The sequence below is a fragment of the Nycticebus coucang genome, chromosome 1 (genome assembly GCF_027406575.1).
Source record: "Nycticebus coucang isolate mNycCou1 chromosome 1, mNycCou1.pri, whole genome shotgun sequence".
NCBI classification, from domain to species: Eukaryota; Metazoa; Chordata; class Mammalia; order Primates; family Lorisidae; genus Nycticebus; species Nycticebus coucang.
This window is the reverse complement of record NC_069780.1, coordinates 98420485-98491739: the sequence shown is the minus strand read 5'-3', so window position 1 is coordinate 98491739 and position 71255 is coordinate 98420485. Positions and strand designations below refer to the sequence as shown.

The 71255-nt window shown below is 45.4% G+C and overlaps 1 protein-coding gene and 1 pseudogene across 3 annotated transcripts; both read left to right on the top strand.

Moving 5' to 3' along the window:
• Positions 1-45156: 45156 nt before the first annotated feature.
• LOC128590813 (protein phosphatase 1 regulatory subunit 26-like) lies at positions 45157-49018 on the top strand (annotated as a pseudogene).
• A 3396-nt stretch (positions 49019-52414) lies between these two features.
• Positions 52415-56005, top strand: CDKN2AIP (CDKN2A interacting protein). Of its 3 annotated transcripts, none has more exons than XM_053584915.1 (3): positions 52415-52899; positions 53356-53486; positions 53885-56005. In XM_053584915.1, exons 1-3 carry the CDS (start codon positions 52628-52630, stop codon positions 55231-55233), a joined length of 1752 nt encoding a protein of 583 aa, XP_053440890.1. In that variant the 5' UTR covers positions 52415-52627; the 3' UTR covers positions 55234-56005. The 3 variants fall into 3 exon arrangements, with proteins under 3 accessions (XP_053440890.1, XP_053440907.1, XP_053440897.1); XM_053584932.1 differs by having other exon boundaries at positions 52430-52899; positions 53356-53455; positions 53885-54614; XM_053584922.1 differs by lacking the exon at positions 52415-52899 and having other exon boundaries at positions 53405-53455.
• Positions 56006-71255: the final 15250 nt, after the last annotated feature.

The window sequence follows — 71255 nt, the reverse complement described above, 5'->3', positions numbered from 1 at the left end:
AAGAAAACACACATGAGGAGGAACCAACAGAAAAATCAGGGCAATATGAAAAACCAAAACAGAACAACTCTCCCAGGGGATCATGAGACAGCTACTGCATAGGACTCCACCTATAAATAATCAATGGAATTGACAGAAAGGGAATTTAAGATGTGGATAATAAAGGCAATAAAGGAAATTGATGAGAAAGTGGAAAAACAGAACCAATAAATGGATGAAAGATATGAAGAATATGGAAAGGCTATGGTGGGGCTTAAGGAAATTAAGGAGTCAATGAGGGAATGTAAATAATAACAGATTAGACCATGGAGAAGAAAGAACCTCAGAGCTAGAGAATAAAATTCTTGAGCTAACCCAGGTGGTTAAAGAGGCAGAAAAGAAGAGAGAGAAAGCAGAACAATTGCTCAGAGAATTACAGGACTTCATAAAGCATTCAGACATACAACTCATAGGAATCCCTGAAGGGAAAGAAGATTGTCCTAAAGGAATGGAAGCCCTACTGGAGGATATCATAAATGAAAACTTCCAAAGTTTCACTAAAGGTTCTGCCACACTACTTTTAGAGAGAAATTGAACCCTGGTCACCTCAAATAGAGCTTCTCCAAGACACATTGTAATGAGACAGTCCAAAGTCAAGACAAAACAGAAAATTCTACAAGCAACCAGGAGTAAGTGCCAACTGATCTATAGGTGCAGATCTATTAGGGTGACAGCAGACTTTTAAGCTAAAACTTTCCAAGCCAGATGAGAGTGGTCATCTACCTTTAACATTCTTAAACAAAACAATTTTCAGCCCAGAATTCTATATCTTGCTAAACTAAGTTTCAAAATTGATGGAGAAATCAATTTTTTTTGCTGATATGCAAACACACACTGAGCTATAGGTGCTGCCCAAATTCAAATATTTTCACCTAGTTCTTTGCACCCTCACATTAACCCAAAATTAAAATATATATATATATATGCTCAGTGCCTGTAGTTCAGCGGCTAGGGCACCAGCCAGATATACCAGAGCTGGCAGGTTTGAACCCAGCCCAGGCCTGCCAAACAACAGTGACAACTACAACCAAAAAATAGTCAGGCATTGTGGCAGGCACCTGTAGTCCCAGCTACTTGGGAGGCTGAGGCAAGAGAATCACTTAAGCCCAAGAGTTTGAGGTTACTGTGAGCTGTGATGCCACAGCACTCTACCAGGGTGACATAGTGAGACTCTGTCTCAAAAAAAAAAAAAAACCCACTATATATATATATATATACACACACACACACACACACACACACACACACACACACATATTCATTTAAAAAATAAAGGGAAGGTGCCTTGCCTGTGCCACCAGGCATGTCTTGCTTATCTCTAGGACACAATTGTTCCCCACAAGAGATGTCACTGACACTCCAAATGCTCAAGGATTCAAACCTGTGGGGTCAAGAACTATGCCAAAGGTTGGGGGGTGACCTGTCCCACTATCACACCCCCATATTTTATAGCAGCACTTTTTGGTTTTCACACACCAGCCTCACCCCCTCTAGACGTGGATGTGAGTGGAGGACACAGGTGGAACAGATAGAGCATGGCTGAACCCTTTTTAATTTTGAGGGAATTCAATAAGGTCCCAGATTGTCTCTGAGGACAACAGGCTCTGGGCATGCAAGGCCTTTCTCAGAGGCTACAAAGTGTGAATCTGGGTCCTCAGAAGGCCAGGAGCTGCCTTCCTCCAGTCAGTCAGTCAGTCAGAAAATTATTCAGTCAGTTGGTCAATTAGTCAGTCAGTTAGTCAGTCAATTAGTCAGCCAGCCAGTCAGTAAGTGGATTAGTCAGTCAGTTGGTCAGCCAGTTAGTGAGTCAGCTAGTCAGCTAGTCAGTAAGTCAGTTAGTCAGTCAGTCAGTAAGTTGATTAGTCGGTCAGCCAATTGGTGAGCTAGTAAGTCAGTCAGTTGGTCAGTTAGTTGGTGATCAACCATCATGAGGATGCCATGAGGTACCCTCACACAAGGGCTATTGGAGCATACTTCCCTCACATCCCCCTCATTTGCTCTGTGACATGGTTCCCACAGATGGTTACTCAGGGGCTTGTCACGCCCTGCTCTGCTCCCCTACCAAGGGCACGTGGGGACCCCAGTGGTCTGTGAGGCCACAGAGGCCTTGCTGCATCCTGAGCATCCCTACCACACTGCAGCTACTGGCTGTAAGCTTGCCGTCTCTCCATCCTACGTGTCCCTGTCTTGTCTCTGCGACAGTGACTGATGCCCCCTCTGTGACAAGTTGTGGCTTAGGGAGAAGGAATAATCCCTGCTCACAATGTCAAGCCCTTACTGTGTGCCAAGCCCCTCTGCCAGGGACTTTGTGCACAGTGTCCTTTAGGCTCACCCCACAGCCTGAGCTAGATGCGGACGCCCACAGTTAAAAATGAGAAACAGGGTGGTGCTTGTAGCTCAAGCAGCTAAGGTGTTAGCCACATACACCAGAGCTGGCAGGTTCAAATCCAGCCTTGGCCTGCTGAACAACAATGACAACTACAACCAAAAAATTGCCAGGCGTTGTGGCGGGCACCTGTAGTCCCAGCTATTTGGGAGGCTGAAGTAAGAGAATTGCTTAAGCACAGGAGTTTGAGGCTGTGAGCTGTGATGCCACGGCACTTTACCCAGGATGATAGGTTGAGGCTCTGTCTCAAAAAAATAAAAAAGAGAAATAGGAATTTGAGGGCCTGTAACTCAGCGTAACTAGTAAAGTGCAAGATAAGATGAAAAATACTGTTTGTGGCTCGGTGCCTGTGGTTCAAGCAGCTAAGGTGCCAGCCACATCCATACACCTGAGCTGGCGGGTTCAAATCCAGCCTGGGCCTGCCTAACAACAATGACGGCTGAAACAAAAAATAGCCAGGTGTTGTGGCAGGTGCCTATAGTTCCAGCTACTTGGGATGCGGAGGCATGAGAGTCACTTGAGCCCAAGAGTTGGAGGTTGCTATGAGCTGTGCTGCCACGCACTCTACCCAGGGCGACAGCTTAAGGCTCTGGCTCAAAAAAAGAAAAAAAAATACTGTTTGCTCAGCTCAAAGGAAATAACTAGAAAAATCTTAAGTCTTGGCCAGGCGTGGTGGCTTACACCTATAATCCTGGCATTCTGGGAGGCCGAAGCAGGATGATCTTTTGAGCTCAGGAGTTTGAGGTTGCTGTGATCTATGATGCCACAGGACTCTAGACTGGGCTACAGGGTAAGATTCTGTCTCCAAAAAAGAAAAAAAGTAAATAAAAACCTTAGTCTAGAATAGCCTTTGAGTAATACCTGTGATCCAGGTAGAAATACAAATGCAATTAAAGACAAGACGCATTTTCCTTTTTCTACAAATACGTGATTATACACACATACACACACACACACACTCCGGGATGACACTCCACTAACTTATGGGGAGATAGAAAAAGGACAGTCCCTTGGGGTAGGTACCCCCATTCCACTCTTTGTAGTGACAATCTCCCAGTGACATGTCATCTTTCAAGAATTCCCACGTTACAACATTAGCATATTAATGTGGCTAGGATATCAGGCAGAAGACCACTGTCACCTCTCTCTGCTGTGAGGGTTGGCTTTGAAATGCTTCCCCCAAAGTGACCTCTAGCAAGTCATTAGAATCAATGTTGATGTCCTTCCTGTTTTGGAGTCCTGTCACTCGGCTCCAGGAAAGAGGAACAGCCAAAATTTATGATCCGAATCCCAGGTACTGGAAGGCACAAGAAGAAAATACAGTTTTCTTTTGTTATTTACAGTTTTTTCTTTTTTTTTTTATTTTTTTGGCCAGGGCTGGGTTTGAACCTGCCACCTCCAGCATATGGGGCTGGGGCCCCACTCCTTTGAGCCACTGGCTCTGCCCTTCTTTTGTTATTTAACATACCTGGTTAATAAAAAAGGAATTGCCATTCAGACTTGGGAAAATAAGTGGAAAGAGAAGAGATTGTTTTTTAGGTAAACTCTGTCCTAAAAACAGAATCCCGCATTCCCTCTCCTTTTTTTCTTTAAAATAAACCAGGGGATACTTGACAACGTCAGATCAGCTAAGTTGAAGCCACTTGCAAATGTTGCCTCATGTACAGAAGCAGAAAAAAATGAGAGTATAATTTGCAAATCTGCAGGAAGACCAGGGTGCTCAGATAGTCAGCAGAAATGAACTTAGCCCAGATAGTCAGCAGAAATGAACTTAGCCCAGATAGTCAGCAGAAGTGAACTTAGCCCAGATAGTCAGCAGAAATGAATGTGGGTAGGGGAACTCATGCCTGTTCCTGGGGTCAGAGTTAAGTTTTTGTTTTAAAATTGGCAGTGTGGGTAGAGGGAGGGGAATCGGTGGGATCACACCTGTGGTGCATATTACAGGGGTATTTGCGAAACTTGGTAAATGTAGAATGTAAATGTTTTGGCACAGTAACTGAGATAACACCGGAAAGGATATGTTAACCACTGTGATAAAAATGTGTCAAATGGTTTATGAAGTAAGTGTATGATGCCCCATAATCATATCATTGTATACAGTTATGATTTAATAAAAAAATTAAAAAAAAAAAAATAAAAATAAAAATAAAAAAATAAAATTGGCAGTGGCCAGGCCAGACACGGTGGCTCCTGGGAGGCCAAGGTAGGAGGACTGCTTGAACCTAGGAGTCGAGACCAGCTTAAGCAAGAGCCAGACCCCGTCTCTACCAAAAATAGGAAAACTAGCTAGGTGTGGTGGTGGGTGCCTGTAGTCCCAGCTACTTGGGAGGCTGAGGTAAGAGGATGGCTTAAGCTCAGGAGTTTGAGGTTGCTACGAGCTACGACGCCACAACACTCTACCCAGGGTGACAGAATGAGACTCTGTGTCAAAAAAAATAATAGGGCCATGCCTGTGGCTCAGTGAGTAGGGCACTGGCCCTATATACTGGAGGTGGCAGGTTCAAACCCAGTCCCAGCCAAAAACTGCAAATAATAATAATAATACCAATAATAACTGGCAGTGGCTTCCCTTTTCCAGAAAGCTTTAGTGCTGCCTTGGACTACTTTTCTTTTTTTTCCCATACTCCAGTGATTATCCTGGGAGATAAAATTATTATGCCTTACCCATGGGCAAGGAGTCAGAACCCTTGATTCTGATTTACTAAGAATGATAGAAATTTGGATCCTTGCTGCCCCTCATGATCTTATCTTGCCTGCACTCAGCAAGATAATGATCCCATTTGTGGGTGAAACCAGCGGCTCCAGGAAGTGAGAGGCTTGGAAGGGACACATGGCACTGGCCCCATCCCTCCCCCAGCCCGGCTGCTGCACATACCTTGCCTGTGGCCTCCCAGCTTCCTTGGATGCCCCTGTTCTTTGGTCTGGCCTGACCTGGCCTCCCTCCTATCTCCCACTCTGGCATATTTACCAAGTTTTCCATTCCTTAAACATCTAGCTCTGCCGCAAATAGCCTGGCTCTCTGGGTGCAGCCCAAGAAAGTCTTTCACCCACCCACACAACTGCTTGCTGACCTGAATTCACCCAGGCATGGTGGTGTGTGCCTACAGACCCAGCTACTTGCAGGAGGATGCTTGAGCCAGGAGTTTGAGACAGCCTGGGCAGCATAGCAAGGCCTTTCTCCAACAAAGAAAGGAAGAAAAGAGAGGAACAGGGGAGGAAAAAAGGAAATGAGGAAAGAAGAAAGGAAGGATAAAGGAAAAGAAAGAATGCTTAGTTTTGGAAGAAGAAAAGGAAGGAAGAGGAAGGGAGGGGAAAAAAGAAAAGGAAAGATAGTTTAATTGCTGAGAAGGAAAGAGGGAGGGAGGGAATAAAAGGGGGGGAAAAGAAATAATATTTAGTTCCTGAAAAAGAAAGAAGGGAGGGAGGAAGGGAGAAGGGAGAGAAAAAATGTTTAGTTCCTGAAAAGGAAAGAAAGGAGGAAGGTAGAGAGGAAGGAGAAAAAAGAAAGAAAGTTTAGTTTCTGAATTCCCGAAACAGGGTCTTAAAGAAAGAGTAGGCGGGGACAACACCGTGGGGCAGAAGGACACGCCACGAGAAACAAACGCAGACGATGCAGACCCTCCCCGACCCACGGGGGCTGTCCCCAGCCTGGCTTCCCCCACCCACCCCCAAAGGCGGGAATCTCTACCCCTGATTCTCCAGCTATTCTTGATTTAAACATTCGTGCGCGCGCCTATGTGTCCAATTCCTTTATTTTATTTTTATTTATTTTTTTTATTTTTTTTATTAAATCATAGCTGTGTACATCAATATGATCATGGGGCACCATACACTTGTTTCATAGAATATTTGACACATTTTCATCTCATTAGTTGACATAGTCCTCTGAGTCTGCAGGGACAGGGATGCTGGGAGAGGGTGGTAGGCCCCACAAGGTTCCTGCGACAATGGGGACGCTCAGCGCTGTCCAGGAGCCCGGGCCTCCGACCCCCGTCCAGGGCCCCGCGGGGCTCCATCCAGACCGTTCACCGCTCACCTCATCCACTCCGGGGACACGGAAGCCCCAGTTCCCGCGTGGCATCCTGGGGACGCTCACAGAGGCAGGTGCACGGTGGCCAGGAAGACAATATTGAAGTTCTAGGCTCGGTGATTTCTTACCTCCCCTCCTGAGCTGGGTCTTCCTGGCAGTCCCACTTTACAGATGAGGACAGGGGTCCTCAAACTTTTTAAACAGGGGGCCAGTTCACTGTCCCTCAGACGGTTGGAGGGCCAGACTATAGTTTAAAAAAAAAAAACCATGAACAAATTCCTATGCACACTGCACATATCTTATTTTGAAGTAAAAAAACAAAACGGGAACAAATACAGTATTTAAAATGAAGAACAAGTAAAGTTAAATCAACAAACTTACCAGTATTTCAATGGGAACTATGGGCCTGCTTTTGGCTAATGAGATGGTCAATGTCCGGTTCCATATTTGTCACTGCTAGTCGTAACAAGTGATGCAAGTGGTCATCAGTTAGTCTAGATCTGGTTGGAGATTTCAGATGTTTCATTCAGGAAAAAGTCTGTTCACAGACATAAGTGCTACCAAAGATGGTTGCCATTTTGAGTGCATGATTCCTGAGATTAGGATTTGTCTCAGAGGGGAGAGACACGTAGAAATTAGGAAGGCTGCTTGACTTGAATGCGTCTTTCAGAGAGTCACAATTCTGCAGTTCAGCCAGTTCCATTTGGTAAATCGTATCCACATGTTCAATGTCAATAGAAAATGGGTTACAGAAAAGCTGTATGTTCTGTTCATGGAGATGAAGCTCTTTAAATCTAAATTGGAAATCCTTTTGCAACTTTTCCAGTTGCACACATGTTTTATTTGGGAATGCAACCAATGGATTTTCCGCTAACAGATTTTGAATTGTGGGGAGATGGCAGAAATTTCCCTCCTTCACTCGTTTGATGAGGAGGCCTAATTTTACTTCAAATGCTTTCACATGTGATTGCATATCACAGATGAGCTTCCCCTTTCCTTGAAGTTGCACATTGAAACTGTTGAGTAACTCTGTTACATCTGTCAGAAAGGCAAGGTGCCATTTCCATTCTGCATCATTGAACTCTGGTACTTGTTTTTTGAAAGCAGAAAAGCTGTAATCTGTGAAAGTAGGTCATAGAAATGTTTCAAAATTCTCCCTCAACTCAGCCAATGGAATTCTGTGTGGTACAGAACATCTTCACGGGTAACATTTAGCAGACAGAAATTCCTGAAATTGTCTGTGGTTTAGTGCATTACCTCTACTGAAGTTAACACAGGATACCACAGTTTCCATAATAGAGTCCCACTTCAGTGATTTACTACACAGCACTTGTTGGTGGATGAGGCGGTGTATGGCTATTGGATGAGAATGGTTATGTTTGTCCATCTCTTGGTTAATGCGAGCAATTACTCCTTCTTAGACCCCACCATGCTAAGAGCACCATCAGTTGTCACACTGGCTAGTTTTGCCCAGTCCAGCTCCAAACTATTCATGGTTTGGCAAAACTTTTCATAAATATCCTCTTCTCTAGTTGTTCCTTTGATGCTTTGCAGTGCAGCAAGCTCTTTTGTGACTTCGAAATAGTCATTCATACCACAAATAAAAAAATTAGAAGTTGTGCAGAATCACGAACATCATTACTTTCGTCAAGTGCCAAGGAAAAAAAGGAAAGGTTTTTTGCGGAGTTTTGCAAATGCTGATGCAAATTATCTCCCATTTCTTCAATCCTTTGTGTAACTGAGGGTCCTGAAAGACTCACTATACTAAATAAATCGGCCTTCTCTGGACACATCTCTTTGGCAACAGAAAGAAGGCATTTTTTAACAAATTCTCCCTCCACGAATGGTCTGCCAGTGCACCCTATTAGCTTGGCAACTTGAAAACTTGCTCACAGTGATGAAGTATTTAGCTGTTTCTGCTTCACAAAAGTATTTTGCTGAGTTGTCAATGTATATTTCAGTTTTAATATTTTATCTTTTCTCACTTCTCCGACCAAACTATCATATTTATGTTGAGTTTGATAATGTCAATGCAAATTGTATTCTTTGAACACAGATGCTATATTCTGGCATATCAAATACACAGCTCTTTCCTTGTACTGCATGAAAAGTAATCATAAGTCCACTGTTCTTTGAATATCCTGCACTCTGAGTCAATTTTTCTCTTTCTTGATATCATTGTTTCCTAGGGATTCCAAATTGCTATTAGTAAAATACCAATATATATATACAGCACTCCAAAAACTATATACCAGCAATAACTTTGCCCACACAGAGATATATAGACTGCACTGCCCATCAATGCAGTCTGATCAGTGTCCATCAATGCAGCCTTGCCAGTCCACATCATTTCAGCCTCGCCAGTGCCCATATGGTGGAACTCCGCTTTTACCTCACGCTCACACTGGTGTGGTACAGGAACAGGCACGATTACAGAGCTGGTTCCTCCACCACCTTTCCAGTTCACACTACCCTGTGCGAACTGCACTGCAATCTGTGAGCTCGCACAGGAATCTGATCGCATGAGTGAGAAGACCCATGTGATCAGATTCCACTACAGGAAAAAAGAAGGCATATATGCCTTTTTTCTTCCGAATCTAATGCTCTGAGATTGCAACAGTGTGAACCGGGGTTTACACAGCACACAACATACAACATCATACACAACTGAATAGCAATCAGAATATAAATGCACTTACTGGCAATTAAATTGGATTTTCTACTCCTTGGCTGTCTGCAGAGCTGGATTAAGTTCCCATGGGGCCCTAGGCAGATTATCAGTTTGGGGCCCTGCAATAACACTGAACACTGACCATTTGCATTAACGCTGACCACTGACCATTTGCAATAACACTGACTGCTGACAATTTGCATTAACACTGAGCACTTACAATTATCATAATCACTGAGCACTGACTATTTGCTTTACTTCTGAGCTCTGACCATTTGCATTACCTCTGAGCACTAACCATTTGCATTAGCACTGAGTGCTGACTATTTGCATTATCACTGTGATGCAATCCCCCTAAAAACCACCCCCAACCAACTAACCAACTTAAAAAAAAAGGCTTTCCTAACTTCAAAAAAAAGGCTCTTCTAACTTCAAAAAAAAAGGCACCCTCTATCTGCAAAAAAAAAAAAAGACCTCCTAACTTCAGAAAAAAAAATCCTAACTTGTTCTTAACTTGTTCTTACCTTGGTCCTTAGGCAGCAGCAGGCTCTCCACAGGCAACCTGGTGACTCCTCCGATTATACCAGAGACTGAGATGAGGAGTCGAGAGACAAAGAGAAGGAGCGGAGTCGGAAAGTAGGAGGGGAATTGGAGAGTGTGGGGCACATTCCACACATGTGCACTGCGGCCTGGGACAAATTGGCTACTAAGCAGGACAGGCAGCTGTGGCAAAAACACCCGGCCAGATAAATGTCCTTAGCAGGCCGCATGTGGCCTGCGGGCCGTAGTTTGACGACCCCTGGATGAGGAGATGGAGACGCAGAGAATTGGGTAGAGAAATAGCCCAAGCCCACTGGGTAACCAGGTCTGGCATCCGCAGTGGGGCCCTGTGGGAAAAGTCTCATTATCCCTGCCTTTGGAAGCACACAACCATGGGTGCCTTGTTGTAGAGCAACGTAGAACAGACCACTGTTTCTAAGCATGCCTCAAAACCCGGAAAACGTCAAGGAAGGTATGGATAGAGTGGAACCAGTTTAAAAAAAAAAAGAAAGAAAATTGAATCTGGGGCGGTGCCTGTGGCTCAGTGGGTAGGGTGCCAGACCCATATACCGAGGGTGGCGGGTTCAAAACCAGCCCTGGCCAAACTGCAACAACAACAACACAACAACAAAAAATAGCCAGGCGTTGTGGCAGACGCCTGTAGTCCCAGCTACTGGGAAGGCTGTGGCAAGAGAATTGCCTAAACCCAAGAGGGAGGTCGCTGTGAGCTGTGATGCCACAGCACTCTACTGAGGGGGATAAAGTGAGACTCTGTCTCTATTAAAAAAAAAAAAAGAAAGAAAGAAAGAAAATTGAATCTGTTTGGCTATTCAATAACATAAAACGGAAGAAATGGAAGACATCTTTGCAAGATTTCTTAGGAATGAACAGCTAAGTTTACTAATACTCCAAAAGCTCTTAATGGTTCTGAGGGAGAAGGAAGTAAAACTGGAACGTAAGCAAATGAAAAAGATGCTCATTTATCTTTTCTAAGATGTAAATTAAGACAACAGGCATTATTAGCTGGTAAAGTTTGCCACCCTGAGTTCATAAGAATAACTCCAATCATTGCCCCAGACTTCAATCTGGTTTTCTCTCTTAACTGTCCTGTCCAAGGGTAAGAACCTGGCTCTCATCACCCTCGATGATATTTACCTGTTGGATCAGTGACCCTAACTGAGCCCCCTTCGCCCCACCTGGGCTTTGCCTGTCCTGCTCAAACTCCTGAGCTCAAGGGATCCTCCTGCTTCAGCCTTCCAGAGTGCTGGGATTATAAGCATGAGCCACCGCTGTTGGCCTTAATCCTTACTTTTTTTTTTTTTTTTTTAAGGGAAGTTACAAACTGCTTTTACTAGGTAGCTATTTTCAATATTATCTGCTCTCTTTAACAAGAAGGAAGACACATATAGCTCACCTAAAGAAAATATCAGATTGCTAAGAAACTATGGAGATGCAATGAAACCCAGTTCTACTTACGCTGATGAGCAACTGGAGATGAATTAGACTGACCTTTGAATTTAACCCAAGGCACAGTTTTCCTTAGCTAGTTTTTGCTTATGAGTAGAGGAGAGCCACAACTCCCAAATCAGTAAGGGAGACTGAGAAAACATTACTAGGCCTGACTATACATATTTACTCTTGGTTGTGTCACTCCTCCAACATAACCAAGATATCTCTGTGCCTCAAAAAACAATTAGGGTTGCCTGGAAAGTGTAAAGACCCGCCCTCATTGGTAATAGGCCTTTCCTGATTCTTTTTTTTTTTTTATTGTTGGGGATTCATTGAGGGTACAATAGACCAGGTTGCACTGATTGCATTTGTTAGGTAAAGTCCCTCTTGCAATAGTGTCTTGCCCCCAAAATGTGTGGCACACACCAAGGCCCCACCCCCCTCCCTCCTTCCCTCTCTCTGCTTTTCCTTTCTTCACCCCTCCCTCCTTCTTTCTCTCTTGCTCTGCCCTTCCTCCACCCCCTCCGTGACCTTAATTGTCATTAATTGTCCTCAGATCAAAATTGAGTACATAGGATTCTTGCTTCTCCATTCTTGTGATGCTTTACTAAGAATAATGTCTTCCATCCAGGTTAATATGAAGGATGTAAAATCTCCATTTTTTTTTTATATAAAAGGATTTATTTTTTTATATACAAAAGGATTTATTTTTTTTTATACAAAAGGATTCGTTTTTTAAGTCTCCATTTTTTTAATGGCTGAATGGTATTCCATGCTGTACATGTATCACAGCTTGTTAATCCACTCCTGAGTTGGTGGGCATTTAAGCTGTTTCCATATTTTGGCAATTGTAAATTGAGCTGCAATAAACGGTCTAGTACAAGTGTCCTTATGATAAAAGGATTTCTTTCCTTCTGGGTAGATGCCCAGTAATGGGATTGCAGGATCAATTGGAAGGTCTAGCTTGAGTGCTTTGAGATTTCTCCATACTTCCTTCCAGAAAGGTTGAACTAGTTTGCAGTCCCACCAGCAGTGTAAAAGTGTTCCCTTCTCTCCACATCCACGCCAGCATCTGCACTTTTGAGATTTTGTGATGTGGGCCATTCTCACTGGGGTTAGATGGTATCTCAGGGTGGTTTTGATTTGCATTTCTCTAATAGATAGAGATGATGAACATTTTTTCATGTGTTTGTTAGCCATTCGTCTGTCATCTTTAGAGAAGGTTCTTTTCATGTCTCTTGCCCATTGATACATGAAATTGTTGGCTTTTTTCATGTGGATTAATTTGAGTTCTCTATAGATCCTAGTTATCAAGCTTTTGTCTGATTTAAAATATGCAAATATCCTTTCCCATTGTGTAGGTTGTCTCTTTGCTTTGGTTGTTGTCTCCTTAGCTGTACAGAAGCTTTTCAGTTTAATGAAGTCCCATTTATTTATTTTTGTTGTTGTTGCAGTTGCCATGGCAGTCTTCTTCATGAAGTCTTTCCCCAGGCCAATATCTTCCAGTGTTTTTCCTATGCTTTCTTGGAGGATTTTTACTGTTTCATGCCTTAATTTTAAGTCCTTTATCCATCTTGAATCAATTTTTGTGAGTGGGGAAAGGTGTGGGTCCAATTTCAGTCTTTTACATGTAGACATCCAGTTCTCCCAACACCATTTATTAAATAGGGAGTCTTTCCCCTAAGGTATATTCTTGTTTGGTTTATCGAAGATTAGGTAGTTGTAAGATGTTAGTTTCATTTCCTGGTTTTCTACTCAATTCCAAGTGTCTATGTCTCTATTTTTGTGCCAGTACTATAATGTCTTGACCACTATGGCTTTGTAGTACAGACTAAAATCTAGTATGGTGATGCCCCCAGCTTTATTTTTATTACTAAGAACTGCCTTAGCTATGCAGAGTTTTTTCTGGTTCCATACAAAACGCAGAATCGTTTTTTCCAAATATTGAAAGTACAATGTTGTTATTTTAATAGGAATGGCATTGAATAGGTAAATTGCTTTGGGAAGTATAGATATTTTAACAATGTTGATTCTTCCCAGCCATGAGCATGGTATGTTCCTCCATTTGTTAATATCCTCTGCTATTTCCTTTCTGAGGATTTCATAATTTTCTTTATAGAGGTCCTTTACCTCTTTTGTTAGGTATATTCCGAGCTATTTCATTTTCTTTGAAACTATGGTGAAGGAAGTTGTGTCCTTAATTAGCTTCTCATCTTGACTGTTATTGGTGTATACAAAGGCTACTGACTTGAGGATGTTGATTTTATATCCTGAAACATTACTGTATTTTTTGATGACTTCTAGGAGTCTTGTGGTTGAGTCTTTGGGGTTCTCTAAGTATAAGATCATGTCATCAGCAAAGAGGGAGAGTTTGACCTCCTCTGCTACCATTTGGATTCCCTTTATTTCCTTGTCTTGCCTAATTGTATTGGCTAGAACTTCCAGCACTATGTTGAATAGTAAAGGTAACAGAGGACAGCCATGTCTGGTTCCAGTTCTAAGAGGAAAAGCTTTCAGTTTTACTCCATTCAGTAAAATATTAGCTGTGGGTTTGTCGTAGATAGCTTCAATCAGTTTTAGAAATGTGCCACCTATGCACATAGAATACTCTTCGGTATTCTAATTAGAAAAGGATGCTGGGGGCGGTGCCTGTGGCTCAGTCAGTAAGGTGCCGGCCCCATATACTGAGGGTGGTGGGTTCAAACCCGGCCCTGGCCAAACTGCAACCAAAAAAATAGCCGGGCATTGTGGCAGGCACCTGTAGTCCCAGCTACTCGGGAGGCTGAGGCAAGAGAATTGCTTAAGCCCAGGAGTTAGAGGTTGCTGTGAGCTGTGTGAGGCCACGGCACTCTACCCAGGGCCATAAAGTGGGACTCTGTCTCTACAAAAAAAATTTTAAAAAAAGGATGCTGGATTTTATCGAATGCTTTTTCTTCGTCTATTGAGAGGATCATATGATCTTTATTTTTGCCTCTGTTTAATATGGTGGATAACGTTTATGGACTTGCGTATGTTAAACCAGCCTTGCATCCCTGGGATGAAGCCTACTTGATCATGATGAATGGCTTTTTTGATGATAAGCTGTAATCTATTGGCTAGGATTTTGTTGACAATTTTTGCGTCTATATTCATGAGTGAGATTGGTCTGAAATTCTCCTTTTTGTTTGGGTCTTTTCCTGGTTTTGGTATCAGGGTGATGTTCGCTTCATAAGATTCCTTCCTCCTCAATTTTTTGGAATAATTTATGCAGAACAGGAATAAGTTCTTCTTTGAAGGTTTGATAGAATTCTGGTGTGAAGCCATCTGGACCAGGACATTTTTTGGTTGGAAGCTTTTTTATTGTTTCTTTAATCTCGGTGCTTGAAATTGGTCTGTTCAGAAGCTCTATGTCTTCCTGGCTAAGTCTAGGGAGAGGGTGTGATTCCAAATATTGATCCATTTCTTTCACATTGTCAAATTTCCGGGCATAGAGTTTCTGGTAGTATTCAGAGATGATCTCTTGTATCACTGTGGGATCAGTTGTTATTTCCCCTTTATCATTTCTGATTGAGGTTACTAGAGATTTTATTTCTATTACTCATTAGTCTGAACAATGGTTTATTTATTTTATTTATTTTTTCAAAAAACCAACTCCTTGTTTCATTAATTTTCTGAATGATTCTTTTGTTTTCAATTTCATTGATCTCTGATTTGATTTTGAATATTTCTTTTCTTCTACTGGGTTTAGGCTTAGATTGCTCTTCTTTTTCCAATTCCATAAGGTGGCTTGTGAGTTTGTTGATGCGCTCTCTTTCTGCTTTTCAAATGTAGGCATCTAAAGCAATAAATTTTCCTCTCAAAACTGCTTTTGCAGTATCCCACAGGTTTTGGTAGCTTGTATCTTCATTGTTGTTATGCTCAAGGAAGTTAATGATTTCCTGTTTTATTTCTTCCTGCACCCATCTGTCATTCAACCAAAGGTTGTTTAATTTCCATGCCTTTGTGTGGGGTCAAACATTTTTGTTAGAGTTGAGTTCCACCTTTAGTGCCTTGTGGTCTGAGAAGATACAAGGTAAAATTTCAAATCTTTCTATTCTGTTGATATTTGTTTTGTGTCCCAGGATATGATCAATTTTAGAGACTGTTCCATGGGGTGCTGAGAAGAATGTATATTCTTTATCTTTGGGATGATGTGTTCTACATGTGTCTATCAAGAACAGTTGTTCTAGGGTCTCATTTAAATCTCTTATATCCTTGTTTAATTTCTGTTTAGAGGATCTGTCCAGCTCTGTAAGAGGAGTGTTAAAGTCCCCTGTTATTGGGGCGGCACCTGTGGCTCAAAGGAGTAGGGTGCCAGCCCCATATGCTGGAGGTGGTGGGTTCAAACCCAACCCTGGCCAAAAAAAAAAAAAAAAAGTCCCCTATTATTATGGTATTATTGGGTATCATATTGCTCAGACTGAGTAAGGTCTGTTTCAAGAATCTGGGGGCATTTAAATTGGGTGCATAAATATTTAGAATCGAAACATCTTCTTGTTATATTTTTCCCTTGACCAATATAAAGTGACCATCTTTGTCTTTTTTGACTTTAGTTGCTTTAAATCCACATGTATCTGAAAATAAGATCGCAACTTCTCTTTTCTTCTGAATTCCATTTGCCTGAAAAATTGTCTTCCAACCCTTAACTCAGAGTTTTAATTTGTCCTTTGAAGCCAGGTGTGTTTCTTGCAGACAGCAAATGGATGGCTTGTGTTTTTTAATCCAGTCAGCCAATCTATGTCTCTTCAGTGGGGAATTGAAGCCATTAACATTTATTGAGATAATTGATAAGTGTTGTAGTGTTCTATTCATCTTATTTTGTGAGAATCCATTGCTTAGTTTTATCTTTTGCATCAGTGTGGAAGTTAGGTTCTGTCCTTTAATTTCTGAGTTCTTACTTTGCTGCTCATCTATTGTGATGGTCAGTGTGTAGAACAGGTTGAAGTATTTCCTGTACAGCTGGTCTTGTTGTGGCAAATTTCCTCAATGTTTGTATATCCGTAAATGATATGATTTCTGTTGATTTTAAAGCTTAGCTTAGCAGGGTATAGAATTCTGGGATGCAGATTTTTCTGTTTAAGTAGATTAAAGGTAGGTGACCATTGTCTTCTTGCTTGGAAAGTTTCATTAGAGAAGTCTGTGGTCACTCTGATGGATTTGCCCCTGTAGGTCAACTGGCACTTACTCTTGGCAGCTTGCAGAATCTTTTCTTTTGTCTTGACTTTGGACAGCTTCATCACAATGTGTCTTGGAGAAGCTCAGTTAGAGTTGAGGTGACCTGGGGTCTGATATCCCTCTGAAAGCAGTGTGTCAGAATCTTTGATGAGATTTGGGAAATTTTCATTTATAATATTCTCTAGTATGGCTTCCTCTGGGGCATTCTTCTTCCCCTTCTGGGATTCCTATAACTCGTATGTTGGAACGCTTCATAAAGTCCCATAATTCTGACAGTGAATGTTCTGATTTCTCTCTCTTCATTTATGCCTCTTTAACTATCTGAGTTATCTCAAGAACTTTGTCCTCTACCTCTGAAATTCTTTCTTCTGCATGGTCTAACCTGCTGCTGATACTTTCCATTGCATCTTTAAGTTCCCTAATTGACTGCTTCAGTTCCTTCAGCTCCGCTATATCCTCTCTATATTCTTCATATCGTTCATCTCTTATTTGATTCTGTTTTTGGATTTCCTTTTGGTTATTTTCCACTTTATTAGCAGTTTCCTTCATTGTTTCCATTATTTCCTTCATTGTTTTCATCATGTGTATTCCAAATTCCCTTTCTGTCATTCCTAACATTTCTTTATAGGTGGAATCCTCTGCAGTAGCTACCTTGTGGTCCCTTGGAGGGGTTGCTCTGGACTGGTTCTTCATGTTGCCAGGAGTTTTCTGCTGATTGTTCCTCATGAGTGATTTCTTTTATCTGTTTCCTTGCCCTAATTTTCCTTTCACTTCCTCTTGCTCTTTAAGTTCTCATGCCTGTGGACTAAGGTTTCGATGAGTCCTTTTCGTACAGGACCAGAAGCATGAGAAGGTTGAAGAGCGAAAAGGGATGAAAGAAAGAAAGAAAGAAAGAAAGAAAGAAAGAAAGAAAGAAAGAAAGAAAGAAGAAAGGAAGGAAGGAAGGAAGAAAAGAAAATAGAGAAAGGAGAGGGGGTGGGTAAAAGGAAATAATGACAAAAGAAGAGAGGCACAGAAAGAGGGAGACAGAGCAATATAGGTGTACAGTAGGGCACTTTGACACAACCTTAAAAAAACCCCAACCTCTGGGGGTGCCCGGTTGGGTGGTTCCCTTGAGGTCAGCAGCTCTTTGCTAACCTGATTGGACTCATTACCCCCCCTCCACCAAGTAGAGAAGAAAGACAAAAATGCTATAAATCAAACCAAAACAAGCAAACAGAAAACTTTACTGGATAAAATTGGGTGAAAAACCAAATAATAGGGGTAGGGGTAGAAACACTAGCAAAAATGAAGTTCTAATTATTGAAAAAGGCAACAATGGGAAATTGTACTTAAACTAGAAAAATGGAGAAAGAAAAGAAAGAAAAAAAGAAAAGAAAAAATCTGCAAGGAAAAGGTTGAAATTAAAAAACAAAACAACAACAACAAATAAACAAAAAACAACCAAAAACAAAGCAGTATATATATTTTGTTAAATATTGTCTAGGAAACAGGTGGTCTTCTGGGGTATGAGATGTTAATCACAATGCTGATACAACTGGCGGCCTCCACTGATTTCTCAAACCCCGCAGGGTGGAGACCCTGAATCTCTCTTCAGCCATCTTAAAAGGCACTTTAAACTTCTAAACTTGGCTAAGCAGAAGCTTTCCCAGGAAAGTGCTTGTCACTGGTATCAGTGCTAAAGTGGCTATCCACTTGCCCAGTGTCCCAAAACCAGTCTCCCTCTGCCCCTGAAGGTTAAGGCTGTAAGGCAGCTCAGTCCCCACCTTTAGGCTGCTCAGTCACTAAGTTACTAGCTCCTGCCCCATCCTTGCTCTGCGACCTTGAGAGTGGAGCTTGCCGGAACAGTTCTCTCACAATGGCTCCCTGCGGCCCAGAGCCAAACACTATTAGCTTTGTCCAGCTCAGCGGCTCAGTCTGGGGCCCTAGACAATGCTCAAAGTTCTCTGCACTCCTACTCAAGCTCTCCCCAAGGCAGTTCAACTGAATGCCAAGTCCAAAAACACCAAAACAGTTCACAGGTAAGGCCTTTCCTGTCGGCAGTCTCACTGCTGCTGTACTTACAGCTGCCGGCGGGATTAGACCAATCGAATACACGCAACCACTTGCCAGTTTTCCACTGTTTTTGTCCTCCTCTTGGGGTCCAGAAGTCTCTTGCTGACTCCCTGTATCCTCAAAGGGATGATCATAGGCAGATTCCACCAGCCAGAGATGCCTGGAGTCTTATCTCCCCAGACTCACAGTGCCCAGTTTCAGGGAAGCTGTTACTCGGCCACCATCTTGCTCCAACTCCTCAATCCTCACTTTTAAATACTGATGCTGAGAATTTAAAGTCAGTCTCACCAAAGGTCCTAAAAACAGAGCCGAAAGCTGAACACAAGGGAGTCAGACCCAAAGTTTGAGCTCCTGCCATGGTGTCCTCCTCCATCTCCTAGAAGTCTTTGCATGGGGACACCCCCACCCTTGCCCCTTCTTGGTTTATCTAAATCTTATCTACCCATCAAGGCTGAAAATCCAACAAAATTCCCCACGTACTCCCAGCTGAGCTCTTTCCCAGGAAGCTGGATCCCAGCCCCTGGTGGACTTTTGTTGTTGTTGTTGTTGTTGTTGTTGAACAGGCCAGGGCCAGGTTCAAAGGCCAGGTTCAAACCTGCCATGCCTGGTACATAGTGCTGGCACTCTAACCACTGAGCACCCTCTGGTAGGCTTTTTACAAGATCGTGTGACCAGCTTTTTGCAGAAATAGCCAGGGTCCCCCAAGGAATAATTCTGGGACCTCAAGCTGACTACTAGTGACATCCTGGACTCTGCTGTCCCTGTGGGTGGAAACTGTTTTAAAACAAAGGTTCCCTTGATTCACTAGACTTTATAAATCCTTCCAGTGTGGAAGCTATGCTGAGTCCCTGATCCAATGAAGATGGGGAAAGGAGGTGTGTACAGGAAATTAATTAGATGCTTGTAAAAGGAAGAAGATTTGATCAGGAAAATGTGCCTAATTGTTGTAAAAAAAAAAAAAAAAAAGGCCACCATGGTTGTTGGCACCGAGCCACCTTCACCCTGCTGGCCTTGGTACTTAGTATATTTATGTCTTTTGTCACCTTCCTAATTGGGAGACGTCACTCCACTGACTTTGCCATCTTTCTCCCTTTATAGCAAAGCACTGGGAGGTACAGTGTCACTGAAGTTCATGGCTCAGAATTGGTCTGGGTCTGCCGTGAGACAGAGTCATTACCTCCGACAGTTACTTGGCAGTGTTTGGAAGCTAAATTAGTAGCTTCAGTTGAAGCCCTGCCACAAAGATGTCCACCTTAGTTGGCACAATGTCTCACTTCCTTGTCACCACCTCACAAGGGATTGCCTGCACTGCATGGGCCTCACAACCATGAATTCCCTTTTTTTTGAGATAGAGTCTCACTATGTCACCCTGTGCCGTGGCATCACAGCTCACAGCAACCTCAAACTCTTGGGCTCAAGTAATTCTCTTGCCTCAGCCTCCCAAGTGCCTAGGACTACAGGCGCCCACCACAGCACCCAGCTATTTTTTTGTTGTAGTTGTCATTGTTGTCTGGCAGGCCAGGGCTGGGTTCGAACCTGCCAGCTCTGGTGTATGTGGCTGGCGCCCTAGACACTGAGCTACAGATGCCCAGCCTAATTTCTATTACTTTAAAAACATAATGGGGTGGCACCTGTGGCTCAAAGGGGTAGGGCGCTGACCCCATATGCTGGAGGTGGTGGGTTCAAACCCAGCCCCAGCCAAAAAAATAAAAATAAATAAAAATAAAATAAAAATAAAAATAAATAAATAAAAATAAAAATAAATAAAATAAAAATTAAAAAAACTAAAACATAATGAAACAAGTATAAAAAGAAGCTGAAAATCCTTCTGGTGCTAGTAACACACCCATAAAGACAAGCAGAGTTGGCTTGGTGAGTAGGGTGCCAGCCACATACACCGGGGCTGGCAGGTTCGAGCCCGACCCAGGCCTGCTAAACAATAATAACTACAACCAAAAAATAGCCAGGCGTTGTGGTGGGCGCCTGTAGTCCCAGCTACTTGAGAGGCTGAGGCAAGAGAATCACTTAAGCCCAAGAGTTTGAGGTAGCTGTGAGCTGTGATGTCACAGCACTCTATCAAGGGTGACATAGTGAGACTCTGTCTCAAAGAAAAGACAAGCAGGGTAGGGGGAACTCTGCCCTGTGCCTTCGAAGCAGCCCTGTGTGCCCAGAGCGGCCTGGGTGATGATGGCTCAGCTCTGCCTGTTCACAGCACTGCCCTCCATGCTGGTGACTCTCTTGCCCCCACATTCAAGTGTCTCATCACTGGAGACTCCGTGAAACTCTTGACACTTAGCCTTTCTACCTTCCTGTCTGCCTTCCTGGAGGGGGCAGTGACTCAAATTCCTGACAGTCTTTCTTTCCTCTGCCAGCTTGGCCATGTCAGAAAGGAAGTTGTCCTCAAGCAATAGTGAAGACACCCTTGGGAGCCGGGCGTGGTGGCTCACACCTGCAATCCCAGCACTTTGGGAGACTGAGGTGGGAGGATCTCTTGACCTCAGGACTTTGAGATCAGCCTGAGCAAGAGTAAGTAAGACTCTGTCTCTACTAAAAATAGAAAGTAGTCAGGTGTGGTGTTGAGCACCTGTAGTCCCAGCTTGAGCCCTGGAGTCTGAGGTTCCTGTGAGCTCTGATGATGGCTCAGCACTCTACCCAGGGCAACAGAGTGAGACTATTTTTATCTTTTCTTTTGGCCAGGGTTGGGTTTGAACCTGCCATCTTCAGCATATGGGGCCAGCGCCCTACTCCTTTGAGCCACAGGCACCACCCAGTGAGACTATTTTTAAAAAAGAAGAAGCAGCCCTAGAGGACAGGGACCAAGGTCCCTGGCCCTTTACCCCAGCTTGAGTTCCTAGACAACTGCCAGCCCCGATTTTCCAACCATGTAACTATCCGTCTTGCACAGGGATTCTCCAGCCCCCAGGGAGGCATCACATGGCCCCAGCTGATGCCGTGGGGAGCCCGATGCCTTGGGGAGCAGTGTGAAGATATGAGGCTCTCCTACTGATGTTAAGCTCAGAGATGGTTTGCTTTGTGGCACTAGATACTGGGCACCAGGGTTCCAGCATCCCCTAGGGGAGCCCATGGAGGAACATTGCCCACTTTTAGCCCTACCTGAGGACCGGCCACTGGTCAGCCCTGCACACTCATGATGATGTGGAATCTGTGAGATGGGGTCCAAAGAGCTTGGCCGGCACCAAACACCATTCACACGCTCTCTCCAACCTCCCTCTAGCTGCCCCCATGTGTATCCTCCGACCTTGGAAATCCAGTCAGTACTCAGGATACTTGGCCAAGGTTGCTCTAAGTTAGTGAATATTAAAGGGGATCAAGAACTCAGTCCCCTTGATTGTGACTGAGGCTCAGTGACTCACGTGGAATCCTAGCACTCTGGGAGGCCATGGCAGGTAGATTGCTTGAGCTCAGTTCGAGGCCAGCCTGAGCAAGAGTGAGACCCCATCATTAAAATGATGAAGAATTAGCTGTCGTAGTCGTGGGCGCAGGAGGATCACTTGAATCCTGGAGTTTGAAGTTGCTGTGAACTAGGCTGAGGCCACAGCACTCTAGTCTGGGGAACAGAGTGAGACTGTTTCACAAAAAAAAAAAAGAGAGAGAAAGAGAAAGAGAACTCCAGCCCCTTTCAATCCCAGGCCCAAACCCTTCCCACTGCTGCTCAGGGCTTTGTACTTCTGTGGGGCTCCCCTCTGCACCTCTTCCACACCAGCACAGGGCTTGCTGGAAAGCAGATTCCAGGATGGACCAAGGAGGGGCTGGGGCCTACCAGGAGACCCAAGGGGTGTGACTGTCCCAGGAGCCCAGGGAGGAAGGGGTTCAAGAAGATCAGTGGTGTCACATAAAACAGTGAGAAAAAGAGGCAAGCATTTTCTGGAGTGGGGAGTTGGGGCCTGAGCTGCCATGGAGCTGGAGGGATAAAAACGAAACTGGGGCAGATTAGTGTGAACAGAAGGGAGGACATAGAGCTCACAGACAAGCCTATGCCCAAGTTTGTCGGGAAGGGAAGGGAAAGGCCAGATAGAATGTAGCTCGAGGGGGAAGTGGAGGGCCAGGTGAAGGATTCTGGTTTGTAAAATAATCTGGGTTTTGTTTTTTGTTGTTTGTGTTTTGTTTTGAGACAGAGTGTCACTATGTCGCCCTTGGTAGAATGGCAGGGCATCACAGCTCACAGCAACTTCACACTCTTGGGCTTAAGCAATTCTCTTGCCTCAGCCTCCTAAATAGCTGAGACTACAGATGCCCACCACAACACCCAGCTATTTTTGTTGTTGTTGTTGTTGTAATTGCCATTGTTGTTTGGCAGGCCTGGGCTGGGTTTGAACCCGCCAGCTCCGGTGTATGTGGCTGGCTCCCTAGCCGCTGAGCTACAGGCACAGAGCCAGATAGTTTGTTTTTTTTTTTGTAGAGACAGAGTCTCACTTTATCGTAGAGTGCCATGGCGTCACAGCTCACAGCAACCTCCACTCCTGGGCTTAGGCGATTCTCTTGCCTCAGCCTCCGGATAGTTTGGTTTTGAAGATAGAGGTTGTTGACTGAGGGTATACAGGAGAGATGACATGGGGTGGGGTCACCACCAAGCCTGGCCCCTGAAGAGGCAGTTGGGGCTGGGGGCAGAAGAAGTAGGCAGGGTCACAGACAATCAAGAGAGGAAAGAATAAGCCACTCTATTAGCTTCTTCTACACAGGAGGGGCCACAGGCAGCCAGGTGCCCTGCCATTTGTGAAGCTATCTTTGGTCACCACTGCACTTACATACTGTTAGCTCAGATGGTCTCTGCATACCCCTAAAAATACTGTTTTCCAAATACAGTTTGATTATCTGTTATCTGAAATGCTTGGGATCAAAAGTGTTTTGGATTCCAGATTTCACATTCTTGTATCTGCATACACAGGACAGGAGGAAGGACCCACATGTAAATATGAAATTTATTTATGTTTTATTTATATCTTATACACATATAGCCTGAAGGTAATTTCATGCAATTTTTTCTTTTTTTTTAGACAGAGCCTGAAGCTGTATCCCTGGGTAGAGTGCCATGGCATCACAGCTCACAGCAACCTCCAAGTCCTGGGCTTAAGCAATTCTCTTGCCTCTCTTGCCAAGTAGCCAGGCGCCACCACAATGCCCAGCTATTTTTTGGTTATAGTTGTCATCGCTGTTTGTCAGGCCCAGGCTGGATTTGAACCGGCCAGGTCTGGTGTATGTGGCTGGGGCCTTAGCCGCTTGAGCTACAGGCACCAAACTAATTTTTTTTTTTTTGAGACAGAGTCTCATTATGTTGCCCCCAGTAGAGTGCCAAGAGCATCACAGCTCACAGCAACCTCAAACTCTTGGGCTTAAGCAATTCTCCTGCCTCAGCCTCCCAAGTAGCTGGGACTACAGGCACCCACCACCATGCCTGGCTATTTTTTGGTTGCAGTTGTCATTGTTATGTAGCAGACCTGGGCTGAGCTCGAACGGGCCAGCCTTGGTGTATGTGGCCAGCGCCCTGCCCACTGAACTACGGGCACCGAGCCTTCATGCAATATTTTGTTTAATTGTGTGTATGTGTGCACAATGCGAGGGTGTTCAGCATGTCCCCTGGGGGAAGGACTCAACTGCAACTTGAACTTTACCTTAGAAATGAAAACAATGTAACCTAAACATTTGTACCCTCCTATTAATCTGAAATTTTTTTTTTTTTTTTTTTTTTTTTGTAGAGACAGAGTCTCACTTTATCGCCCTGGTAGAGTGCTGTGGCGTCTCAGCTCACAGCAACCTTCAACTCCTGGGCTCAGGCGATTCTCCTGCCTCAGCCTCCAGAGTAGCTGGGGCTACAGGCACCTGCCACAACGCCCGGCTATTTCTTTGTTGCGGTTTGGCCTGGGCCGGGTTTGAACCCTCCACCCTTGGTACATGGGGCCGGCGCCCCACCTGCTGAGCCACAGGCGCTGCCTATAAGTAATCTGAAAATTTTAAAAAATGTGTGTATGAAACAAAGTTGTGATAAGTACTCATGTGTAGAAATTTTCCACTCGTGGATCATGTGGGCTTATACAAACTGTTGGATTCGGGAGCATTTCCGATTTGGAATTTTCGGATTAAGGATGCTCCACTTGTAAATCACCCGCAGTCTCGGCTCCTCGGGCGCCACCCAGTGGCCGCGCGGCGGAACAGCACGCGGGTGCGCGGGGCCCTGGCGAGCGCGGCAGGCTCTTGCAAAAAACAGCCCTTTGTCTGTCCAAGGTGCGTCCCATGCCAAGGCAAACCGCCATTCGTTGCAACTGCTGGAAGGGCCATCCGAGGGAACAAAGCCCTGATTTTTTTAGAGCACCGTGGAAACTAGACCCCACTTCCTTCCTCCAGGATTAGGGCTTTATTGATGCTGGTGGAGTAGGTCATCTTGTTTCAGGGTTGACCTGCCCTGAGTGAGAGAGGAGAAATATTTAAGCTCTCCCGGTGAGTTTATCAAAGGTTTTTCTGTTCGGTTACCAAACTGTTACAAAGGACTCTCTTATGGGTGTTTCTTTATTTTTTTCTACTTTTTTTGGTAAGGTTTTTAATAACACAGTCTGAATTTCCCTTCCCTGCTTGGCTAAGAACAAAGGGCAGCATGGGGCATGTAATGAGCCTCCCCTTACATGTCCCTCTGTGCCTTTCTGCAGGGAGACCCCAGGCCCAGGTGAGAAAGAGCCTGGTCAGCCGTGGGCCTTGCACTCCTAGAGAGAGTTGCGTCATCCAGGTGCTGGGAGCAGATGGGTGAAAGCGTTCTACCATGAATTCAACTTCTCAGAGGAGTTCAAGAGAAACCAAAATAAAGGTGTGGGCAAATTCATGAATGGAAACTCCATAAGCAATTATTATGCGAAGAAGGATCTTGGGGGCAAGTGACCCTTCCAAGCAGGGGCTGGATTTAAAGTTCTGCACTGCTACTGATTTAATAGCTGTGAGTGATCAAGTGATTTTACCCTTTAAGGCTCAATGGTCTCTGTGAAATGGAGATGATGATAATATCCTCTTTACAGGACAATTATGAGTTTTTAATGATGTGGTACGTGTATATACGTGTGTGTGTATATTTAATGCTGATGAATTTTACTCTAAGACATGGAATATAAAAACTGCCACATTCAAAACTTTTGTAAATCATACTAAATGAACTTGCCTGTATGATGAGAAATTCAATCTCAGTAATGTTTGGGATCTCCTCTTTGTCTCTGGGATCACACGTGAGTCACCAATATACCTGTGGTGTCCAGAAAGCCAGTGTTAGGCCTTCATCTTAGTCCATTAGGTTGACATCAACACCCATATGGTTCCCCAGACACCCAGGTTCCTAAAGTGTACAGTCCTGAGTGTACAGAGGCACGCCTGCCCCCCAGGAGGCTCGGTGTGGGCAGATGGGGCAATATTTGTCCTTGCTACTTGCAGAGTCTACCCACACGTCCCCAAATCTCTGTCACTGTGCACCTACCTCCTCTTCCCTCCAAAGGCCTTCTCCTGCCCCGGAAGAAAGATCTCTGCCATGATCCTCAACCTGACGCAGGAGAACCCAAAAGGTGGGATGGCAAAGGAGAAAAAAAGACCGGGAAGCTGCCAGTGATCATGCCTATAATCCCAGCACTCTGGGAAGCCAAAGGGGTGGATCCCTCGAGCTCAGGAGTTTGAGACCAGCCTGAGCCAGATCTACCAAAAATGCAAAAACTAGCCAGGTATGGCATGATAAGCACCTGTAGTCCCAGCTACTCTAGAGGCTGAGGCAGGAGGATCACTTGAGCCCAGGAGTTTGACACCATGGCACTCTAGCCTAGATGACAGAGTGAGACTCTGTCTCAAAACAAAAGACAAACAGACAAACAAACAGAAAGAGCAACAACATGGAAAACACAAATTAATTTCTCAGTAAGTCACGCTGTAAAACTGTAGCTCATGTACATAGTAAACCCTCCAGGGGTGGTAATTGTATTGTCATCAATGCCAGAGGCTACCTTTCGGGCACACAAACTACTGTCCATAGCACTGCATTATTGCTTTGACTGTGACTTATTAACACAGTCCCTTTTGTTTTATGCATCTACTGGCCTGTTGTTGGCCTGCTAGTCTGGAAGTGGTCTGGGCAGCAGAGAGCAGCTAGCTCAGAGCTCATTCAGGTGTCCCTCCCCTGCCCTTGTTGTGTGAGCATCTGGGTTTTCTTTTTCTTTTTCTTTCTTTCTTTTTATTTTTTTAGTACCTACAGAGATAAATCAATTCAAACAGACTGTGCCGTTGAAGTGACCAGCTCTTCATGAGCCCTCACTGCACAGGTGATCTTTCAACCACAAGAGAGAGAAGTCTGCTCCTGTGGGGAGAAGGTGTCGGGTTCAGAGAGCTGGGCTGTCCCTCTCAGCTGTGGTTCTGTCTCTTTCTGCACCAGGATATTTAGGTGTCTCACTTGTCGTAGGTCGGGGGAGCAGGGATTCCTACCTTCCCTACCTACTTTTCTGGGATCAAAAGAGGTCACAGTAGATATTCAGTGGACATACTCTCTTTTTTTACTTGTTAGACAGAGTCTCATTCTGTCACCCATGTAGAGTGCTGTAGTATCCTAGCTCACTCCAAACTCCTGGGCTCGAGCCATCTTCCTGCCTCAGCCTCCCAAGCAGCTGGGACTACAGGTGCCCACCACAACACCTAGCTAAGTAGACATACTCTTAAAAAAACTCTTTGAAGAGGTCATTCTGCTTCAGGGAATACCTTAAACAGGGAGATGCTAATTCCCTAAATTGCCTGCCCAAAATAGCTTTGTGTCTGCCTGGTGCACAGGCACAGTAGAAACTCAGAGTTGGTTCAGCTTTCTGCCCTGGAACATGCATTCTGCCATGGCATGACCCATCTAACTTTGTCTTGCCCACTCCCAGATTCCTTCCACCCTTGGGGCCGTGGGATCACCTTCGGACCTCTTAGCCTGTCCATTTCCCCAGCTTCCAGGCCTTCCACCTGCAGCAACCCCATCTCTTCCCACAGACCCCGTTGCAGGGGAGTACAGAGGGGTGAGCCTAGCATTAGGGTTTCATTAGGCCATTTCATTTTTACAGATGATGAAACAGGCCGGTGACGTGTTGAGCTTTATGCCCAAATTCACACAGCTAAGAAGACACAGAAGCAAACCCTGCTCCTTGGCCACCCAAGCCTGGCCCCTGAGTGGCTTAGAAGGCCAGATGGTCCCCACAGCATCGCTGCCTTTCCTAAGGGACTGAATTGCTTCACAGCCTGGCATCAGGGTGTGGGCAGGACAAAGCTGGTCCTGCCCAATCACTTCTGAAGGAAGCCTCAGTAGGAAAACACTTCAGTAAGGAAACCAGTCATCTGCAGAGGCTCTGAGGACATAGTGGCCCCAGGAAGCATTCCCTTTGGGTCTATAAGAAAAGGAACATATTATTATTTTTATTTGAGACAGAATCTCACTCTGTCACCCTGGGTAGAATGCTGTTGCTTCATAATAGCTAAAAGCGACCTCAAACTCCCGGGCTCAAGTGATCCACCTGCCTCCGCCTCTCAGAGTGCCAGGATTACAGGCGGGAGCCACCACACCCAGCCTTTGGAACATACAATTTTTGGTCACTACCAAAATGACAACAAATTTAAAGGTTTCACAATTCCAGAATCAGGCATCCAAAATAGGTTCCAAGAAGTCTGGCCCCAACATGGGCAGACAGTACTTATGGATAGAAAATGAAGTGCAGGCTGGTTGTGGTGACTCATGCCTGTAATCCTAGCACTCTGGGAGGCTGAGGCAGGTGGATTGCTTGAGCTCAATGGTTCAAGACTAGCCTGAGCCAGGGCGAGACCTTGTCTCTAAAAAAAGCTGGGTGTTGTGGCAGGCACCTGTAGTCCCAGCTACTTGGGAGGCTGAGGCAAGAGAATTGCTTGAGCCCAAGAGTTTGAGGTTGCTGTGAGGTATGATGCCATGGTACTCTACCAAGGGTGACAAAGTGAGACTCTGTCTCCAAAAAAAAGAAAGAGAAGCCACCTGCCACAGATCAAAGCTGGGCTGCTGCAGTCAGTAGACGCAGCTGTTTGTTACAAAAGTCTACTCCTCAGTTAGTTTCCTTACTCAGCCAGGCCGCAGTTCATTCTGAAAGGACTCAAGTGTGGAGGCATCCTCAGGCCAAAGTTAGGTTAACTTAACACTACCAAAACTGCAAGACGCGGAGGAAAGAAATCTAGCGTTGTCAAGGCACATCTAGAAATTTCACAATGCTTCTAGGCCTCCACAACTCATGTAAATATTAATTTAACCTACTGGGTAAATTGATCATAAAATTCTCTTTGTATTCAGGAAGTGGTAAAAGTTAATAGGCTGGAAGCCGGAATAATTGTGTGGTGGTTTCACTGCAGAGCGTGCTAGCACCTCTAATTGTACATCAAAGGGCTGAGTTACTGTGCCACATCTTGTGACTGGAATAACATTTTTATTTTGAGACAGTCATCCTGGGTAGCTGTTCACAGGCCAAAGGTTTCATCTTCACAGCAACCTCAAACTCTTGGGCTCAAGCGATCCTCCTGCCTCAGCCTCCCGAGTACCAGAGAGTACAGGCATCTGCCACCACACCTAGCTAGTTTTCTATTTTTAGTAGAGATGGCGTCTCACTCTTGCTCAGGCTGAGCTCAAGGGATCCACCTGCCTCGGCCTCCCAGAGTGCTAGGATTACAGGCGTGATCCACTGTGCACAGCTGAGAAGGGGACATTTGAATAAAGACCTGAAGGAGATGGTGGAGGCAGCCATTTGTATGTCTCTCAGGGACAAACACCACCAAGGTCAGGGTGTGTTTGGGGTGTTGGAGGAAGTAAGGCAAGAGGACAGAGTCAGGACAGTGGATATCAGCCTGTGAGTCCTGCATGGCCTCCAAGGTTTGATTTCAGTGAGAGAGGAAGCTTAGAGCCGAGGATGACATGATCTGATTACATGTGAACCAATTCACTTGGACTGCTGGGTTGAGATGAGACTGCAGCAGGGAAAGGTGGAAGTCAGAGCCCAAAGAGGAGGCAGCTGTAACAACAGGGCGCAAGAGGGGCCTGAATTAAAGCAAAGAACATAAAGCAGGGAAGGGCACACAGAGGAGGGAGCAGGGAGGAATATTCGTGGAGTGAAAACAGAACACAGACTCCCCAGCTGCAAAGTTTTCACTGACTTCTTCCTTCCCTGGCTTCACCAATCATGCCATGAACATGTGGGGACAAGAGGAAGGCCAGCTGTTCACAGGCCAAAGGTTTCATCCTTATCCTGTGCAGTTTAGGTAATAGGCATTTATTAAAGGCATCCCAACATCACTAAACTTTTGACCGAGATTGTTACTTTCATGAAAATCAGTGGTAAAGGCTTGGTGCCCGTAACACAGTGGTTATGGTGCCAGCCACATACACTGAGGCTGGCGGGTTCAAACCCGGCCCGGGCCTGCTAAAACAACAATGACAACTGCAACAAAAAGTAGCCGGGTGTTGTGGCAAGTGCCTGTAGTCTCAGCTACTTGGGAGGCTGAGGCAAGAGAATCACTTGAGCCCAAGAGTTTGGGGTGGCTGTGAGCTGTGATGTCACAACACTCTACCAAAGGCAACATAGTGAGACTCTGTCTCAAAAAAAATAAATAAAATAAGAATAAATAAATAAATCAGGGTTTTTTTTCACAAATAGTATATAAAACTCAGAATTTGTTATAGTTCTGAGTACTGGGGGCCCACGATCAGTAGAATTACCCAAGGAAAGCCAGGAGCAGTGGCTCTCACCTATAATCCCAGCATTCTGGGAGACCGAAGTGGGAGGATCCCTTGAGCTCAGGAATTTGAGACGAGACTAAGCAAGAGCCAGACCCCGTCTCTATTAAAAATAGAAAAACTTGGCTCAGCGCCTGTGGCTCAAGTGGCTAAGGCACCAGCCACATACACCTGAGCTAGCGGGTTCGAATTCAGCCAAACAACAATGATGGCTGCAACCAAAAAAAAAAAAGCAGGGCGTTGTGGCGGGTGCCTGTAGTCCCAGCTACTTGGGAGGCAGAGGCAGAAGAATCGCTTGAGCCCAGGAGTTGGAGGTTGCTGTGAGCTGTGATGCAACAGCACTCTACCGAGGGCGACAGCTTGAGGCTCTGTCTCAAAAAAAAAAAATAATAGAAAAACTTGGATGGTGCCTGTGGCTCAAAGGAGTAGGGTGCCAGCCCCATATGCTGGCATTGGTGGGTTCAAACTCAGCCCAGCCAAAAACTGCAAAAAAAAAAAAAAAAAGAAAAAGAAAAAGTAGCTGGACCTGGTGGCAGGCATCTGTAGTTCCAGCTACTTGGGAGGCTGAGGCAAGAGGAAAACTTGAGCCCAAGAGTTTGAGGTTGCTGTGAACTATGACACTCTATCCAGAGTGACAGAATGAGACTTTGCCTCAAAAAAAAAAACAAGTCTCCTCCTGAGGCCTTTCTGAACACCCTATCTAAAATCGCCACCCACACCCCTCCTGTTCTGTCTCTGTCCCCTCCTTTACTTCCTTCCTGAGCACAGACCACTAATACCCTGTGCGGCTCACCCATTTACTATCTGTGTCCCCACAAGAGCAAGCACTTTTTTTTTTTTTTGTAGAGACAGAGTCTCACTGTACCGCCCTTGGTAGAGTGCCGTTTCGTCACACGGCTCACAGCAACCTCTAACTCTTGGGCTTACGCGATTCTCTTGCCTCAGCCTCCCGAGCAGCTGGGACTACAGGCGCCCGCCACAACGCCCGGCTATTTTTTTGTTGTTGTTGCAGTTTAGCCGGGGCTGGATTTGAACCCGCCACCCTCTGCATATGGGGCCGGCGCCCTACTCACTGAGCCACAGGTGCTGCCCCAGCACTTTTTTTTTTTTAAACAGAGTCTCACTGTGTTGTCCTGGTAGAATGCTGAAGCATCATAGCTCACTGCAACCTCAAACTCTTGGGCTGAAGCAATCCTCTTGCCTCAGCCTCCCAAGTATCTGGGACTACAGGCACCTGCAACAATGCCCAGCTATTTTTTAAAGACAGGGTCTCGATTTTGCTCAGACTGGTCTTGAACTCCTGAGCTCAGCTGATCAACCCTCTTCAGCCTCCCAAAGTGCTAGGAGTACAGGCGTGAGTCATATCCTGGCCAGAGCAAGCACTTGTGTCTGATTTGTCCTCTGCTGTATCCTCAGACAGCACCTGGCAGGCAGTAGTTTTCCATGACTATTTCTCGAATTCTCAAATCCACGTAATCTATCACTGCCTCCAAACACAGTCTTCCTTAGGCTTTGTGGGCCAGTTGCCACACATGTGTGCACATGTTGTGGCCATGTGCTCTCGATCCTTTAACCAAAATGTAACCTTTCCAGGAACCTATTTGCCTGGCAAATGCTCTGCTCACTTACATGTTGTAAACAGATCTACTGAGGGAGGAATTTTTTTTTTTGTTTTGTTTTGGGACAGAGCTTCAAACTGTTGCCCTGGGTAGAGTGCCACGGCATCACAGCCCACAGCAACCTCCAACTCCTGGGCTTAAGTGATTCTCTGGCCTCAGCCTCCCAAGTAGCTGGGACTACAGGTGCCCACCACAACACCTAGCTATTTTTTGGTTGTAGTTGTCATTGCTGTTTGGCAGGCCTGGGCTGGATTTGAACCCCCTAGCTCTGGTGTATGTGGCTGGCGCCTTAGCGGCTTGAGCTACAGGCACTGAGCCAAGGGAATTGTTTTTTTTTTTTTAATTCACAAAGCTTTGTGACTCTATGTCTTCATCTGTAAGGTATGAAAAAGTTAAGAACATTCACTAAGGCTGGGCACAGTGGCTCACCTCTGTAATCCCAGCACTCTGGGAGGCTGAGGTAGGTGGATTTCCTGAGCTTAGGAGTTCAAGACCAGCCTGAGCAAGAGCAAGACCCTGTCTCTACTAAAAATAGAAAAACTAAGTGAGCATGTTGGTGGCTGCCAGTAGTCCCAGCTACTCCAAAGGCTGAGGTAGGAGGATCACTTGAGCCCAGGAGTTTGAGGTTGCTGTGAGCTAAGATGACTCCACGGCACTCTACCCAGGTTGAAAGAGTGAGTGTCTCAAAAAATAAAAAAAAAATAAAAAGGATGCTGAGAAGTCCCATGGCACACCATCAGCAAGCTGGTGTGAACACACCCAAGGCTGAAAGCATGACAGCCTCAGTCTCTGACCATGGATGCTCCGAGGCCAGAAGACAGAGGGAACTCAACCTTCCTCTGCCTTTTTTTTTGAGACAGAGTCTCACTATGTTGCCCTCAGTAGAGTGCCGTGGTGTCACAACTCACAGCAACCTCTAACTCTTGGGCTTGAGCGATTCTCTTGCCTCAGCCTCCAAGTAGCTGGGACTACAGGCACCCACCACAATGCCTGTCTATTTTTTGTTGCAGTTGTCATTGTTGTTTAGCTGGCCCGGGCCGGGTTCGGACCCGCCAGCCTCAGTTTATGCAGCTAGTACAGTAACCACTGTGCTACGGGTGCTGAGCCTTCCTCTGCCTTTTTTTTCTATCAGCGCCCTCAACAAACCGGACGATGCCCACGCACCTTGGTGAAGGCAGACCTTCTTTACTCAGTCTACTGATTCAAAGGTTAATGCCTTCTGGAAACATCCTCACAGACACACCCAGAAATTGTTTTTTTTACAGCTATGTGGGCGTCCCTTATTCTAGCTATGTTGACAAATACAGTTAAACTGTTAACCATCCCCAGCTGGGCATGGTGGCGCATGCCTACAATCTTAGCACTCTGGGAGGCTGAGGTGGGTGGATTCCTTGAACTCAGGAGTTCTAGACCAGCCTGAGCAAGAGTGAGATCTCGTCTCTAATAAAAATAGCAAAACTAGCCGGGCACCTATAGTCCCAGCTACTTGGGAGGCTGAGGCAGGAAGATGGCTTGAGCCCAAGAGTTTGAGGTTGCTGTGAGCTATGATGCCATGGCACTCTACCCAGGACAACAGAGTGAGACTCTGTCTCAAAAAAAAAAAAAGAACGTTCACCTCACCTTGTAGTCTTGCTTGTACATAAAGATGTCTTTATGCTAAATGGATGCTACAAAGTTGGAAAAGCCACCCAAGGGTCTTTATTGGTGGCCCTTGGTTATTCACTGTCAGAATCACTAAGCTTGGAGAAGCCAGTTGTTCTCCACGGAGATCCAGGGAAGGTGTCTATAGAGGATTTGCTGACATTGAATTTGTAGGTTCAATCATGAAACTCTAGGACTACCTATCAAGAAGCAATTATTTCTATGTCAGTATAATTCCAGCCACATTATAACCTGATGATAAATCTTTATCTAGTCGTTTAAAACCATGTCAGGATGCATTTAATTCAAAAACCCTGAGGTGAAATTTAGGAGGAAAACACTCCATGTAATTTAGTTAAAATGTCCATATATTAAAATGAACAGTGTTTATTAAATAAAATGACACTTCCTCTCTCCTTTTCTTATACACATTTTTCATATTACATGTTATATTGTGAATACACATATTGCTGAGCTCTTGCTGAAAAGAGAGTGGCTGTAAAGTCATTTGGGGTTTCCATTCCTCCCTGCACCGACTTTCATCACCCGCAGCTTCTGTTCTCTGGGCCATAAAATAGGAAGAGGTTTTTACGACTTTCCAGTCCATTCTAAATGGAGCTAGTGACGAAGGTTGCCTGCTGGTGATAAAACCTTTCAAATGAAACCTTCTCTTCTGCAAAGATAAAGAAAACTAGATTCAAAGTCTAATCTTGCCTTTTATAACCTTCTTCTGCTTTATTTTTTTTAGAAGATTGGCCTCACGTGAACATTATTTTCTAAGCCAACAATGAAGCTCTGCACTTCCATGATGTAATGTGGCTCTCCCTACACGCAGCTGCTGCTGCTGCTGCTGCTGCTGCTGTGTCAAGGCCTAACTCATGCCCCTTACTCTCAGCAGATGAAGCAATTCAAGGGAATAGGATTGAGTCCTGGCCCCCTTTGCACCTGCATTTTCCTCCTCCATCCATGGTGTATGGCTGAAGGAGACAGTAGGGGCACAGACTGAAGGATTCTGCATTTCTGACAAGCAAACTGTGAGGTCAGTGGAGTTCACCTTCCAAGCCAGCTGGAAAGGAAGACACACAATCTGTTTCACTCAGCAAACATCTGGAAACAAAATGGTCCATCTGCCAGTCCAAAAGACCACCACTAGGCAGTATTTTTAATTGCTCCTTCCATTGGCTATTTTTGCACAAACTCACCAAGGCCAGCTCAAGTGGTTATTACTGATGGTCATGCTTCGTGACTGCTCCAGCACACAGGAAAAGAAGGCAAGCTTCCCAGGGTGTCTCTCTACATCAGTACAAGCCCTGTACCAGCATCAAGCAAATGTCTTCCTGCATGCACACCTACCAAGGCCAGCATCTCAGGGCATGGGGTAGTGGGGGTGGGCGCAAGGTAGCCCATGCCTGTAATCCTAACACTCTGGGAGGCCAAGGCAGGTGGATTGCTTGAGTTCAAGAGTTCAAGACCAGCCTGAGTAAGAGCAAGACCCTGTATCTAAAAATAGCCAGGCGCTGTGGTGGGCACCTATAGTCCCAGCTACTCAGGAGGCTAAGGCAAGAGGATCACTTGAGCCCCAGAGTTTGAGGTTGCTGTGAGCTATGACGCCATAGCACTCTACTAAGGGCGACATAGTGAGACTATGTGACAGAAAAAAAAGAAAAAAGAGGGCTCGGTGCCCGTAGCACAGTGGTTACAGTGGGTTCAAACCCAGCCCAGGCCAGCTAACCAACAATGACAAATACAACAACAACAAAAAAAATAACCGGGCATTGTGGCAGGCACCTGTAGTCCCAGCACTTGGGAGGCTGAGGCAAGAGTTTGAGGTTGCTATGAGCTGTGACACCACGGTACTCTACCGAGGGTGACATAGTGAGACTCTGTCTCAAAAAAAAGAGACCTGGGGCAGCTCCTGTGGCTCAAAGGGGTAGGGCACCGACCCCATATGCCAGAGGTGGTGGGTTCAAACCCAGCCTCAGCCAAAAACTGCAAAAAAAAAATAATAATAATAATAATAAAAAGTATCTCTTATGATAGATACACAAATTCTAAATAAAATACTAGCAATGGTATATTGAATAACAGTGACAAATAGACCAGACGTGGGTCTTGTCTTCATCTGTTCCTGCTGCTATAACAAAATAGTCTGAGCTGGGTAATTTATAAGCAACAGAAATTTATTTTTCTGGACACTGGGAAGCCCAAGATTAAGGCATCAGCACTTTTGGTATTTGGAGGGCCAGTTCCTCATAAACATCACCTTCTCATGGAGCCCTCCTGTGGTGGAAGGGACAAAAGGAACAGGAGGAGTAAACCCACCCTCTCAAGCCCTTTTATGAGGCCTGAATCCCATCCATGAAGACTTGAAACATGGGTGGTATTTCTCTCCATTTCTTTCACCGATAGACTAAAGGCCCTACTTTTTTTTTTTTTTTATTGGAGACAAAGTCTTACTCTGTCACCCTGGATTGAGCTCTGTGGCGTCTAGTTCACAGCGACCTCAAACTCCTGGGCTCAAGTGACCCTCTTTCCTCAGCTTCCCAAGTTGCTGGACTACAGGCTCCTGCCACAATGCCTGGCTAATTTTTTCTATTTTTAGTAGAGACAGGGTCTCACTCTTTCTCAGGCTGCTGTTGAACTATTGAGCTCCAGAGATCATCCCACCTCAGCCTCCCAGAGTGCTAGGATTACAGGAATGAGCCACCGTGCCCAGCCTAAAGGCCCTACTTCTTGAAACTGTCACATTGAAAATTTAGTTTCGGGCGATGCCTGTGGCTCAGTGAGTAGGGCGGGGACCCCATATACTGAGGGTGGCGGGTTCAAACATGACCCTGGCCAAACTGCAACAAAAAATAGCCAGGCGTTGTGGGGGCGCCTATAGTCCCAGCTACTCGGAGGCTGAGGTAAGAAAATTGCTTAAGCCCAAGAGTTGGAGGTTGCTGTGAGCTGTGATGCCACAGCACTCTACTGAGGTCGGCAAAGTGAGACTACATCTCTAAAAAAAAAAAAAAAATGAAAAGAGAAAGAAAATTAAGTTTCACATGCATTTGGGAGGGGGTGCAAATGTTAAGGTGACAAGTGGCAAGTGGCATTGCTGTCATTGGCCACCAGACTGTTGAATCCTGTCTGTGCAGGACCCTGCCTGCTGGTCCATCCAGGTCATCTTGGGAGGAGCACGGGCCTGCTCTGCCTTGCCGGGGAGGCTGAGGGAAGGTGCTCAGTAAGCATTAGGTGGATGTGGTGTGCCCCTTCCTACAAGTGGCTACCTGCCCCTGAACTTCAACAGACATCTTTCACAGGGCTGCCTGAGCCCCACTGTTCTGCCCCCCAATGCAGTGGGACACTGTACTGTTACATGGAAAGGGGTTCCTCTGGGCATGCAGGTCTTTCTGCAAGGGCAGGGCAAGGCTGGCCTGGGTGTGCAAGGACGGGGAAAAGGGACTTTGCTCCTAAGACTTAGGGCTCTGAATGGTCTGCACTTGGATGGGCACCTTTCTCAGCCCCCAACAGCAGATATGAGCTGGACTGATCCCTCAGGGGCCTGGTCAGCAGATCTGAGTACAACCTGCTAGGAAGAGCTAGTTTCCCACTGCCTGTTCTCCTCCCACATGAATCCAGAACTGTGAGAAAGACCAGGAGAGAGGGAGTGGCCCCCAAACCTGAACTTCGGAGGGGGTTCCAGTGGACATGACCCCCTTTGCCTCCTGCCTGTGGATTGCACTGTTTGGGCCCTTGAGCTTTCTGCCAGGAGGGACTTCTGGAGCTTTCTAAAGAGGCACACCAGCAGAGTGTTAAACAGATTGAATGAGCACTAATAAAGGACTAAAGCCTGGAGCAAACACGACTTCCCTGTGATTCCTGGGAGTTGTGACAGCACAAAGAAGAAATGAAAGTCTCTTGCTAACCCAGGGGGAAAGTAAAACCTCCAGGAGAAGATTCTATAGACAGTAATGTGACAGTTCACAGAAAAGTTATGTTAACATTTGAAGTTATTGAAGCTCATTCTCCAAATTGGGAGAGAGAGAACTATCCCCAAAGGAAAATGGCCTAATATGATAAGCTATGTAATATCATACATATTATTCTGGATCAAGGTAAATAGAATAATATACTTTATATTTCTAGAATGCTTTTATTTTTTAGGGTTTTCAATGCAGGAGCACTTGGCCAACATGATCTCATTGTTTTATCACATTTCCTTTCTAAAAATTTCCTTTATTTAAAACTTGCTTTCTGGCTCCATGCCCACAGCACAGTGGTTAGCATGCCAGCCACATACACCAAGGCCTGTGGGTTCGAACCCAGCCAGGGCCAGCTAAGCAACAATGACAACTGCAACAGAAAAATAGCCGGGCATTGTGGTAGGCGCGTATAGTCCCAGCTACTTGGGAGGCTGAGGCAAAAGAATTGCTTAAGCCCAAGAGTTTGAGGTTGCTGTGAGCTGTGCCACCACAGCACTCTACTGAGGACAGTGAGACTCTCTCTCTCTCAAAATAAATAAATAAATAAGTAAATAAATAAAACCCTGCTTCTAAGGCTGGGCACAGTGGCTCATGCCTGTAATCCCAGCACTCTAGGAGACCAAAGCAGGTGGATAGTTTGAACTCAGGAGTTCAAGACCAGCCTGAGCAAGAGTGAGACCCCATCGTTACTAAAAATAGAAAAAAAAAAAAAAAAACAGCCAGGCGTTGTGGAGGGCACCTGTAGTCTCAGCTACTTGGGAGGCTGATGCAGGAGGATCAGTTAAGCCCAGGAATTTGAGGTTGCTGTGAGCTATGATGCCATGGCACTCTACCCAGGATGTCAGAGACTCTGTCTCAAAATAAATAAATTAATTAAACATCTGATTATGCTCACTTGCTTTCTAAAAAGTGCCATCAGATATTTTCCCCACATTAATGAGTAAATTCACAGTCACAGAGGTGACATAACTACTGTGTTCTTTCTCCTTCCTATTGACTAGTTCTAGCTTTATTTGGCAGTGATGACAAGGAATATTCTCATCCTCTAAAGCTCTAGATAGGAAAAAATAAACAAATGTGAAGAGAAATCCCCTATTCTCTTCATTCAGTATCAAAGACCCTGTGGAATCAATTTCACCACACCAATACCGGATAAAATCAGTGGAGGAAACTTCCAGGGGACTTGGCAGTGTAAAAATAATTGGATTGCATTCTATTCTAACCTCCTTTAGGAAAGGGAGAAAATGTGCCTTTGCTGCTTGGTGACAGTGAAAACTTGTCTAAGTGCTGGTAGATTTCACCCTGTGTTTTCCATATTGTCTTGTCAGGAGGAGCAATTATCAGGTCCCAAATGAGCCTGGCAGTGATACCCTCAATGAGGTGTTTCAAACTGCCTTCCCTAGTGAGAATGAAAACACTTCTTTTGTTCCCATCTTTAAAATTAACTGCACAGTATTACCACCCTCAATGAGGTGTTTAACTTCAACATTGCCTTCCCTGCTGAGAAGAAAAACACTTACTTTGTTTCCTTCATTAAAATTAATTGGGGTTTTTCAAAACTCATCCTTATTCAACCAATAGTCACCTAGAAGAGAAAAAGAGATGAAGATGGGATTTTTTTTTTTTTTTAATGGCACCTTCTTGCTGTTTCCATCACTTGCTGGACACTTTTCTGCCCCTTACTTTGTTTTCCCCAATTAGGCTGAGGTAGGTGGATTGCTTGCTCTCAGGAGTTTGAGACCAGTCTGAGGAAGAGCAGGACCCCACCTCTACTAAAACCAGAAAAACTAGCCAGACATTGTGGCAGGTGCCTATAGTCCCAGCTACTCGGGAGGCTGACGCAAGAAGATCACTTGAGCCCAAGAGTTTGAGGTTGCTGTGAGTTATGATGATGCCACAGCACTCTACCCAGGGCACAGAGGGAGACTCCTTCTCAAAAAAAGAAAGGAAGGATGGCACCTGTGGCTCAGTGGGTAGGGCACCGGCCCCATATACCTAGGGTGGCAGGTTTGAACCTGGCCCCGGCCAAACTGCAACAACAACAACAACAAAAAATAGCAGGGCATGTTGAGGGCGCCTGTAGTCCCAGCTACTCAGGAGGCTGAGACAAGAGACTCACCTAAGCCCAGGTGTTGGAAGTTGCCATGAGCTGTGACGCCACGCACTCTACCAAGGGTGATAAAGTGACGCTCTGTCTCTAAAAAAAAAAAAAAAGAAAGAAAGAAAGAAAGAAAGAAAAGAAAAATTCTCCAGAGGAAAGGAAAGGAAAATCTGAAGGGTAAGGGAGGGAACCTTGAATACTAGCTTCCTGAGGAGAGCTCCATGTGCTGAATTACAATGGGTGAGAGGAAGAAAGGGAGAGAAGGATGAGGAAGAATGATGAAAACCTGAGACAGTTTTGGGGATTTATGAGCAAGATGGCCCTCATCCCATTCCAGTAGAACCTGAGAAAGCCTCAAGATAACTAGAGCAGCGGTCCTCAACCTTTTTGGCACCAGAGACCAGTTTCATAGAAGACAGTTTTTCCAGGGATGGGGAGCCAGGTAGGAGGAGCTCAAGAGATACAAACAAGGGGAGTGGCTGTAAATATAGATGAAGCTGCTTCCCTGGACCAGTGCCCACTGACCTGCTGTGCAGCCCAGTTCCTAAGTTTCATGGAAGATACTTTTTGCACATTCCCAGGAGTGGGGGATAACAGGGGGTGGCGGATCTCTGCAGCCCACCCCCTGACAGAGGTTGGGGACCACAGACCTAGATCATTCATACTTCTTAGCACAGCAGGAGGAGCAGAGGAGAAGAAACACCAGGACAGACCTGACATAGCCTCACAGAGGACGTGGGTTCTCCCAGCAGAGCACAGCGGGCATGGAACCCCTGCATGTGTCAGAGAGAGGCAGGAGCCTCAAGGAGAGTTCCCTGACCCAAAGCCCTGCCCAGGCCTACTTGGACCAAAACCTGATGGGATCAATGGGCATTTCAGAGCAGGCCTAGGAACTGCTCACCTTGGTCCCACCCTGGGCCACTGGGCTTCAACACTGTGCCAGCCGCCTAGAATGGGTACAGGAATTCATGGAAGAGGATGCAAAATCTAGAGCAGACTATAATTAAGTGTCTACCACTTGGTGGAATGGGACCTTAAAAATAGAAAACAAATTCAATCATACCCTAATTACATTTCTTTGCACTATTTGTATCTTCAAAATGTTCTTCACATAAACCCAAACCATAATTATTAAACTGTATAACATTACCAAATAACATTTACAAATAAAACCTAGAACATGTTTCTAAAGTTCATTCATTGAATGTAAACTATGTACCTTTATATCCATGGTCTCATTTGTTTTCTATAATTCATAGGTGCTGGTAGCCCCCATTTGACCTGTTAGAAAAGTGAAATAGGTGGGGCGTGGGGGCTCACACTTGTAATCCCAGCATTCTGGAAGACCAAGGTGGGAGGATTTTTGTAGAGAATTTTTTTTAAGCTCAGGAGTTCAAGACCAGCCTGAGCAAGAGTGAGACTCCATCTCTACAAAAATAGAAAAATTTGAGCCCAGGAGTTTGAGGTTGTTGTGAGCTATGATGATGCCACAGCACTCTAGTCTGGGCCACAGAGTAGACCCTGTCAAAAAGAAAAGTAAAGAAAAGAAAAGAGAAAAGAAAAATGCCCAAGTCCACAGTGGTGGTGAATGATGGAACCAGAATTTAAATTCAGGAAATGGGTGGCACCGGTAGCTCAGTGGGTAGGGCACCGGCCACATACACCGAGAGGAGTTTGAATCCAGCCCAGGCCAGCTAAAATAACAATGACAATTGCAATAACAACAACAACAAATAGCCGGGCATTGTGGACAACTGCAACAAAATGGAATACACATAGAATGTGTACCTATTTCTTGTCACTATGGGAAAAGGTTCAAACAAAAATATAGTAGGTGTGCTCTATGTAATGTAGAGATTTGACTGTAAGTATTTGCACTGTATTATATTGATTTAAAAATCTGTTTCTAAGTCTCTAAATATCAACACCAAGCATGGACTCATGAGCCAAAAAAAAAAAAAAAAAAACAACTTTTAAAATACATGTGGGGGCCAGGCACAGTGGCTGACACCTGTAATCCCAGCACTCTGGAAGGCGGAGGAGGAAGAATCCCTTGAGCTCAAGAGTTTCAGACCAGCCTGAGCAAGAGGGAGACTCTGTCTCTACTAACAATAGAAAAATGAGCTGGCAGGCAGCTCCTGTGGCTCAAAGGAGTAGGGCACTGGCCCCATATACCAGAGGTGGCCAGTTCAAACCCCAGCCCCGGCCAAAAACTGCAAAAAAAAAAATGAGCTGACCATCATGGTGAAATGAGGCCACTGTACCAGCAGGTTATTGTACTACAGGTGGTGGGCACCTGTAGTCCCAGCTAGTCTGAAGGCTGAGAGGGGAGGACCACTTGAACCCAGAAGTTTGAAGTTGCTGTGAGCTAGGCAGAGGCCACAGCACTTTAGCCTGGGGAACAAAGTGAGACTCTGTCTCAAACAAAACAAAACAAACAAAAAATATGGGAAACTAAGAATTCAAGATAGAGCCTTCATCGCCTTCACAGCTTCCACCGCCTAATCCAGCACCATCCGCCATGGCCGCCGCACCTTCCCAGCTGCGTCAGAACTACCACACCGACTGCGAAGCCGGCATCGACCGCCAGATCAACCCGGAGCTGTACACCTCCTACGTTTACATCTTGATGGCTGCCTATTTCCACCGGGACAACGTGGCCCTGAAGCACTTTGCCGGCTACTTCCCACACCAGTCTGGCGAGCATAAAGAGCATGCTGAGGCGCTGATGGAGCTGCATAACGAGCATGGAGGCCGCATCCGCCTTCATGACATCTTGAAGCCTGACATCGAGGACTGGGAGAATGGCCTGCAGGCTATGGAGTGCGCCCTCCACCTCCAGAAAAACATCAACCAAAGCCTCCGGGACCTGCACCAGCTGGCCAGCTACAAGGGCGACCCTAAGCTCTGCAGCTTCCTGGAGACCAACTACCCTGACAGTGTCTTATTTTAAGGTGTGTTCCCAAAGATGCGCTAGGTCTTATTTTCAGGGGATGTCTTATCTTTCCCGTAAGTAGGTCTTATTTTCGGAGGATGTCTTATTTTCGGGGAAACAAGGTATCTGCATGATCAGGTCAAGATCCTGAAGGAGCTGGGTGGCTACCTCACCAGCCTGCGCAAGCTGGGGGCTCCAGAAGCCAGCCTGGCCAAGTACATCTTTGACAAGCTCACCCCAGGTGGCAACAACGAGAACTGAACTGGGACTGTCCCCACAGCCACGGGTCTTTCCCTGGGGCCCTTTCAGAGCATTCATTTAAGTTTTTCCTTTCTGTTTTACCATTGTTTCTTTCTTTTTTTTTTTTTTTTTTGTAGAGACGGAGTCTCACTGTACCGCCCTCTGGTAGAGTACCATGGCGTCACACAGCTCACAGCAACCTCTAATTCTTGGGCTCATGCGATTCTCTTGCCTCAGCCTCCCAACTAGCTGGGACTACAGGCGCCCGCCACAACGCCCGGCTATGTTTTACCATTGTTTCAAATAAAGTTATCTGGTTCTTAAAGCAAAAGAATAAAAAATAAATTAATTAAAAAAAAGAATTCAAGATAGCATTAAAGTAATATAATGTTATACTATTTACTCAAAAAAATTACTCTAAAAATGCATTTGCAGGTGGCACCTGTGGCTCAAGGAGAGGGGCGCCAGCCCCATATACTGGTGGTGGAGGGTTCAAGCCCGGCCCCCATCAAAACTGCAAAAAAAAAAAAAGATGCATTTGCTAGGGATTTAGTGAAGCATGGAGATTCAGGTACAGCTAAATGAGATATTCTTATTTGATTTTTTTGAGACAGAGTCTCACTTGGTAGAATGCCATAGCATCACAGCTCATAGCAACTTCAAACTCTTGGGTGTAAGTGATTCTCTTGCCTCAGCCTCCCAAGTAGCTGGGACTACAGGCGCCTGCCACAATGGCTCAGCTATTTTTTTGTTGCAGTTGTCATCATTGTTTTAGCTGGCCCAGGCTGTGTTCAACCCGCCAGCCTCAGTGTATGTGGTGAGTGCCCTATCCTCTGAGCTACAGGCATCACCTTCTTTTCCATTCTTGAGATACTTCACTTAGGAGAATGTTCTCCAAATCCATGAAGGTAAATACAAAAGATGCAAAGTCTCCATATTTTTTATGTCTGAATAGTATTCTATACTTATGTGTACATATATACCAGTTCATTAATCCACTCGTGGGTTGATGGGCACTTGGGTTGTTTCCCCATCTTTGCAGTTGTGAATTGAACTGCAATAAACATTTGAGTGCAAGTATCATTATAACAAAATGATTTTTTTTTCTTTTGGATAGATACCTAGTAACCCAAATAGCCTAGAGCCAGTTGAACAGCACTACAGCCAGCAGATAGGAGAGCCACATGGTTGGCTCAGGCTCTGCCCCCTTGGCCCCAACTGCTTCCTGAGAGCTGCCTAAGCAAGCCCAAACCAGAATCTCTCTCACTGATTTAGTGACACCCTACCTTTTTTTAAATTGCAGATTAACCTGAGGATACAACAACTAGGTTACAGTATTTGCATTTGTTAGGTAAGGTCCCTCTTGTATTGTGTCCAGCCTCCAGGAGATGTGTCATATACCCCTACGCTGTGCTCATTAGGTGGGAGCTCACCCCCCTCCTTAAATCCATATTCGGCTTTGCAAATCCCTCCAGGAACATCCCTTTCTTCTTCCTTTGCGCAATCACATTTACTTGCTCAAGCCCTGGGTACAAATAAGCACACATTTCTTATCCTTCCTGCTGTTAAATTTCTAAAGGGCCCAATCAGTAAGTGGATTATTGCTGTCATAATCTTAGGGCCTGGATTCAATGAGGCTTAGCTCAATCTCTATTTCATTTGTAGTCACCACACCTTGTGAGTTAATCAGAACTGCTGACAATTAAGCTTTACCAAGAGCAATATGTGATAGTAAACAGCTTCCTAGACCAGAAGTCTAGTATATTCCTTGGTTTCCTATTATTGTCCTGCCATTAACCTGGGAACTAAAAATAAAATGCCAAGCCCTCTGCTAACTGAATGGACCCTCTTGGCCAAAGGAACCCCAGAAATACCTTAAAACTGAGTCCCCAGACAAGGTCAGAGGCGGTGGCTCATGCCTATAATCTCAGTACTCTGGGAGGCTGAGGCAGGTGGATTGTAGCAGCTTGGGAGTTAGAGATAAGCCTGAGCAAGAGAGAGACCCCATCTCTACTAAAAATAGAAAAATTAGTTTGGCACCTGTACTCCCAGCTACTCAAGAGGCTGAGGCAGGAGGATCACTTGAGCCCAACAGTTTAAGGTTCCTGTGAACCTGTGAAAAATAAAATATAATAGTAATACTTCATCTTGTTGGCACTAGGAGGAACATGAAAACTTAAAAAATTGGCCTCCTCCACGCGCCCGGACCGAGGGCGGAGCGCGCTGGCCCGGCTGCCTCCCGGCCCGCCCCCGGCCGGCCGCCTCCTCCTCCGGGACGCGAGGCGGGGCCGGCGGGGCCGGCGGGCGGCGGGCGGCCGGGGCCAGGCCGGACCGGCCGGCGGGCCGGAGGAGCTTGTGGATCAGGTCAAGAATGAATCTTTTCGCAAACACCCCCTAGTTCTGGGTTCATCAGAGTCTATTTTCAACCTACAAAGATGCATTTACAGACCTTATCTCATGGGCACTGCTTGGCAACCTTTTGAGGATGTGAGACCTGCAGAAGAGTAAAGCGTTGCTTCTCTGCACCTCCCTCCCTGTCTGCTAGAATGTTCTTCATGAACGCCCCTCCAGTGGTTGCTCTCCAGTCCAAATAGGAGGCCTTTGGCCCACCGGGGAGCTTTAGGTTTCCCCGGTGTTTTTCAGAGTCAAAAGAGGGTGTCAAGAGAGCGTCTGTGAGCGCCAAAGTGCAGATGATCCTCAGCTCGCTGCAGCGCGATGAGGCTGCTCTGGGCATGAACCATGAGCGGGCACCACCGAGAAGCCAGAGGGCCGAGAGGTGCCTAGAGGCCCAGCTAGCTGCCAACCCTGCTGTGTGCAAAGAGCTACCTGCATTCGGGGCCTGTGGTCGTGCTGACAGTTTTGACCTCATGGGGGAGAAGGAAGCTGCAGACCTTGGCCCCTTGGTCCTGGATTCGGACAGTGACGATTCTGTGGACCAGGACATGGAGGAGGCCATCCAAGAGTATCTGAAGGCAAAGGGCCGAGCTACACATCCTGTGTCCAGCAGGGCCCAGCCCTCTGGAGCCACAGGCGGGACCAGTAGATGTAAACCAGAGCCTCCTCACAACAGTGCCCCGGCTGTGTCCCCCCAAACTGGTCCCTGGCAGCCATGTGGGAGCCAGCAAGGACCAAGGCTCCACCTCCCCGGTTAGTGTCAGCAGCGATGGCTCCTTTGAACAGAGCATCAGGGCAGAAACAGAGCAGTTTCTCACTGAGAAAAGGCAACATGAAGCCCCAAAATATGATGGGTCCATGGATAAAAAACTAGAGCCAAATTCGGCCAAATCACTGCTTAAATCCTGCAAAGAGCTGACCATTAAGGGGGCACCACGGCAGGATCTGACGGCAGCCTGTAAGGAGTTTGTCTTCCGAAAACCTCCCAGGTTCACCAAGGTGAATGCACAGCCCAGAAGCCTCAGGTCTTAGGTCACCTCTGGGCCAGAGACCCTGGGCAGCACAAAGCTGGCAGCCTTCAAGCCTGCCACCCACTGCCGCCCTGCAGAAGCCATGCAGAGTAAGGGCGGGGTTAAGAGGAGTGTTGGCACCACAAGGCGGGGAAAGCCGGTCAGGAGTGCGGCCCTGGTGCCTGAGGGCTCTGACTCCAGCAGCAATGACGGCATCGAGGCGGCCATCCAGCTGTACCAACTGGAGAAGACAAGGAAGGAGGCCAGTGGGGGCCTGCCACAGAGAGCCCAGTGCCGGGAGGACAAGAGGCCCAATCCGCCCGCAGACAGCACAAGCAGTGCTCAGAAAAGTGCCTTGCCTGAAACCCATAGGAAAACACCCAGCAGGAAGAAGTCCATGGCTGCAAAGCCTGCTGAGCATGGCCCTGGGGACCTTGATGCCAGCCACACACCCAAGCTGCCAAAGGAAACCAAAACTTCTTCTTTTTTTTTTGTAGAGACAGAGTCTCACTTTATGGCCCTCAGTAGAGTGCCGTGGCCTCACACAGCTCACAGCAACCTCCAACTCCTGGGCTTAAGCGATTCTCTTGCCTCAGCCTCCCAAGTAGCTGGGACTACAGGTGCCCGCCACAATGCCCGGCTAACAAAGTCACTTTTTTTTTTTTTTTTTGCAGTTTTTGGCCAGGGCAGGGTTTGAACCCACCACCTCTGGCATATGGGGCTGGCACCCTACCCTGTTGAGCCACAGGTGCTGCCCGGAAACCAAAACTTCTTGCAGTAAGCACTGCTTCCAGAAGCGAGTTTGTGGAACGATCCTCATGCCAGGCAGACACGTCCGCCAAGCTGATGTGTGCAGAAGCTATCCTGGACATTTCCAAGGCGATCCTGCCAGCCCCTGTGGAGGGCAGCGACAGGTCGCTCTCCACAAGCCCACTCTTCTACTCCTCCAACATGCCTTCCTGCTCTGGCAGTGATAGCAGCTCCGTGGACAGTGATGATAGCATAGAGCAGGAGATCCTGACATTTTTAGCCCTCAAGGCGCAATCAGGGAGTTACTAGCCAGAGCCGAAATTGACCCTCAGGCTGTACAGGGGCTGCTGTCACCACCAGGTCCCAACAGCCAGACTGGTGGCCCCAGGGCCCCCCTCCCTAAAACACCAGACCTGTCACTAATCTGTAAAAGGAAATACAGGGGCGGCAGCCACACAGTAAGGCCATCCATGCCCAAGAAAACGAGGGAGGTGGTGAAAGAGGGTGGCCAGGACATTGACCACGCCCTGGGGACAGCTGAGCCTGGCTGTGATGGACAAAACCTGCCCAGCCAGGGCAAAGCTGGCAAGTCCCCTGGGAGGGAGGGTGAGGCCAGGAGGCCCAATGGTGCACATGCGCCTCAGAGCCACTGTAAGGCGGTTGATGTGAGGTGTGTAGATGAGAAAGAGAGCTCTGAGGACAAGAGCAGCTCACTGGACAGTGACAAGGACCTTGACACGGCCATTAAGGACTTGTTAAGATCCAAATGAAAGCTTAAGAAGAGGTGCAAGGACCCCAAGGCTGCATGTAAGAAGAAAGTCAGGTTCAGCACTACTGAGACGCAGTTCTTGGATAAGCCAGGTGGGTGCCAGAGAGACTGGAAAGACAGAACCCCACAGGTGCTGAAAAGCTGCCTCTCCAAGTCCAAGAGAGACAGTGGAGAGAGCCCCATGAAAAGACCTCTAAGCATCTTTGGCAGTGTGACAGAGCAAACCAAGCTTGAGGGTACTAAAGACCAGGATGTGACCCCAACCTTCCAATTAAGGAGAAACCCCTCCGAAGGGAATCTGTTCCCTGGTGAGCATCAGAGTCCAGCTCCAAGCCCCAGCTTCCTGTCTGATGACAGCAGTTCTGTGGACAGCAACGATAGCATTGAACTAGAGATTAGGAAGTTTTTGGCGGAAAAGGCTAAGGAATCCGTGAGCAGCTCAGAAGTTCAAGCAGAGGGTGCCCCCACTCTTGGCATGGGGGGCCCCACCAGGCTGGAGGTGTCGTGCAGGAAAGAGCCAGCCCTGCAGCCCTGGGTGTGTACTCGGAGCCAGAGGGTTAAGGGGGCCCCTCAGCTGACCCAGGGACTACGAGGAACAGAGAGAGCTGGAATGCAGAAGGGGACCTGCCTCTCAGCCAGGCTGCTCCAGCCAGAGGCACAAGTGGGAATATCTCTGCCAAGGGGTCTCCAAGTAGGAGGAACGTTTACATCCACAAAGACCAGGGCCCACGAGGGGCAGAGCCTGCTGTCGCCAACAGTGGTTTTGGTCAGCTGCCCAGCTGTGCCAAAGCAGGCACCAAGGCAGGAGGTGCTGGGGGGGGGACCTTCCATGTGATTTACGGGAGCCGGAGCTTCCCAACTCCCAGCTCAGGAGCTGAGAGGGACACTTGACCCCAGGCTGACCTCACCCTCCCTTGGAGCGACTTTGCCCACCAGAGTCGGCTGCCCAGCCCGACTGAACTCGGAAGGCAGAGACTCAGCGTGGAGAGGGGGCCTGGGGAACGAGAGAGAGAGAAGCGGCCGGAAGGCCTGACCAGAGGCCCGCCCGGCCTGCCTTTCACAGGCTTCTCCCCCCTGCTGTCCACTCAGCTCTTCCACTTCGGAGGAAAGAGTGTGTCCTGGGGGGGTAAGCAGGCTGCTTTCTTCAGCTCCCACCCGGGGCTGCCTTTGCAGGGCCCGTCCTTCTCAGCCTTCAGGGAGGCCCAGGGCGGGCCCAGCCCTGTGTTTGGAAGCCCACACCTGCTCGGGAAGAAGGATGGTGGGTCCTGGCCACGGCAGAAGGCCCAGGCAGGGCTTGGTTTGCATGACAGGAAGAACTCAGGCCCAGAGGAAAACATTCTAGACCTGCAGTATCGACAAAGGGTCGTGGACAAGGACGACCAGGACCAGGAGGCCCTGGGCAGTGATGCCAGTGACTTCAGCGACACCTCCATGGAGGATGGCGGTGGCCACTCAGTAGTGAAGGGCAAAGCTCTCAAGTTTTGAGTGTGCATCCTGGTGTTCGTAGCATTTGTGGAAAGCGGTCTGTGTACCTGAGCACGCGTGTAGATGGTGTTCATGAGTACAGAGCGAGACACTATCCGTTACACGCGTCCCTGTACATATGTACACTGACATGAAACCATGGTTTTATTTAACAGATGTGTCCCGGTAAATTTGATTTTTGTAAGTTTTTGTAAATTATTTAAAGTGCTGTAAAAAGTACTTTTGGAAAATATTGTCGTTCACTTTTGTAGGGCGTCCCTAACTGCAGTTTTCTGTGGTCTGCTTGCAAGTCTTAGATTACCAAACATTTGGTTCTTACCATCATGGCCAGGTTCACAGACACTGAGGCTGCTGCTGTCCAGTAGACCGCTGGTGACAGTGTCCAGTGGTACCACCGTTCAAGCCAAGAGAGACAGCAGTCGCCTTCGCCAAGAATCACTGAAATGCCCAACAGTGTCTTTTGGGAAGCTCCCAGGACAACACTTTTTGTGCAAAGGACTTCCCACCCCAGTCCCTTGAGGCCAGAGCACATCTTCTGAAAACGGCAGTCACAGCCTTCAGCTGGAAAATGTTTTGAAGCAGAGACCAACCAGCACGGAAGGGTCAACTAGCCGGGCCACTGCAGGTGGAGGCCAGGAGAGCCCTGCTGTGGCTCTGGAGCCCCAGTTGGTTAATATCTGTCCAGTCACTAGATGATTCTAAATCTAAATAAATCTCTTTTTTTTTTTTTTGTAGAGACAAGAGTCTCACTTTACTGCCCTCGGTAGAGTGCCATGGCGTCACACGGATCACAGCAACCTCCAGCTCTTGGGCTTATGTGATTCTCTTGCCTCAGCCTCCCGAGCAGCTGGGACTACAGGCGCCCACCACAACGCCCGGCTATTTTTTTGTTGCAGTTTGGCCAGGGCTGGGTTTGAACCCACCACCTTTGGCATATGGGGCCGGCGCCCTACTCACTGAGCCACAGGCGCCGCCCAATAAACCTTTTTTTATATGGAAAAGAAAACTTAAAAAATGAATCTGTTTTCAGTAAGTCTCTATAGAAGGGTATATTAAAATATATAAGAATTACTGTAAAAAGGTTTAACACTTTGGCTGAAATGCAAAAGAAAATAAGTCATCCTGACAATAGTGCCTTTCTGGCTCAAACTCTTAGGCTCAAGCAATTCTCTTGCCTCAGCCTCCCAAGTAGCTAGGACCACAGGCCCCTGCCACAACACCTGGCTATTTTTTTTTGTTCCATTTGTCATTGCTGCTTAGCTGGCCTGGCCCAGATTTGAACCTGCCACCCTCAGTGTATGTGGCTGGTGCTATAACCACGGTGCTACGGGCACCCAGCCATTTATTATAACTTCTACGAATATATAGGTGGTGCCTGTGGCTCAGTGGGTAGGGCGCCAGCCCCAGTTTGGCCTGGCCAAACTGCAACAAAAAAATAGCCAGGCGTTGTGGCGGACACCTGTAGTCCCAGCTACTCAAGAGGCTGAGGCAAGAGAATCGCCTACACCCAGGAGTTGGAGGTTGCTGTGAGCTATGTGATGCCACAGCACTCTACCCAGGGTGATAAAGTGAGACTCTTGTCTCCACAAAAAAAAAAAAAAGAATATAGTTAAATGTAAGTGTTGTCGTGGGCACCTGCAGATCCAGCTACTAGGGAGGCTGAGACAAGAGGATGGCTTGGGCCCAGCAGTGTGAGGTTGCTATGAGCTATGATAACACCACTGCACTTTACTGGGGGTGCCAAAGTGAGACACTGTTTCAAAAAAAAAAAATGGTTTTGGAAATTCTAAATATCTAGGTATGTCATCATAGATTCTTTTAGTTGCTATGGTACCCTTGGCAAAGAATTCCCAGAAGGAAAGACTAAGATTTCTTCACTTTTACATAGCTAGATTTCCACAACCACTTCATCTTTCTAAATGTTAAGCAGTTAACTGTAAGAAGGAAAAAAGAACACCAAAACTAGAAGCAAAATCCTCAGGTTCCTTATTTCTTTGTGCCTCTGTCTTACGCAGTCTTTTTTGGCTTAGGAGGAAGAAGGGCAATGTTGTTTTCATATAATAGCTTCGTTTTGATTATTCCAACTTTAAGATACACTTTTGCGAGGGTCATAAGATTCATCTGATCTTATGACTTTTTTTTGTTTTTGTAGAGACAAGAGTTTCACTTTATCGCCCACAGTAAGTGATGTGGCATCACAGCTCACAGCAACTTCCAACTCCTGGGCTTACACGATTCCCTTGCTTCAGCCGCTCGGGTAGCTGGGACTACAGGCGCCCGCCACAATGCCCGGCTATTTTTTTGTTGCAGCTTTGGCCGGGGTCGGGCTTGAACCCGCCACCCTCGGTATATGGGGCCGGCGCCCTACCCACTGAGCCACAGGGGCCACCCGATCTTATAACCTTTTGTTTTTATTCTGGTTGAAGCATTTTTGCATCAAACATCTGAATGGGAAAAAAAAATTTAACTTCATAATTCATCATTATGATTATCTTATTAGCGTTTATTAATCTTAGAGTATACATATACCTGGGAATCAGGAACGAACAATAAGCAAGCCGACAATAATAGTAAGAGCGGAAAACCAAGTGGCAAAAAAAATAGCTTTAAACGGGAGAGACTGGAGGCATAGAGATAAACAGGCACATCCACCCCGACTGTGGCTGTTTGCCCAGTAACGTTGTTAAGGTAAGGTAAGGTAAGGTGCAGAGTTATGTAGTCACTGACCAAGCCTGAAAGCTGGGGGAAGCAGAAGCGGCCTGAATTGAACTTGACACCTAAGAAACTGGAGAAACCCCAACCCAAACCGTGTGAGACAAGGGTAGCTTCAAAGACAGCGCTGAACACGGCCACATGGAACTGTGGATTATTAGTTTTATTAGTTTTTATTATTAAGTTAATATGCGTCCCCGCCTCCCTAAAAGCCCTCTGAGAACAGAACGCCTCTGCACGCTTCGCCCGCCAACCTTCAACGCTGCACTAGGCGCTGTTTGCTGACAAGTTCAAAAATGGAGGCTGGCTTTTGTTTACTGTGGCCCGGCTCCAAGACAGGCGTCTTAGGGTAGAGACCACAGGCCTCGCGCCACCAGCCTGGCAGGTCTCAACCCTCGCGGTCTTGCCCACGCGTCCTTGCCTATCCTTTGCGCGCCGCGGCAGGCCCCGAACGCGCGGCGTCACAAAGTGCAGCCGGAACGCTTCGAGGTCTTGCTGAGCTTCGGGGCGCCCAGGACCCGCCCCACTTGCGGGCTGGAGGAGCCGGGCGCCCCCTTCCCGCCGCGCCCGTACTCCCTCCCTCCCTCCCTATGGGCTCCCCTATGCGGCCCGGCAGGGTAGCGACGCCGCAAAGAGTCCTGGGAGAGCCGGCGCACGCCGGAAGGACGCGCGGTTGCGCGGCGGCACCGAGGTTATAAAAGGAGAGCTGCCGGCGGCGGGCGGAAGTGGGCGGTTCGGCTGCTCTGGGCGCTGTTGTTTGGAGTTTAGGCCTCCGGAGGGGTGTTCTCTGGAGGGCCGCCTGTGCAGGCCTCAGTGACAGGCCCGCTCGCCCCCGCGTTCCCCTCCTGACTCTGTGTGCAGCGTCTGCTCGCGGCCTCCGTGTTCTGCAGGCCCAACATGGCGCAGGAGGTGTCGGAGTACCTGAGCCAGAACCCGCGGGTGGCCTCCTGGGTGGAGGCGCTGCGTTGCGAGGGCGAGACTGACAAACACTGGCGCCACCGCCGGGAGTTTTTGCTCCGCAACGCCGGGGACCTGGCCCCAGCTGGCGGCGCTGCCCCGGCCAACACGGACGAGGTTGCTGACGCGGAGAGTGGGAGCCGCAGTCGGCAGCTGCAGAAGCTCATCTCTTTTTCCATGGCCTGGGCAAATCACGTCTTCCTCGGGTGCCGGTGAGTGCGGAGCAGCCGCAATCAGGCCTCCGCGTTTTGTCTGCCGCCCCCGGGCTGGGGTCGAGAGCCCTCGGCGGGACCGGCGTCCGCGGGGAAGGGAAGTGGTTGTGCAGCGCGGGAATCTGCAAGCCCCGCCGCCCTCTTAGGGGGAGAAGGGCGTCTCTGTGGGCACCTGACACGATTAGCAGACTGTCCTTGGGTGCTCCCTTTGCGTGGGGGGCGTGAAGCTGACCTTGCTTTTGGGGTCGGAAGCTAGATTTAAAGATTAGTAAAGAAGTACCCCGCCTCCCAGACCTTGGGGCATCTGTTTATGGAGTTCCAGGAAATAGTACTTGACGGTCGGTTCTCTGTCCTGATTGCAACCAGGAAATGCAGTTCCTTTGGCCCGTTTTTGCATACGGCAAATAGCGTAGAAAAAAACCACTTTTAAAAAGTGACTTTTCCTTTTTTTTTCAGGTACCCTCAAAAAGTTATGGATAAAATACTTAGTATGGCTGAAGGCATCAAAGTGACAGATGCTCCAATCCATACAACAAGAGACGAACTGGTTGCCAAGGTGAAGAAAAGAGGGATATCGAGTAGCAATGGTTAGCAGATCATAGATGTGAACATACATAGGAGTTTAGAACATAAGTTTGATATAATTAGGAATTGTACTAATTTTTTTAACAAGCCAGAATTTTTATGTTATTAATCAAGTTGGAATGCTAAACCTAAAGTGTGTCTGTTTCAGGCTCTGAATTTGGTAGTTTTGTTTGACTGTTTTAGATTTTGAAATGTCCAGTGTTGCCTGATGCTGTTGATTTTTTTAATATTAGCAAATTATTATTACTGCTTAATAATGAAATTATTGCACACTTTTAAAAGAAATTACTAGTCCTGAAATATCTTTACCATATTCCTTTATTTTAATGTGTATCTGTCTTGTCAACTGATAGATTATGAAGTATTCTTAGTTACATATCTGTGTTTTTCTTCTTTTTAGAAGGGGTAGAAGAGCCGTTCAAAAAACGAGCCATAGAAGGAAAAAACAATTCTGCTGTTGAGCACGATCATGCAAAAATTTCTGCCAAGACAGACCGTGCATCAGCTCAGCAGGAAAACAGTGCAACACGTCCAGGGGCAACCACCAAATCAGAAAGTAGTGGAAACTCAACTCGAAGCTCTGGCATCTCCAGTCAGAATAGCTCTAAAAGTGATGGAAATCCATCTGTTTCCAGCCAAAGCAGTGGCAGCATTTCCTCTCAGGTAACAACGGCTGGATCTGGAAAAGCTTCTGAATTAGAAGCTCCAGACAAACATAGTTCAGCATCATTTGTTTCTTCGTTGCTGAAGTCCAGTGTGAATAGTCACATGACCCAGTCCACTGATTGCAGACAACAAAGTGGATCACCTAAAAAGAGTGCTTTGGAAGTCTCTTCAGTTTCAGCTTCTCAAAGCAGCTCAGAGATTGAGGTGCCTTTGTTGGGCTCCTTAGGAAGTTCAGAAGTAGAATTGCCATTATTGTCTTCTAAACCTAGTTCAGAGACAGCTTCAAGTGGGTTAACTTCTAAAACTAGTTCAGAGGCAAGTGTTTCACCATCAGTTTCTAAAAATAGTTCTTCATCAGGCACATCCTTACTGACTCCCAAGAGCAGCTCCTCAACAAATACATCACTGTTGTCTTCCAAAAGCTCTTCCCAGGTAGCTGCGTCACTGTTAGCTTCTAAGAGCAGCTCCCAGACCAGTGGATCTCTGGTTTCCAAAAGCACTTCCTTAGCAAGTGTATCCCAGTTGGCTTCTAAGAGTAGTTCTCAGACTAGCACCTCACAGTTGCCTTCTAAAAGTACTTCACAAGCAAGTGAAAGTTCTGTCAAATTCTCTTGTTGCAAGCTAACCAATGAAGATGTGAAACAGAAGCAACCTTTCTTCAATAGACTGTATAAAACAGTAGCATGGAAGTTGGTAGCTGTTGGTGGCTTTAGTCCTAGTGTGAATCATGGAGAGCTCTTAAATGCAGCTATCGAGGCTTTGAAAGCAACCCTGGATGTGTTTTTTGTCCCACTAAAAGAACTGGCAGATCTGCCTCAAAATAAGAGCTCTCAAGAAAGTATTGTTTGTGAATTGAGATGCAAGTCTGTATATTTGGGCACTGGCTGTGGAAAAAGCAAAGAAAATGCAAAAGCAGTCGCATCAAGAGAAGCATTGAAGTTATTTCTCAAGAAAAAGGTGGTGGTAAAAATATGTAAAAGGAAGTACAGAGGGAGCGAAATAGAAGATCTAGTACTCCTTGATGAAGAATCTAGGCCTGTAAACTTACCTCCAGCATTAAAACATCCTCAAGAGTTACTATAGTATGTCCAATATTACTGCATACGGTATATGGTATTTGAAGAGAAAAACTGGCTTACTTTTGTACAGTATAAAACACAGGCTTTCACAAGTTTTGTATTGCTTTTTTCCAATTTTGCAGAAAATTTACATACTAATTCTCTTCACACAGTAGAAATTGTAAATAATTTATGAATGACAGTACACGTTAAAAGGTATACGTTAACAGCATACCAATATGCTGTTTTATTTGCTGAAGAAAATACTGTCTTCTATTTTTAATGATAACATTAGGTACGATGTGTAGTTCTGTAGAGTGTTAAAATTTTTGTACTACTTTCAATTTGGTGAAAATGTATTAAGTTGTCTACCATACTTTTTTTTCCCTAGCTGAGTAAAACCACGTCAAAGAAAAGGGACCACAGTATTTGAATGTCTGAAAGTCTGTGAAGCCTAAGCTTTTTAAAATGTTGCCCATAATGTTAAACATGTCTGTTAAAAAATAAAAGAAAAAATAGTTGCCTCAGACTATTTTTATGAGAAGTTGTAAGCATTTTTTAGATATAAAGCAGTATGAAGTAATTCTTGTTATTTTATTCTGAAGTTGTTAAAAATTCACCATAGTTTTGACTGCTGCAGATTCTTTAAGTGGGTTAATTTATGTTTTGAGGTGGAATACAATTTACACTTTTTCTTGACATAAATGTGGGTTTCTATATTAAGCATATTTTGTGACTACTATTAACAGATTGATTTGTTTAGATATTAAATGCTTTAAGCCATTTTACCTTTTCAAGAAGTTGTGTTTTTTTTTTCCCTGCTAACTCAGAGCCAATTCCTATAATTAGGCTTCCCACTTCCTGTCATTATAAATTAAAATCAGGTAATTATTCAGAGTGATGTACAACTTATTATGGATAGGAAAGTTAGAATTTTCAAATCTAGAACCAGATGCTTTTGTATTTACAAATCTCAGAGTAATACTGGGAAGAATAGCACGACATGTTCAGCTCTTAGATGAGCCTGAATTACATTTATTAGAAATGAAACGGAGGGCGGTGCCTGTGGCTCAGTGAGTGGGGCGCTGGCCCCATATGCCGAGGGTGGCGGGTTCAGACCCAGCACCCGCCAAACTGCAACAACAAAAAAAAGCCGGGCTTTGTGGCGGGCGCCTGTAGTCCCAACTGCTCTGGAGGCTGAGGCAGGAGAATCGCGTAAGCCCAAGAGTTGGAGGTTTCTGTGAGCCGTGTGACGCCACGGCACTACCTGAGGCCCATAAAGTGAGACTCTGTCTCTACAAAAAAAAAAAAGAAACAGAATTTTGATTTGTGTCTTAAGTGATTCTAACTATTTATCGTGGTGTATTAGGTTTATTTTTCTTCACACTGGCCCAAGATGTTAAGTTTGTAGCCTTTTGGCTTTCTAGATGTTATTTTTAGATGCTGCACATTGAGCAATAATGGTAATATACAGAGAAGAGAAATGACCTTTTATGGGTCAGTTGTACTAGAATAAGAAAATTGAACATAAGTAGCACAATTTAAGTACATAGAAGCTATTCCTGTTTTCTACATAATGTATTCTAGGAGTTACAGACCAGGACACTTTAGCTTCCTATGCTTGAATCAAAATAATCAAGGATGGTTGTTTTTTTTTTAATTTTTTTGCAATTTTTGGCTGGGCTGGGTTTGAACCCACTACCTCTGGCATATGGGGCTAGTGCCCCACTCCTTTGAGCCACAGGTGCCACCAAGGATTTTTTTTTTTTTTTTTTTTGCTTTTTATTATATTTATTTGTGGTTTTTGGCCAGGGCTGGGTTTGAACCCACCACCTCCGGCATATGGGACCGGCGTCCTACCCCTTTGAGCCACAGGTGCCGCCAGGATGTTTTTATTTTAACACCTAACAATGATTCCTTTTTGAGGTTGTTTAATTGGATACCAAAGCTAAACTCCACATACTGTAAATAGGTTGCTTTTATTGTGGGAAGCAGTCACATGAATATATTGTGAAACCACTTTTATTTAATGCCCTTTCCTCAGTCACAAACTTCTGTACTATGTGTAATGAGATGGCTTGGTAGTTTCTTAAATTAGCTTGTTTTAAGTTAATACTGATATAAAGGTTATTGAAAATTTTAACTTATAGTGATTTTTGATGAAAAGGAAGCTGCTCAAACATGTTTCATTTATAAACATCTTGTTTAAAATTTATACAAATAATCAAGTTCAAAGAAGAAAAAGGCTAAGAATTCCTCAAGATGGTAGAATGCAGAATAAAACAAGCTTTGGAATCTTTTTTTTTATTGAGACAGTCTCACTTTGTCACCCTCTGTAGAGTACTTTGGCGACATAGCTCACAGCAACCTCAGACTCTTGGGCTCAAGCAATCTTCTTGCTTTAACCTCCTTAGCAGCTGGGACTACTGGTGCCTGCCACAAGGCCTAGCTATTTTTTGTTGAGCAACCCCAAGCCAGGTGTGAACCCACCAGCCCTGGTACATGTGACCAGTGCCCTAACCACTGAGCAAGGGTGCCCCCCATGAATCTATTCTTGAGATAGAATCTTGCCTCTGGCTCTTACTGAACATGTAACCACCGAGAATTAAACCTTTTTATTACTTTTTATAAATTTTAGGTTATTATGGGGGTACAAATGGTTACATGAATTCCTTTTGTATAGTAGTGAATTAAACCTCTTTACTTTGTCTGAAAAATAGGACTAATAGCTGCCTCAGAGCTATGGTGATTAAATAAGATAATGCATTTAAAGTCCCCAGCACAGGCTGGGCGTCTGTGGCTCAAGCGGCTAAGGCGCCAGCCTCACACACCTGAGCTGGCATGTTTGAGAGTCCAGCCCAGCCCTCCATACAACAATGATGGCTGCAACCAAAAAATAGCCAGGCATTGTGGTGGGCACCTGTAGTCCCAGCTACTTGGAGGCGGAGGCAGGAGAATCGCTTGAGCCCAGGAGTTGGAGGTTGTTGTGAGCTGTGACACCATAGCACGCTAGGGCAACAGCTTGAGGCTCTGTCTCAAAAAAAAAAATGGGTGGCGCCTGTGGCTCAAGGAGTAAGGCGTCAGCCCCACATGCTGGAGGTGGTGGATTCAAACCCAGTCCTGCCCCCCCCACACCCCCCCAAAAAAGTTAGCCAGGCGTTGTGGCGGGCTCCTGTAGTCCCAGGTACTTGGGAGGCTAAGGCAAGAGAATCGCTTAAGCCCAGGAGTTGGAGGTTGCTGTGAGCTGTGATGCCACAGCACTCTACCCAGGGCAACAGCTTAAGGCTCTGTCTCAAAAAGAAAAAAGTCCCCAGCACAGGCTGACATGGTGGCTCACGCCTGTAATCCTAGCACTCTGGGAGACAAGGCAGGTGGATTGCCTGACCTCACAGGTTTGAAACCAGCCTGAGCTAGACCACAACTTCGTCTCTAAAAATAGTTGGGCATTGTGGCAGGTGCCTGTAGTTCCAGCTACTTGGGAGGCTGAAGCAAGAGAATTGCTTGAGCCCAAGAGTTGGAGGTTGCTGTGAGCTGTGATGCCACAGCACTCTACTGAGGGTGACAAAGTGAGACTCTGTCTCCTAAAAAAGAAAAGTCCCCAGCACAGTACAAGTATACTGTAGTTTATATGCTTATTTCATCTCAACCTTATGAGTAGCTATTTTCATTTGGCCTATTTATTCAGATGAAGAAAATGAAAAGTTATTTGATTAAAAGAATTCAAGCTCAATAAATGATTGTGGCCTTATTAAAAAAAAAGAATTCAAGCTCTTAAGCATGTTTGTTGTATTGCTTAACATCTTTCTCACCTCTCTTTTTTTTTTTTGTAGAGACAGAGTCTCACTGTACCGCCCTCGGTAGAGTGCCGTGGCGTCACACGGCTCACAGCAACCTCTAACTCTTGGGCTTACGCGATTCTCTTGCCTCAGCCTCCCCAGCAGCTGGGACTACAGGCGCCCGCCACAACACCCGGCTATTTTTTTGTTGCAGTTTGGCCGGGGCTGGGTTTGAACCCGCCACCCTCGGCATATGGGGCCGGCGCCCTACTCACTGAGCCACAGGCGCCGCCCTTTCTCACCTCTCTAATGTACTAATTTTTTTTTTTTTTTTTTTGAGACAGTTTCACTCTGTCACCCTGGGTAGAGTGCCATGGTGTTGTAACTCACGGCAACCTCAAACTCTTTGGCTCAAGCGATCCTCCTGCCTCAGCCTCCCACATAGTTGGGACTACAGGTAGCGGCCACATTTCCATTTTTAGTAGAGACCCTCAGGGTCTTGCTCTTGCTCAGGCTGGTCTCCCAACTCCTGAGCTCCGGCGATCCACCTGCCTCAGCTTCCCAGAGTGCTAGGATTACAGGCATAAACCACCATGCCTGGCCTTATATAGTAAAATTTCTGAAAATTTCCCTCACTATGATTTTCTTTTCTTTTTTTTTTTTTTTAATTTGGCCGGGGCTGGGTTTGAACCCGCCACCTCCGGCATATGGGACCGGCGCCCTACCCGCTGAGCCACAGGAGCCGCCCCCTCACTATGATTTTCTACCGGTTTTATTAACATCATTCTAAAGCCCCCTTGAAATGAGTTGCTTAAGATGCTCTTCTGTTTGTTAGTAATGCTTCTTCACAATACTTGTATGCCTCAAATGTTCTCAACCAATGAATCATCCCATATAGCTACAGTTGAAGTTTATGGAAAAACAAAAAAAAAAACACCTGCCTAAATGTTTCCCAGGCTGAAGTGCAGTGGAATGATCATAGCTCACTATAACCTTGAACTCCTGAGCTTGAGTGATTAACCTGTGGATCACGACCCGTTTTTAACAATGAAAATACATTGCAGCATTAGGAAGGTTGAGAACCACTGATGCTAGAACTACAGGTTGCACCACAACATCAGGCTAATTTTTTAACTTTTTGGAGAGATAGGGGCTTACTACATTGCTCAGGCTGATCTCCTCTGGCCTTAGCCTCTAGGATTACAGGTGCGAGCCACCAAGCTTGGAAAGAGGAATTTGAAGAATCAGGTTGTCATAAGTTTTGCCTAAATTCTTTTTTTTTTTTTTTTGAGATACAATCTCAAGCTGTCACCATGGGTAGAATGCTGTGCTGTCATAGCTCACAGAAACCTCCAACTCTTGGGCTCAAGCGATCCTCTTGCCTCAGTTTTTTTTTTTTTTCTGAGACAGAATCTCACTATGTCGCCCTCAGGAGAGTGCTATGGCGTCACAGCTCACAGCAACCTCAAACTCTTGGGCTTAGCCTCAGCCTCCCAAGTAGCTGGGACTATAGGCACCAGCCACAACGCCTGGCTATTTTGTTGTTGTTATTGTTGTCTAGCAGGCCCAGGCCAGGTTTGAACCCATTTGGCCTGTGCTCTAACCACTGAGCTACAGGTACCCACCCTTTTTTTGCTATTGTTAGAGGAGGGGTCTCACTCTGGCTCAGGATGGTCTCAAACTGGTGAGCTCAAGCTATCCACCCACCCCGGCCTCCCGGAGTGCTAAGATTATAGGCGTGAGCCACCGGGCCAGCCATTTACCTCAATTCTTAAGGCCTGCCATTGGCTGGGATAACTGTCATAGGGTATGTGTTATTCCAAGGCCTTTGATGTGTATTATCAATGTGCTACCGAAACCCTGCTTCCTAGTGAAATGTGTATGAGAAGACTGCTGCTTTCCCCAAGTGCAGATTACCTTGGTACTGATGTCTCCTTGCTGTTTGGATTTTGAGTAACAGCAGTGAGGAGGTAGCTTTTAAAGCAAGCACCAACTGAGAACCAGGTCAGTCCCACAGGTATTGCATTATTATTGTAGATTAAAGGGAATTTGTGGTTTTGTCCTCAAAAATTGTGCTAATGTCCTATATCGTCCCACTTTCTATACGTTAGCAAGCTCAGACATTGGTTCTCAATTTCTTCGTGGTTTTCAAATACTTTCTGTGGTTATGAGTAGCAGTTCTTTCCCTTTTTACCATTTGAACAAAAAGAGATGAATGCAGGAGCTGTCAAACTGTTTATTTTCCAACTATTCCTCCCCAAGAAAAATATTGTTTGTTTACACTTTTCCTGGCATCCCTGAACACAGCTCATTTACTATCTAGTTAGAACCATTTCTTTTCCCATTTCTTATTAGCAACTTTAATCTCTCCATTTTTCTGTTTCCATCCTTTAAAAAAAGGAAGGAAGGAAAGTTGTTATCTGAAAATGAGTATTAATTTTTTTTTTTTTTGAGATAGAGCCTCAAGCTGTCACCCTGCGTAGAGTGTCATGGCATCACAGCTCACATATGGCAACCTCCAACTCCTTAAGCTATTCTTTTGCCTCTGCTTCCCAAGTAGCTGGGACTACAGATGTCCGCCACAATGCCTGGCTATTTTTTGGTTGCAGCCATCATTGTTTGGCAGGCTTGGGCTGGATTTGAACGCGCCAACACAGGTGTATGTGGCTGGCACTTTAGCCGCTGGAGCCACAGGCGCTGAGCCGAGTATTAATTTTTAAAGTTCTGTTTTTCTATTCCTATGCTATTTATCCAGCAAGAAATACAGTGTATTTCATAGACAAGGCCCCAAACTAAATTAACTTTAATTTGAGAAAAGTAATAATAAATGCAAAGGATTAGACACAGGACATTCTTTTTAATAAAAACTAGAGATATCACATGTCTATTTAATAAGAAGCAATCAGAAATACTATGTTATTTAGAAACTTCATTGAGTAGAATCAGAATCCTTGGAAGTCATCAAGAAGCAGCCAAAATGGCTTGGCGCCCATAGCATAGTGGTTACCCAGCCAACCACAGGCCAACTAAACAACTGCAACCAAAAAAAAAAAGGCGGCGCCTGTGGCTCAAAGGAGTAAGGCGCTGGCCCCATATGCCAGAGATGGCGGGTTCAAACCCAGCCCCGGCCAAAAACCACAAAAAAAAAAAAATAGCCAGGCCTTGTGGAGGGCACCTGTAGTTCCAGTTACTTGTGAGGCTGAGGCAAGAGAATTACTTGAGCCCAATGGTGTGAAGCTGTTGTGAGCTTTGAGGGCACGGCACTCTACTAGGGGGAGACAAAGTCAGATTGCTTCAAATAAATAAATAAATTGAACAGTAATACACCAAACTATAAAACTACCATTATGTTGAAGTGGAACTATATATATAATGTATATAATTTGGAAGAAATATAAAAAAAACACATGAAAAGGTAGATTAAAAAGGCAAGAACCACCTGTGGTTTTCCTCATACTATTTTTTTTTGTGTGTGTGTGGTTTTTGGCCAGGGCTGGGTTTGAATCCACACCTCCGGCATATGGGACCAGCGCCCTACTCCTTGAGCCACAGGCGCCACCCCCTCATACTATTTTTTTTTTGAGACAGAGCCTCAAGCTGTTGCCCTGGGTAGAGTGCTGTGGCGTTATAGCTTACAACAACCTCTAACTTTTGGGTTTAAGCGATTATCTTGCCTTAGCCTCCCAAGTAGCTGGGACTACAGGTGCCTCCCACAATGCCCATCTATTTTTTTGGTTGTAGTTGTCATTGTTAGGCAGGCCTGGACTGAGTTCAAACTCATCACCTGTGGTGGATGTGGCTGGCACCCTGGCCGCTGAGCCACAGGCACTGAGCCCCTCATACTATTTTCAACATATGAGGGCTTGCACACTTTAAAATGACAAAACCAGGCTTGCCACCTGTACCTCAGCGGCTAGGGCACTAGCCACATACACCGGAGCTGGTGGATTCGAACCCAGCCCAGGTCTGCCAAACAACAATGACAACTAAAACCAAAAAACAGGTGGGCTTTGTGGGTGCCTGTAATCCCAGCTACTTGGGAGGCTGAGGCAAGAGAATCACTTAAGCACAGAAGTTTGAGGCTGCTGTGAGCTGTGACGACACAGAACCCTACTGAGGGCAACATAGTGAGATTGTCTCAAAAAATAAATATATAAATAAAATGACAAAACCTGCTGGCTAGGTGGGACTCAGGCCTGTAATCCTAGCACTCTAGGAGGCTAAAGTGGGTGGATTCCTTAAGCTCAGGAGCTTGATACCAACCTGAGCAAGAGTGAGACCCTGTCTCTACTAAAAATAGAGGAAAACAAAACAAAACAGAAAAACTAGCTGGGCCTGGTAGCAGGTACCTGTAATCCCAGCTACTTGGAAGGCTGAGGCAAGAGGATTGCTTGAACCCAAGAGTTTGAGGTTGCTGTGAGCTATGATACCACCATACTCTACCCAGGGCAACAGAATAAGACTCTTCCAAAAAAAAAAAAAAAAATCAAAGAGAAAGATAACAAAACCCAAATTCTGAATATATGATCAACCGTTTTCAAACTTTAGTCATATTTCTTCAAACAAAAATGGGGACAAGTATGTAAAACAAATAAGGACTACTTTGGTCAAAGGAGGATGGCCACATCCACAATCAGATTTCCTCTACTTTCTATCCTCAATTTCTGAGGCACATTCTTGGACTACGAGCAGAAGGGGATTTAGCAACAATGAGGCCCAGTCTAAATGGCCAGCTTCATTCTGCACCAGGTATTACAGTGGCTGTAGGTAGCAGACACTGTCAGTTTACTACAAAGCAGACCTAGTTTGTTCTTAAGTACTATGCCATATTAGAATTTGCAATTTGTAGGGTGGTGCCTGTGGCTCAAAGGAGTAGGGCGCTGGCCCCATATGCTGGAGGCGGTAGGTTCAAACCCAACCCTGGCCAAAAAAAAAAAAAAAAAAGAATTTGCACACTCAGGTCAGGCTTAAGGCACTATTACATAAATTAACATTTAAATAACACTAAAAGTAGCTCTTCCCCCACCTTTCTTTTTTTTTTTTTTTTGTCAAACCAAAGGTGATGGAAGGGGCTCCCTTTTTATTTTTTTAATTTTTTTTTTTGAGACAGAGTCTCACTTTGTAGGCCCCTGGTAGAGTGCCATAGTGTCATAGCTCACAGCAACCTCAGACTCTTGGGCTCAAGCGATTCTCTTGGGAGGATCCAGCTACTTGGGAGGCTGAGGCAGGAGGATCAGTGGAACCTAGGAGTTGGAGGTTACTGTGACCTAGGCTGAGGCCACAGCACTGTAGCTTGGGCAACAAAGTGAGACTGTCTCAAAAAACAAAACAAATCAAAACAAATGTAATTAAAAGAAGTAATACAGGTAGAATAAGAATACTAGTTTGAAATACTTGTTCCTTTCCCCTATAATTCATGTGCTCTCTGGCTTTCTGCCATGGAGGCTCTCAGACAAAGAAAAGATGACTCAGGGTGAGCAAGGAAGTAAAAAAACCACCCATTCTAACTCTGGAAAAATTTTTTTTTTTTTTAAACAGAGTCTCAAGCTGTCACCCTAGCTGCTGAGCTACAGGTGCTGAGCCAGTCCTGGTAAAAAAAAAAAATTTTTTTTTTTTTTTTAAACAGAGTCTCAAGCTGTCACCCTAGCTGCTGAGCTACAGGTGCTGAGCCAGTCCTGGTAAAAAAAAAAAAACAATTTTTTGCGGTTTTTGGCCATGGCTGAGTTTGAACCCACCACCTCCGGTATATGGGGCCGGTATCCTACTCCTTTGAGCCACATGTGCTGCCCCAGCCCTGGTAAATTTTGAGGGGGTGAAAGGTAAAGAAGAATCTTGAGGAGGAGAAGGTTCAAGAAGCAGCCATTTGAAATGTGTGGGTCCTGACCTCTGCTGTGTAGCATGAATTTTACCTGTCTCAATATTTTGGCACTGGGAGTAATGACAGTTTTTCATACAGTGACTCTGCTTCTCTTATCCCCTGACTGTAATTATGGTTTGGCTATTCTAGATTCTAGGCAATTGCTGGGTTTATTGATTACCTGCAAAATCATTGTAAGGTAAGATAGCTCAGTAAGAGAAAAGGTTATCTAGGCCAGGCGCAGTGGCTTACGCCTGTAATCCTAGCATTCTGGGAGGCCGAAGTGGGTGGCTTGCCTGAGCTCATGAATTTTAGAACAGCCTGAACCAGAGCCAGACCTCATCTCTAAAAATAGCCAGGTGTCATGGCAGGAGCCTGTAGTCCCAGCTACTTGGGAGGCTGAGGCATAAGAACTGCTTGAGCCCAAGAACCTGAGATTGCTGTGAGCTATGATGCCATAGCACTCTACCAAGGGCAACAAAGTGAGATGCTGTCTCAAAAAAAAAAAGAAAGTGGTATCTACAAAGATGGAATGTGCTGGCACCTCTTTTATCATGTTTACCAAACTAGCTAACACATTATTTGTAGATGTTGAATACTATATATATATATACATATGTGTGTGTATATATATATATATATGTATTTTTTGGAAACAGAGTTTCACTTTGTCACCCTCGGTACAGTGCCTTGGCATCATCGCTCACAGCAATCTTAGACTCCTGGGCTCAAGTGATTCTCTTGCCTCAACCTCCCGAGTAGCTGGGACTACAAGTGCCCACCACAACACCCGGCTAGATTTAGAGACCAGGTCTTGCTCTGGATCAAGCTGATCTGTGAGTTCAGACAATCCACCAGTCTTGGCCTCCCTGAGGCCTAGCTAATGTAATTGTAATGACTGTAGAACTGATAATTCTACAACTGATTATAGAATTGTAATTGCACCAAATACAAATAAATCCTTAATAATCTAAGAGTTTGTATTTAGAGAAATCTGTTCTAGAAGGTCCAGTGAAGCATTTTAAATTATAGCGAAAAAACCCAAAACTTTATTATATTTCAAAGAATATACCTATATTTAGATACTGAGAATTATCTCCAGTTTGTAGTTTTATATATCCTCTTTTATGTCTATTTTTTAAAAATATTTTATTTATTTATTTAGTTTGATTTTTTTATTGATAAATCATAGCTGTGTACATTAGTGCAATCAAGGGGTACAATGTGCTGGTTTCATATACAATCTGAAATATTCTCATCAAACTGTTCAATGTAGCCTTCTTTTATCTCTATTTTTAATTTTTTCTACTAGTATGTACTATTTATATAACAAAGTAATAAAAAATGCTTTAAAACTGAGCTCAGTAGATGTGTGGGCCATTCATTTTTTCAGTTGTCTTTAGTACTAATGAATTAATTTAAATTTGGATTTTTTTTTAAGTTTCACTGGCAAAATTAATTTAATTTTGGACAAAGTTTTAAGTTTCACTGGCAAAATCAGACCAGAATTTCAATTTTGAACATACAGTGTAAATTTCTCTTCTATAAATTTAACATGCTTCCTCCAGCTTTTAGGAGACATAAGTGCATAATTCAACTCCTTTAGTAGTGTGACCCAGTTCCCCCTCTTGATGTTATAAATGGCTCATGTAACTATGGAAACCATTCAGGGAAAATTGAATGTCTTTCTGGTCAGCAATATGCAAAGTATACCATATGTGTTGTTTTTTCTCCCTGAAATAACCAAGAGGACAGTATGTTTGCTTTTTTTCTTGGTTATGGAAATATGATATTTTATTACGCTGAATTTCCTCTGACGAGTTCATGCAGAGTTCCTTCATTAAAATTTTTGAGGATCACTTTGTCATTTATTCCTGTTAGTAGTCATCCTAAATGCTCAATAGTACCACAAAGAGGTAGGACCAGCTGTATATATATTGATGTCAAATCTGTGCTGTCCACCACATCAACTCTGAATATATGCTGACGTTGCTCAGATTTCTTTTTTTTTTTTGTAGAGACAGAGTCTCACTGTACCACCCTAGGGTAGAGTGCCATGGTGTCTCACGGCTCACAGCAACCCCCAACTCTTGGGCTTACGCGATTCTCTTGCCTCAGCCTCCCAAGCAGCTGGGACTACAGGCACCCGCCACAATGCCCGGCTAGTTGCTCAGATTTCTAATATCCCTTTTAGAGAATATGATATTATCTTTTTTTTTTTTTTTTTGAGACAGAATCTCAAGCTGTTGCCCTTGGTAGAGTGTGATCACTCACAACAACCTCCAACTCTTGGGCTCAAGCCATCCTCTTGCCTCAGTTTTTTCTATTTTTAGTAGAGATAGGGTCTCACTTTTACTCAGGCTGGTCTTGAACTCATGAGCTCATGTTATCCACCTGCCTCGGCCTCCCAGCATGCTAAGATTACAGGTGTGAGCCACTGCTCCTGAACAAGGATATGATATATCTTACTTGGTTCTTTTAAGTCATAGCCAGTGGCTCAGTGCCTGTAGTTCAGCAGCTAGGATGCCAGCCATATACACCAGGGCTGGTGGGTTTGAACCCAGCCCGGGCCTGCCAAACAACAATGACAACTACAACAAAAAAATAGCCGGGCATTGTGGCGTGCACCTGTAGTCCCAGCTACTTGGGAGGCTGAGACAAGAGAATCACTAAGACCAAGAGTTTAAGGTTTCTGTGAGCTGTGATGCCACAGCACTCTACCAAGGGTGACATAATGAGACTCTGTCTAAAAAAAAAAAAAGGTCCTAGCCAGTGTTTTCTTTTTTTTTTTGTAGAGACAGAGTCTCACTGTACCGCCCTCGGTAGAGTGCCGTGGCGTCACACGGCTCACAGCAACCTCTAACTCTTGGGCTTACGCGATTCTCTTGCCTCAGCCTCCCGAGCAGCTGGGACTACAGGCGCCCGCCACAACGCCCGGCTATTTTTTTGTTTTTTTTCTTGCAGTTTGGCCGGGGCTGGGCCTGAACCCGCCACCTTTGGCATATGGGGCCCGTGCCCTACTCACTGAGCCACAGGCGCAGCCCAGCCAGTGTTTTCTTAAAGCAAAAAATTGTAACATGGATTATATTTCAAAGAGCATACCTATATTTAGATACTGAGAATTATCTCCAGTTTGTAGTTTTATATATCCTCTTTTATCTCTATTTTTAATTTTTTCTATTAGTATGTACTATTTACATAATAAAGTAATAAAAAATGCTTTAAAACTGAGCTCAGTAGATGTGTGGGCCATTCATTTTTTTCAGTTGCCTTTAGTACTAATGAATTAATTTAAAGTTTTGGGTTTTTTCACTATAATTTAAAATGCTTCACTGAACCTTCTAGAACAAATTACTCGAAATTAATGCAAACTCTTAGATTATTAAGGATTTATTTGTATTTGGTGCAATTACAGTTCTACAATCAGTTGGTTATCTTTCAATCTCTCAAAGAGATTTCCTTGAATTTCTCCACATTTATAAGTGATTTGCAACCACCAGAATATCTTCCTTAGAAGAACACTACTATCTGCTTCACTGAATTAAAACAGAAAGTAGCTGCCACTCATGGGTTTAGAAAAAGACTTCACTAGGCCCCAAGAGTGGCGGCTCATGCTTATAATACTAGCACTTTGAAAGACCTATGCAGGTGTATCACCTGAGCTCAGGAGTTCAAGACCAGCCTAAGCAAGAGCGAGATCCCACATCTAAAAAAAAAAAAAATAGCTGGGCATTGTGGCGGGCGCCTGTAGTCCCAGCTACTCAGGAGGCTGAGACAAGAGAATCGCCTTAGCCCAGGAGTTGGAGGTTGCTGTGAGCTGTGACACCACGCCACTCTACCAAGGGCGATAAAGTGAGACTCCGTCTCTTAAAAAAAAAAAAGTTTGAGGTTGCTGTGAGCTGACACCAGGGCACTACTCAGGCACTACTGAGGGGGACAAAGTAAGACTCTGTCTCAAAAAAATAAAAAAAGGAAAAAGACTTTACTAACCAAATAAAGTATGTGGGGACTTGTTGGATCCTGGTAAACCAAACATAAAAAGATTCAATAAAACGGGGGCGGCGCCTGTGGCTCAGTGAGTAGGATGCCGGCCCCATATACCGAGGGCGGCAGGTTCAAACCCGGCCTCGGCTGAACTGCAACCAAAAATTAGCCGGGCGTTGTGGCGGGCGCCTGTAGTCCCAGCTGCTCGGGAGGCTGAGGCAAGAGAATCGCTTAAGCCCAGGAGTTGGAGGTTGCTGTGAGCTGTGTGAGGCCACGGCACTCTACCGAGGGCCATCAAGTGAGACTCTGTCTCTACAAAAAAAAAAAGATTCAATAAAACAATAGGGAAATCTGGCTTGCTGCCTGTGGCTCAAGCGGCTAAGGCACCAGCCACATACACCTGAGCTGGCGTATTCGAATCCAGCCCAAGCCCACCAAACAACAATGAGGGCTGCAACCAAAACAAAATAGCCAGTCATTGTGGCGGGCACTTGTAGTCCCAGATACTTGGGAGGCACAGGCAAGAGAATCGCTTGAGCCCAGGAGTTGGAGGTTGCTGTGAGCTGTGATGCCACTGTACTCTACCCAGGGTGACAGTTTGAGGCTCTGTCTCAAAAAAAAAAAAAAAAAGGAAAAGAAAAGAAAAGAAAAAAACAATAGGGAAATCTGAAAATTTGAATCATCGGTATATTAAAGGATAGTAAAATTTTCTGGGGGAAGGGGTAGAATAATGGTTATGTTGGTGTGTTTAGAAAACTGTTATATCTTATTCATATTTAAAGTATTTACAGATAAAGTGATAATAATCCAGCAAGGGTAAGAGAGTGTAGAGGGTTATAGATTAAATAATAGCCATATGTTGGTAAATGGTGAAGCTAGGTGAATGGTATATAAGGATCTATTGTATCATTACTTCTACTTTTGTGTTTGTCTAGAAATTTCTGTAATAAATGCTTAAAAACATTAAAAAGAGGAAAAAAGGAAAGGGTTTCAAATTTAATTGGCTTAATTCCAGCAGAAGGTGAATTTTCTCAGGAGGTGTCTTTAGGAATCTTTTAGAACTACTTGCTAGTTTGTTTTCAATCAGTTTGAAGTTGTTGCTCTCCCATGAAATAGGTGAGGATGCATAAACATTTCCTACCAAGGACCTCTTCAAGTAACTGATTTACAAATTAAAGATAATCCCAGAGGGGCAGAGCCTGTGGCTCAAGGAGTAGGGCCCGGTCCCATATGCCAGAGGTGGCGGGTTCAAACCCAGCCCCAACCCAGCCCCGGCCAAAAACCAAAAAAAAAAAAAAAAAAGATAATCCCAGACATGACAATGACCTTCTTTAGGGTTGCTTTATGTAGAACAAATAACATACCTTTTTGCTTTATTCACAGGATTAAGTATCACTAATTCTGTGATGCAGATAATAGGGGGCTTTATTAAATTTTGAATTTAAGAGTCAGGAAACTCAATTTGAAGAGGCCTCATATTTTTGGTTAAGTGACTACTAAGGAAAGAACACTGACAACCAAGGTCAGGTTGGATTTAGGGAATACAGTGATTTTTTTTTCTACATTAAGTACTTCCTCGCAAAGGCTGCTTTCATAAGTATGGCAGGAATAAGACTCAGATTAACCTTTAAAATTAAACATATTGGGACAAATACGTATCTGAAATAATTCATACACACACACATGTATTCTCATTATTAAGAGTATTTTAGTGTTTAGACCATTACCAGCTGAAATATCATTATTTGAATTTTTTTTGCTTCCTTCTAGCCTGTTCAACAGAATTATGAAAGGTGAAAATAATGCTGTAGAACAGTGGTTTTCAACCTTCCTAATGCCGCAGCCCTTTAATACAGTTCCTGTGGGTCACCAACCACAGGTTAAGAACCACTACTATAGAAGGTCTCCTATCCCATATTCATCCTTGTTTCCTCCCATCTTGCTCTAGACTCCTGGAGGGAATACTCTAGGTATTCTGCATCATTGCCTTTTCTCACTTCTAGTTGCTAACTACAAGCTGTATCTACCTGTAGATCATTTATCACGTTAAACAAAATCAATCCACAGGTGTAGTTGGTGTCTAACCTGAGTCCATAAATAACAAGGCCTCTTGCAACATTTGATAAAGGCTAGCTTATTCAAATTTGTGAAGGAAAAAAATAGTAGGGTTCAGATAAAAATCAATAAAATTCAACTCTTCAGTGACTGGTTTTTGACAAGACCTAGCTGCTTAATCAGAAAGATTTAAAGAATGACAACAGTGGGCGGCGCCTGTGGCTCAGTCGGTAAGGAGCCGGCCCCATATACCGAGGGTGGCGGGTTCAAACCCGGCCCCAGCCAAACTGCAACCAAAAAATAGCTGGGCATTGTGGCGGGTGCCTGTAGTCCCAGCTACTTGGGAGGCTGAGGCAAGAGAATCGCTTAAGCCCA

Coding starts and splice junctions, on each gene's coding strand:
- CDKN2AIP (XM_053584915.1), top strand. CDS start 52,628: ATGGCGCAGGAGGTGTCGGAGTACCTGAGCCAGAACCCGCGGGTGGCC. Junction 52,900..53,355: donor CACGTCTTCCTCGGGTGCCG/GTGAGTGCGGAG, acceptor TTTTTTTTTCAG/GTACCCTCAAAAAGTTATGG. Junction 53,487..53,884: donor AGGGATATCGAGTAGCAATG/GTTAGCAGATCA, acceptor TCTTCTTTTTAG/AAGGGGTAGAAGAGCCGTTC.